Below are 70,101 nucleotides of genomic sequence, written 5' to 3' on the forward strand. Positions count from 1 at the left end.
CACCTATTAGACAGCTACCATACAAAACAGTGACAACAACTAATGCTAGAAAGGATGTGTAGTAATGAAAGCATTTATACATTGCTAGTGGGAATGTAAAATTGTCCAGCCACTTTGAAAAACTGTCTCAAGACAGTTTCTCAAAAGGTTAAACCTAGAGTTCCAATCTGCCTCTGAAATTCTATTCCTAGGGTATATACCCAAGAGAAATGAAAACATATCCACCCAAAAATTTGAACACAACTGTTGATAGCTCATTACTCATAAAAACCAAAACCTGAGAACAACCCAAATGTCTATTGAGTGATGAATGAATAAAGAAGATACGATTTATCCATACAATGAAATACCACTCCTTGACAATGAAAAGAAATGGAGTACTGTACAGATCCTGCAAAATGATGAACTTAAAAACATTAAGTGAAAGAAGTCAGTCACAAAAAGCTACATATTGTATGATTGCATTCCTGTGAAATGACCAGGAAAAGAAAATCTGTAGAGACAGAAAGTAGATTTCGTTGTTGCCTAGGGCTGGGGTGCAGGTGTCGAGAGGAAACAGGGGGTGACTGCTAATAGTGATGAGCATTTTGGGGTGATGAGATGATCTAAAATTGGCTGTGGTGATGGTTTGCACAATGCTGTGACTACACTTAAAACCATTGACGGGTATGCTTTAAGTAGGTGGATTGTATGGGCAATTAGAAAATGGGCAAAAGACCTAAAAAGATACTTTACCAAAGAGGATACACAAAAGGCACAGAAGCCCATGAACAGATGTTCAGCACCACTAGCCATTAGTGAAATGCAAATCAAGTCTGTGCAAATCACTGCATACCAATAAAACAACTAAAATTAAAAATAATAATGATAGTAAATGCTGGTGAGGATGCCGTGAAACTGGATCATTCATACCTGGCTGGTGGGAATGTAAAATGGTACAGCCACTCTTGAAAAACTAATGAAATAATCCTACCATATGACTTGGCAATTGCACTTCTAGGCATTGATGCCCAATAAATAAAAATTCATGTCTACACCAAAACCTGTACACGGTTGTTCAAAGCAGCTTTATTTGTAATAGCCCCAAATTGGAAATAATCTACGTGTGCCTCAATACTAAATGGTTCAACAGTTGTGATACATCTATGTGCTACACAGTACAATGTACATAATACATTCCATTGCTACATAGTACTCTGTGGATATATCACAACTCCCTGGGATACAGCCAACAATTGTGATATATCAAGGAGTACTATGTAGCAAGTACTATGTAGCAAGGGAATGAGGTATGGGACAGACATCAACTTGGAAAGTTCTGAAGGGCATTAAACTGAGTTAAAAACAAACAAACAAAACAGTCCAAGGACTTCCCTGATGGTCCAGCGGTAAGACACTGCGATCCCAATATAAGGAGCCCGGGTTCGATCCCTGGTCAGGGAACTAGATCCCTACATGATGCAACAAAGAGTTACCCTGGTGCAACTAAAGATATTGCATGCCGAAACTAAGACCCAGTGCAGACAAATAAATAAATATTTAAAAAATCCTAACAGGTCATGTACCATATGACTCCCTTTATGTACTATTATCAAAATGACAAAATGGTAGAGATGGGGAACAGATTACTGGTTAGAGATAGTGGAGGAAAGGGAGGTGGATGTGACTACAAGGGTGATCTTGGCCATAATAGAATAATTCTGTATCTTGTCTGCAATGGTTATGTACATCTAGATATGAGATAAAAAGACTTAGAACCACATACAGGTTGTACTACACCTAATTATGTAAGAAGTAACCATGAGAAGAAACTCATCACAGGGCACACCAGACTTTTCTATCTTTGTCACTTCCTCTGAGTCTATAATTATCTCAAAATAAAAAGTTAAAAAAAACCCCACCAAACCAGTGATCTCAGTGCAGGACTCCCTGGCCAGGGAACAAGATCCCAGTCTTCAACAGGGGACCTACTGGGGATGTATATTCTGCCTCACCAGCTAGGAGTATCTGCTGGCATAGCTCCAGGCATTGCTGATGGTCGCAGGAAGAAATTGTTCAGGGAGTTCAAGGGCATGTCTTTATTTCTGGAGGTCAAGGGCTGCATGGAGGAGGCAGGGCTAAGGAATCAGGATTCCTGAGAATGCAGCTCTGGCGCCTTCACATCTTTTCCTCCAAAGAGGTAGGTGGTCTCTGTTTTGGGGTGTCACCTGCCCTGAACAATGGGGACGGCAGCACCTTTCTCACAGGGTTAAGTGAGGTCACACACACGCTGCACTCAGCTGCCTATGACATACGACATGTGATGAGCACCTGGTGAACAGACCTGGGTTCAAATCCCAGTCCTGCCACCTGTCAACTATGAGCTGTCCCTCAGTTTCCCCTCTAAGGATGGTGCAGACATGGGTGGTTCTGACTTCCTGAGTGTGCTGTGAGCTATCAGGAGCATGCAAAGCACTTTGCACGGTGGTGGTCATGAAATGAGCATCACTCTGTAAAAGCGTGCTGTCGTTATTGCTGATAGTCCCTTGCTCTGCCTGACAGGTACTCCATGGTGACATTACATCACACATACCTCTGGCTGCTCATCTCTAGCTTGATTTTGATAGAGAGGCCCTCTGAGACCAGATTGTGGTTCCCCGCCTGTGCCCCAGAGATGATGTTCCAGGCAGACCAAGCTCTGGGGTGGGAGTGGGGTCTTTGGCTATGTCCTGCCTGTGAGCTGGGGCTGTCACCTCACCTCCAGGGAGCACTGTTGACCAATTATGATACAATGTATTAAGTGAGTAATAGTTACATAATCACACTAGTAAAAGATATTATCCGTTTTCACAATCAATAGCCAGACAAAAAAATAAAAGAAAATTACTATTGCAAGCCATAATGGGAACATGATTAACCTAATAGTGTAAGATAATTACAAAGTGGAAGAGCACGTGTACATATGTTTTCATCTGCTCAGCCAGTCTTTTGACTAGTGCATTTAACCCATTTACATTCAAGGTAATTATCGACATGCATAATCCTATTACCATTTTCTTAATTGTTTTGGGCTTATATTCTATAGGTAGGGTTTTTTATTCTCTTGTTTTCTACCTAGAGAAATTCCTTTAGCATTTGTTGTAAAGTTGTTTGGTAGTGATGAATTCATTTAACTTTTGCTTGTCTGGAAAGCTTTCAATTTCTCCATCAAATCTGAAGGAGAGTCTTGCTGGGTAAAGTAGTCTTGGTTATAGGTTCTTCCCTTTCATCACTTTAAATGTATCATGCCATTCCCTTTTGGTTTGTAGAGTTTCTGTTGAGAAATCAGCTGATAGCCTGATGGGGGTTCCCTTATATGTTGTTTGTCATTTTTCCCTTGTTGCTTTTAATATTTTATCTCTGGCTTTAATTTTTCTCTCGGTTTGATTACTGTATGCCTCATTGTGTTCTTCTTTGGGTTTATCCTGCCTGGGACTCTGTACTTCCTCTACTTGGTTGATTATTTCCTTTCCCATGTTAGGGATGTTTTCAGTTATTATCTCTTCAAATATTTTCTCAGGTCCTTTCTCTCTCTCTTCTCCTTCTGGGACCCCTATAGTGCAAATGTTCATGCCTTTAACGTTGTCCCAGAGGTCCCTTAGGCTGTCTTCATTTCTTTTCATTCTTTTTTCTATATTCTGTTCTGCGGCAGTGATTTCCACCATTCTGTCCTCCAAGTCATTTATCCATGCTTCTGTCTGTTATTCTGCTATGGATTCCTTTTAGTGTTTTATTCATCTGTTTGTTCTTTAGCTCTTCTAGGTCTTTGGGAAACAATTCTTACATCTTCTCAATCTTTGCCTCCATTCTTTTTCATAGATCCTGAATCATATGCACTATCATTATTCTGAATTCTTTTTCTGGGAAGTTGCCTCTCTCCACTTCATTTAGTTGTTTTTCTGGGAGGTTATCTTGTCCCTTCATCTGGGATGTAAATTCCTGCATTTTCATGCTGATTAACTTGTAATGTGGTTTTGTTTTAGTTGCTGTGGGATTGTGGTTTTTCTTCCTGCTTCTGTCTGCCCTCTCATGGAAGAGGCTAAGAGGCTTTTATAAGCTTCCTGATGGGAGGGATTGGTGGTGGGGAAAACTGGGTCTTGCTCTGGTGGGCAGGGCCTTGCTCAGTAAAGCTTTAATCCAATTATCTGCTTATAATTGGATTGGGCTCCCTCCCTGGTAGTTTTTGGCCTAAGGTGATCCAGCCCTCAGGCCAAACATCCAACTTATCTTGGATCATCAATAAAGCAGTTCCAGAAAAACATCTATTTCTGCTTTATTGATTACACCAAAGCCTTTGCCTGTGTGGATCACAACAAACTGTGCAAAATTCTTTGAGATGGGAATACCAGAACACCTGACCTGCCTCCTGAGAAATCTGTATGCAGGTCAAGAAGCAACAGTTAGAACCAGACATGGAATAACAAAATGGTTCCAAACTGGGAAAGGAGTGCATCAAGGCTGTATATTGTCACCCTGCTTATTTAACTCATATGCAGAGTACATCATGTGAAATGCCGGGCTGGATGAAGCACAAGCTGGAATCAAGATTGCCAGGAGAAACATGAACAAACTCAGATATGCAGATGACATCACCCTTATGGCAGAAAGTGAAGAGGAACTCTTGAGTGAAGAGCCTCTTGATGAAAGTGAAAGAGGAGAGTGAAAAAGCTGGCTTAAAACTCAACATTCGAAAAACCAAGATCATGGCATCCAGTCCCACCACTTCATGACAAATAGATGGGGAAACAATTGAAACAGTGAGAGATTTTATTTTCTTGGGCTCCAAAATCACTGCAGATGGCGACTGCAGCCATGAAATTAAAAGATGCTTGCTCCTTGGAAGAAAAGCTTTGACCAATCTAGACAGCATACTAAAAAGCAGAGATGTTACTTCACCAACAAAGGTCCATCTAGTCAAAGCTGTAGTTTTTCCAGTAGTCATGTATGGCTGTGAGAGTTGTACTATAAAGAAAGCTGAATGCCTAAGAATTGATGCTTTTGAACTGTGGTGTTGGAGAAGACTCTTGAGAGTCCCTTGGACTGTAAGGATATCCAACCAGTCCATCCTAAGGGAAATCAGTCTTGGGTGTTCATTAGAAGGACTGATGTTTAAGCTGAAACTCCAATACTTTGACCATCTGATGCGAAGAGCTGACTCATTTGAAAAGACTCTGATGCTGGGAAAGATTGAGGGCAGGAGGAGAAGGGGACGACAGAGGATGAGATGGTTGAATGGCATCACTGACTCAATGGACATGAGTTTGGGTAAACTCCGGGAGTTGGTGATGGACAGGGAGGCCTGGCATGCTGCATTTCATGGGGTTGCAAAGAGTAGCACACGACTGAGAGACTGAACTGAACTGAACTGAACACCAAAGAATTGATGCTTTTGAACTGTGGTGTTGGAGAAGACTCCTGAGAGTCCCTTGGACTGGAAGGAGATCAAAACAGTCAGCCCTAAAGGAAATCAGTCCTAAATATTCATTGGAAGGACTGATGCTGAAGCTGAAACTCCAATACTCTGGCCACCTGATGCAAAGAACTGACTCATTGGAAAAGACTCTGATGCTGGAAAAGATTGAAGGCAGAAGGAAAAGGGGACAACAGAGGATGAGATGGTTGGATGCATCACCGACTCACTGGACATGAGTTTGAGCAAGCTGCAGGAGTTGGTGATGGATAGGGAAGCCTGGCGTGCTGCAGTCCATGGGGTCACAAAGAGCTGGACACAATTGAGTGGCTAAACTGACCCAGCCCTGGGGTCCATGGGCTCTATGGTCTGATTAATGGCAAACTCCAAGAGAGTTTACTCTAAAACGGACCTTCCCAAACACCTGCTGCCGGTCCCCCTATTCCTGTGGTAAGCCCCTGCCAACCCAGCCCACACCTCCACAGTAGACCTTCCAACATTGGCAGGCAGTTTTCGTTCAGTTTCCTGTGGAGTCACTGCTCCTTTCCTCTGAGTCTTGGTGTTTGCAAGGTTCTATTTGTGCCCTCCAAAACTGAAGTCTCTGTTTCCCCCAGTCCCATGGAAGTCTTGTAATCAAGTCCCACTGGCCTTTAAGGTCAGATCCCTGGGGGTTCCCAGTCCTTTTAATTAGGTCCCCAGGCTGGGAACCCTGACCTGGGGTTCTGAACCTTCAGAACAGTGGGAGAACTTCTTTGGTATTATTGTTCTCCAGTCTGTGGGTCACCCACCTGGGGGCTATGGGATTTGATTTAATAATGATTGTGCCCCTCCTACTGTCTTGCTGTGGCTTCTTCTTTTTTTGGACATGGGGTGTCTTTTTTCAGTAGGTTCAGCATCCTCTTATCGATGGTTGTTCAACAGCTAGTTGTGATTTTGGTGCTCTCGAAGAAGGAGATGAGCATGTATCCTTCTCCATCCTCTGGAACTGGAAGCCCAAGAAATCTGGAATTGTACTTTAAATTTCAGTTTCTAAATATTCATTATTAATATAAATAAATGTGACTAATTTTGTGTTTATCTTGTATTCTGCAACCTTGCTGAATTCACTTATTAATTTTGGAATTTTTTTGTAGGTACCTTGGGATTTTCTACACAGACCTTTATGTTATCTGTGAATAGATTTTATTTCTCCCTTTCAGATCTATATGCTTTTTATTGCTTTTCTTTATCTTCTTATACTGTCTAGAACTTCCAGTACTATATTGAATAGGAGTAATTGAGAGTGAACATTCTTGCCTGGTTACCAAGCTTAGAAGGAGAGAGAATTAACACTGTTAAAAATTAAGTATGTTTTGAAGGTTAGTTGTAGGTAATCAAGTTGAAAAATTTTTACTCTTAGTTTTCAGAGAGTTTTTATCATAAAAGGGTGATGAATTTTGCCAAATGCTTTTTCTGCAACAATTTATATGATCGGGTGAGTTTTCTTCTTTGTCCCATGAATGTGAGATTACATTGACTGATTTTCAAATATTGAACCAGACTTGCATCCCTGGAATAACCCCTGCATGGTTATAGTTGTATAATTCTTTTGATATATTGCTGACATCTATCTGCCAATGTTTTGTTAAGAACTTTTGCATCCATTTTCATGAAGAATATTGGTCTATAGTTTTCTTTTTTATACTATCCATTTTCATGAAGAATATTGGTCTATAGTTTTCTTTTTTATACTATCCATTTTCATGAAGAATATTGGTCTATAGTTTTCTTTTTTATACTATCAGTTCAGTTCAGTTGCTCAGTTGTGTCAGGCTCTTTGTGACCCCATGGACTGAAGCACACCAAGCTTACTTGTCTATCACCAACTCCCGCAGCTTGTTTAAACTCATGTCCATCGAGTTGGTGATGCCATCCAACCATCTCATCCTCTGTCGTCCCCTTTTCCTTCTGCCTTCAATCTTCCCCAGCATCAGAGTCTTTTCCAATGAGTCAGTTCTTTGCATCAGGTGGCCAGAGTATTGGAGTTTCAGCTTCAGCATCAGTCCTTCCAATGAATATTCAGGACTGATTTCCTTTAGGGTTGACTGTTTTGATCTCCTTGCCGTCCAAGGGACTCTCAAGAATCTTCTCCAACACCACAGTTCAAAAGCATCAATTCTTCGGCACTCAGCTTTCTTTCTAGTATGACTCTCACAGCCATACATGACTACTGGAAAAACCACAGCTTTGACTAGATGGAACTTTTTTGGCAAAGTAACGTCTCTGTTTTTTAGTATGCTGCCTAGGTTGGTCAAAGCTTTTCTTCCAAGGAGCAAGCATCTTTTAATTTCATGGCTGCAGTCGCCATCTGCAGTGATTTTGGAGCCCAAGAAAATAAAATCTCTCACTGTTTCAATTGTTTCCCCATCTATTTGTCATGAAGTGGTGGGACTGGATGCCATGATCTTGGTTTTTCGAATGTTGAGTTTTAAGCCAGCTTTTTCACTCTCCTCTTTCACTTTCATCAAGAGGCTCTTCACTCAAGAGTTCCTCTTCACTTTCTGCCATAAGGGTGATGTCATCTGCATATCTGAGTTTGTTCATGTTTCTCCTGGCAATCTTGATTCCAGCTTGTGCTTCATCCAGCCCGGCATTTCACATGATGTACTCTGCATATGAGTTAAATAAGCAGGGTGACAATATACAGCCTTGATGCACTCCTTTCCCAGTTTGGAACCATTTTGTTATTCCATGTCTGGTTCTAACTGTTGCGTCTTGACCTGCATACAGATTTCTCAGGAGGCAGGTCAGGTGTTCTGGTATTCCCATCTCAAAGAATTTTGCACAGTTTGTTGTGATCCACACAGGCAAAGGCTTTGGTGCAATCAATAAAGCAGAAGTAGATGTTTTTATGGAATTCCCTTGCTTTTTCTGTTATCCAGTGGATATTGGCAATTTGATCTCTGGTTCCTCTGCCTTTTCTAAAACCAGCTTGAACATCTGGAAGTTCATGGTTCATGTATTATTGAAGCCTGGCTTGGAGAATGTTGAGCATTGTTTTGCTAGCGTGTGAGATGAGTGCAATTGTGTTGTAGTTCGAACATTGTTTGGCATTTCCCTTCTTTGGGATTGGAATGAAAACTGACCTTTTCAAGTCCTGTGGAGTCCTCTGGGAGGGTGCCTGGACTCTGTGAGGACCCCACAGAGTCCCAGGAGAGTCTCTGTGTTTTGTATTGTATTTGTCTTTTTTGTTTTGGTTTGGTTTCAGGGTAATACTGACTTCATAGAATGAGTTGGAAAGCATTCTCTCTACCATTTTCTACAAAATAGATTATGTAGAAATGGTGTTAATTCTTCCTTAAATGATGGATAGAATTCTCCAGTAAAACCATATTGACCTGAATGCTCATTTTGCACGTTTTAAATTACTTTAGTAGTTACAGGGCTATTCAAATTATCTGATTCATATTGATTGAGTTGTGGTAGCTTGTACTTTTTGAGGAATTGATCCATTTACTCTAAGTAGATAGAGTTTTTCATGATATTCCCTTATTATCTTTTTGACATCTGCAGGGTATGTAGAAATATTCTCTGTTTCACTTTCAATATTAATAATTTCTCTCTCTTTTTGTCAGTCTTGCTAGAGATCCATCAATTTTCTTGATCTTTTCAGTGAACCAGGTATTTTATTTCCACCACAGGACTGGAAAAGGTCAGTTTTCATTCCAATCCCAAAGAAAGGCAATGCCAAAGAATGCTCAAACTACCGCACAATTGCACTCATCTCACACGCTAGTAAAGTAATGCTCAAAATTCTCCAAGCCAGGCTTCAGCAATATGTGAACCATGAACTTCCTGATGTTCAAGCTGGTTTTAGAAAAGGCAGAGGAACAAGAGATCAAATTGCCCACATCCGCTGGATCATAGAAAAAGCAAGAGAGTTCCAGAAAAACATCTATTTCTGCTTTATTGACTGTGCCAAAGCCTTTGACTGTGGATCACAATAAACTGGAAAATTCTTCAAGAGATGGGAATACCAGACCACCTAATCTGCCTCTTGAGAAATTTGTATGCAAGTCAGGAAGCAACAGTTAGAACTGGACATGGAACAACAGACTGGTTCCAAATAGGAAAAGGAGTTCATCAAGGCTGTATATTGTCACCCTGTTTATTTAACTTATATGCAGAGTACATCATGAGAAACGCTGGACTGGAAGAAGCACAAGCTGGAATCAAGATTGCCGGGAGAAATATCAATAACCTCAGATATGCAGATGACACCACCCTTATGGCAGAAAGTGAAGAGGAACTCAAAAGTGAAAGTGGAGAGTGAAAAAGATGGCTTAAAGCTCAACATTCAGAAAACGAAGATCATGGCATCCGGTCCCATCACTTTATGGCAAATAGATGGGGAAACAGTGGAAACAGTGTCAGACTTGATTTTTCTGGGCTCCAAAATCACTACAGATGGTGACTGTAGCCATGAAATTAAAAGACGCTTACTCCTTGGAAGGAAAGTTATGACCAACCTAGATAGCATATTCAAAAGCAGAGACATTACTTTGCCAACAAAGGTCTGTCTAGTCAAGGCTATGGTTTTTCCTGTGGTCATGTATGGATGTGAGAGTTGGACTGTGAAGAAGGCTGAGCACCGAAGAATTGATGCTTTTGAACTGTGGTGTTGGAGAAGACTCTTGAGAGTCCCTTGGACTCCAAGGAGATCCAACCAGTCCATTCTGAAGGAGATCAGCCCTGGGATTTCTTTGGAAGGAATGATGCTAAAGCTGAAACTCCAGTACTTTGGCCACCTCAGGCGAAGAGTTGACCCATTGGAAAAGACTCTGATGCTGGGAGGGATAGCGGGCAGGAGGAGAAGGGGACGACAGAGGATGAGATGGCTGGATGGCATCACTGACTGGATGGATGTGAGTCTCAGTGAACTCCGGGAGTTGGTGATGGACAGGGAGGCCTGGCGTGCTGCGATTCATGGGGTCGCAAAGAGTCGGACACGACTGAGTGACTGATCTGATCTGATCTGATTATTTGTCTGGTTTCAATTTCATTGGTTTCTGCTTTTATATTTATTATCTCTTTCCTTATGCCTGTTTTAGATTTGTTTTGCTCTTATTTGTCTGGTTTCTAGAGATGGAATCTTACGTTATTGATTTGAGGCTTACTTTTTTTTTTGGCTTGCATGAACTTAATTCCCCAACTAGGAATTAAACCCTGGCTCTTTGCAATGAAAGTACCAAGTCCTAACCACTGGACTACCAGGGAACTCTCAAGACTTACAGTGCCATAAATTTCTCCCTTGTGTTTTAGCTGTGTCCCACAAAGTTTGATAGGCTCTATTTTCATTTTCTTTCAGTTCAATGTATTATTAAATTTCCCTTAAGATGTTCCCTTTGACCCATAGGTTATTTAGAAGTGTGCTGTTTGGTTTTCAGGTGTTTGGGGGATGCTTCTGTTTTTTATTTCTAGTTTGATTCCATTGAGGTTAAAGCATATACTGTATGTTATTTCAATTATTTCAATTTTTTTGAGGCTTGTTTTATGGCCTTAAATTTGGTTGATCTTGGTATACATTCTATGCTCACTTGAAAATAAAGTGTATTTTGTTGTTTTAGGGTGGAGTAGTAGTCGGAGAAGGCATTGGCACCCCACTCCAGTACTCTTGCCTGGAAAATCCCATGGACAGAGAAGCCTGGTAGGTTACAGTCCATGGGGTCGCTGAGGGTCGGACACAACTGAGCGACTTCACTTTCACTTTTAGCTTTCATGCATTGGAGAAGGAAATGGCAACCCACTCCAGTGTTCTTGCCTGGAGAATCCCAGGGACGGGGGAGCCTGGTGGGCTGCCGTTTATGGGGTCGCACAGAGTCGGACATGACTGAAGCGACTTAGCAGCAGCAGCAGCAGCAGTAGTCTGTGAATGTCAGCTAGATACTGTTTGTTGATAATGTTGTTGGTTGATGGCATTGTCCTTTGCTGTTTTTTGTCTAGTTCTTCTATCAGTTGTTGAGGACGAGTGTTGAACTTTCCAACTATAATCGTGGATTGTCTATTCTTTCACTTCTATTGGATTTTGCTTCACACATTCTGTAGCTCTGCTGTTTCGTACTTACACATTTAGAGTGCTATGTTTTGGTGGGTCAACCCTTTCCTTATTGCATAATATCCTTCTCTGTCTTGGATAATTTTCTTTGTTCTGAAATCTACTATGCTGTTGCTGCTTAGACAGCTTCAGTTGTGTCCAACTCTGTGCGACCCTATGGACTACAACCCACCAGGTTCCTTGGTCCATGGGATTCTCCAGGCAAGAATACTGGAGTGGGTAGCCATGCCCTCCTCCAGGGAATCTTCCTGACCCAGGCGTTGAATCTGGGCCTCCTGAATTGCAGGCAGATTCTTTACCACTGAGCCACCTGTATTATAGCCACTCCTATTTTCTTTTAAAAGTTGAGATATAATCAACATATAACATTATGTTAGTTTCAGGCGTGTAATGTAATGATTCAATATTTATATCTACTGCAAAACAATCACTACAATAAGTCTGGTTAACATTCATCAGCATAAATAGCTACAATTTTTCTTCTTGTGATAAGAACTTTTAAGATTTACTCTCTTAGCAACTGTCAAATATACAATACAGCAATAGTAACTATAGTCACCATGCTATAACTTACATCCCCAGGATTTATTTATTTATTTTATAACCAGAAGTTTGTACCTTTAACTCACCTCTACCCCATTTGCCCACCCCCTACTCCCTGCCTCTGGCAACCACCAAACTGTTCTTTGTATCTATGGGTTCATTTTAATTTTTTGAAGATTACACTTGTAAGTGAGATCATACGGTATTTGTCTTTCTCTGACTTATTTCACTTAGCGTAATTCCCTTCAGTCCCATCCATGTGGTAGCAAGTAGCAAGATACTCTTCTTTCATGGCTGAAAAATATTCCTTTGTGTACATATTCTTTATCCACATTTCCATTGATGGACACTTAGGTTGCTTCCATATCTGCCGGGAACATTGGGGTGCCAATATCCTTTCGAGTTAGGATGTGTTTCCTTCAGAGAAATACCAGAAGTTGCTGTCACAGCGAGCCGGGGCCGGGGGTGTGGCCAAGAAGAGTGAAAATAGGTCACTGGCAACTCCACTGTGCTTCCCCTTTCACTCTTAGATGCTGCCGGGGTCCCTGAAGAGGGAAGACACATGAGGATACAGGTAAAAACTATTTTGTTCTCTTTTGCATTAGACAAGCATGCATGGAGCAGCCGCTGAAAGCTGGCACAATTTCGGGGGCTGGGAGCACAGTGGGGACTCTCTTCCCTTCTCCTGCCAGTGTGACAACAGGTAGTAGTCCCCTGTCTTTGAGTATCTCTCTGGCGAGTCATCTGAGAGCAGGAGGGTGCCCTGCCCTCACGGGGTGCCCAGGAGGGGAGAGCGGACCCAGGGAGGCCAGCTCTGAGGTCCTGTGAGGCTCTACGCAGGCTGGTGTTGAGCAGAGCACCTGTCGGGAGCTTTTGCGCACAGGGCCGACTGTTCCCAGACTCCCCACGCCATCTCACCTCAGCAGCCTTCCAATCGCAGGCCTGGGACCCACTCCTTGTGCCCCAGAGACCACCTGAAGCTCCGTGGGGATAAGCATACAGCCCTGCTCTGAGAAGCGTCCCTCTGCCACTGGCCCGGCGTCCTCCAGTGGGTCCCCAATGAGGGTGTGACTGGTGGCTGCTGGCAGAGGGGCACCCTTGCCCAACCCCCGGAGGCTAGTCTTTGCCATGAGGAATGGACACTGGCCCTGGCCACGGCCTTTGTGGGAACCCAAAGGGGGCCCAAAGTGCATCCCTTGGAATACTGACCCTAGGACTAAAGTGTGTAAAATAGTTCCCCTGGCTAAAGAAGTTGGGGTCTTGTGCTGTACTCTAAGGTCCATGCTGGGAAATGCACGAGGCATATACAGCTGGTTAAAGGGCCTGAAAAGGTCTATGCTAAAGATCCCATTTCACATTTTTTAATCCAGCTTTTCTCAAATGGATATGACCTTAAAGACTTTTTGGTGTGTAATGTGATTAACACCTGCAGAACTGTATGGTCCTTGCATGGAGTGTCTACCCCATCCATGCCTGGGGCCAGACCAGCATGACTTCTGTGCCTGGGAATAGGCCCCCTGGTTAGTTTCAGCCAGCAGCCTAGCTTTCCCCACACTAGTCGTGGACACCCAACAGTCCTTAGCTTAAGCCACACAACCGGAGGAGATAAACAGCCGGAGCCGTTGGGGGCAGGGGCGCTGATGTGTGGGAACTGTTGGCTGGGCAGGGAGGGGGTGGGGAGGAGACGAAGGTCTGGGCTGAGACAGGAGACACACTCTGTTGGCCCGTCCTGGTGACCCCCCCCACCCAGGGACAGGCCTGAAGGGTGCAACCATGCAAATTGGGACTTAAATTTAACTCTATGTAAATGTAACTCTGTGTAGAAGTCTAGTGCGTTAGCTGTCCAGCTCATTGTGTGTGTGCACACACACACACACACAGGCAGTGGTTGCACATGGGTGGCCCTTGGACCACCTCTAGCCCACGGACAGGTTTTGTTTGACCAGCATGGTGTTTATTTGTTTTGTTTCAAAGCAAGACAGGAAACTGGCTTCTTGCAGCTTTTAAAACAGTAGAAGATAGAGCAGTGCTGGGCCCACGTTCCCACCTGACTGGAACTGAGATGCATGGCCTTTACTCAAGGCCGCTGTCCCCACCTGGTTGATTTGTCTCCTACCGAGCCCAGGGTATGGGGGGGGGGGGCGGTGCTCTGAATGGTCCCTTGGACCACCTTCTTCTGAGTCCTCTCAGATCCATCTAAATACTCTCCTGGCATCATACTTAATGACTGGCTTTAGAGTTGTTGTTGTTGTTTTCCTGGTCTTTAAAATCAGTTTGGCCCTGTCTCTTTCCTATGTGAAACCCTTCCCTGGTTACCCCAAGGTAAGCTCCAAGTCATCTAGGGCCTGACATTTGAGGTGCTCAGCAATTTGGTGCCACTCAAAGCTTGAGAGCTGGCCAGCAAGTTTATAGAAGTTTGGATGGATGATTGATTGGATGGATGGATGGTTGGAAGAAAGGAAGAAGTGCTAGTCCTACATGGTGTTGGGCTGATGGGAGAGGCATGGCATATCCTGAAAAGGCCCATGAGCTTCTGGAATTCCCTATCCTGCTGTGCAACCAGTCACTGTTCTCTGGGGATCAGGGAAAAGGGGTTGGCATAGGTGCGCAAGAAGAGCTGTCTGGAAGATGTCAGCGACCAGGTGGCTCAAAGACAAACTCTTCCTGGCCCAGGCTCCTGCCTAGACACAGCACCATGCATCTCCTTGGCCCCTCGCTCCTGCTTCTCGGTAAGGATGGCAGTCTCGGTGGGTCCTTGGGTCTGGGCTGATGGTGGAATCTGGAGGAGGAGGAAAGACAGGGGAAGAGAAGAGTAAATGTGGGGCAGGGTGGGGACCGGCAGTGTGTGTGTGTGTATATATATGTGTATATATATATCTGTGTGTGTGTGCGTGTGTTTGGGCTTCTAAGGTGGCGTTAGTGGTAAAGAACATGCTTGCCAAGGCAGAAGACATAAGAGTTGTGGGTTCGATCCCTGGGTTGAAAGATCCCCTGGAGGAGGGCATGACAACTCACTCCAGTATTCTTGCCTGGAGGATCTCCATAGACAGAGGAGCCTGGCAGGCTACAGTCCATAGGGTCGCAAGGAGTCAGACACGACTGAAGCAACTTAGCACACATGCACGCACATATCCAGGGGATCTTCCCAACCTAGGGATTGAATCTGGGTCTCCCGCATCGCAGGCAGATTCTTAACCATCTGAGCCACCAGGGAAGCTCATACATGTGATCCCTCTCCCTCCCTGTCTCTTCAGGGGAAATTCTTTATTCCTTTGAAAGTTCTCAGTGTCCCTCACTAGTGTTTTCTGTTCACTTTGGTGGGTTCCAGAATACTTGGCTTTCTCTGACTCAGCCTGGAACTTTAGGCATCCTAAGACCCTCTATGCCTGGGATGGAGCCTGCGTCTGGATCCCTTGCACATACAGTTCGGTAAAGGGTGGTGGACACACCCTAGATAACCTGACTGTGTACCACAATTTTACGTATGACAAGAAGACCAAGCACTACAACGGGACCATCCTCTATAATAAGAGCCTGAAAACCAAGGAGTCTACCCCCAGTCAGGAAAGGGTACAATTCTTGGGAAACAACAGAAACAATTGTACCCTTCTCATCAATCCTGTCAAAGTCAATGACAGCGGCCTTCTGGGGCTGAGGGTGACATCGGGGACTGACAAATGGATGGCATCTCTAAACCTCAGCATCTCTGGTAAGGCCCTGAGGATGGGTCCCTTTGTCTCAGCAGGGAGGAAGGTGGGGAAACATCCGACTCCTGGGACCGATCACAAACTGGGTTGCCTGCAGAGGCCAGACGGGGATGCCAGAGAGTGACCATCGTGGCACAAGGACCCTGTGGAGCCCATGGCAAACTGGAGTGTGGGCGTTCACCCCTCCTTGAGCAGACTGCCTGCCACTCAGCTCCTGTACATTCTAGAATCTGGCTTCTGGGTTGCCTGATTTTTTCAGAGAACATGGAGATCTGAATTTTCAAGGGAAACCTCCCAGTGTGTTAATGTGAGGGATTAATTCTAATTAGCCCTATGTGGCTACCTGGCACACGGATAGGGTATGAACAAAACACAGGTGTGGGGACCCCACTCCAGGCGGCATGCTCACTCTGTTCCATAGCCTGTGGATTTGGTGGGTGGTTCTATGCAGCCCTATGTTTGGGGTGAGAGATGCCACAATATGAGGGTGACCCAGCCCCAGGGATAGGGGAGACTGGCTGCACAACAGACCTCTCCACTAAAGGAAAGTAAACACAGAAGGCAAACACCAGGGCGTGTGACTGAAGTAAGCGTAAACCATAAGACACAGTTCCTAAGGAGGACCAGCTTTCACAAGCCCTTTCAGAAGGTATTTTGGCTGAGCAGAGAAAGGCAGGCCTGGGGAGAGGTGGACGGAGTGACCGGGGATTCCTGATGGGTTACTTGGGGCAGGGCGTCTACAGTGGGTCCATCTCTCAGGCTTCCAGCGTGGTCCCTGCTCTTTTTGTTTTTCTTTTTTTAAAAAACAGTTTTATTGAGATAAGTCTAATACAACTCACCTATGAAAAGTGTTCCGTTCAGTATTTTTTGGTGTATTTACAGACATGTTCAACCATTACCACAGTCAATTTTATAACATTTACATCATCTAGAATTGCAGTGCCTTCACCTGTCACTCCTGTGATAGCTAATTTGTGTGTAGATATGTCTGGGCTACAGTAGCCTGGAATGTGATCGAACGTTATTTTGGATTTTCTATGAAGATGTTTTTAGATAAGATTAATATTTATTTTATTTATTTTTAAAAATTTATTTGTTTAATTGGAGGATAATTACTTTATAATATTGTGATGGTTTTTGCCACACATCAGTGTGAATCAGTCACAGGTATACAGGTGTCCCCTCCATCCTGAACCCCGCTCCCATCTGCCTCCCCACCCTATCCACCCAGGTTGTACAAAGAGCATTGCTGTGGGTGCCCTGCTTCACACACCAAACACACACTGGTTATCTATTTTACACATGGCAGTGTATATGTTTCAGTGCTACTTTCTCAAATCATCCCACCCTCTCCTTCTCCCACTGAGTCCCTGCTCTTTTGCAGAGAGTGCTCCTCAACCCCACATAGAGCTCCATCAGGAAATCCGGGAGGACCAGGAAGTCACTGTCACCTGCTCACTGAATTTCGCCTGCCGTGATTACCAGGTCCATTTGCAGTGGTCCCTGGAGGGGTCTGTGACCACCTCTACCATCCTCTCCCCAGAGAGGGTCGCCACCCAGAGCCACCTCAGTTTCCAGCCCAAGTGGACTCATGATGGCAAGAACCTGACCTGCCAGCTCTGGGACCCCATGAAACAGCGGATACTCTCGGAGAAAACGGTGTTGCTGGAAGTGAAGCGTGAGTCTCCCCGATGCTTCTGTGGGAGAGACGAGGGTCTTGTCCTCTCTCCACCTCCTCAAAGGGGCATGGGAGCTCAGAGAAGGAAGCATGATGGGTCTGTGGGCACCTGCAGATGGGAATGGTCCAGGCAGAGCTTCGGCACCCCCTCTATCTTTCCCATCATCAGCGCTGGTGTTTCAGGGCATGAATTCATGTTAGCATCTGCTTCCCCGGTGGCACTCATGGTAAAGCAGGAGACATAAGAGATGCAGGTTTGATCCTGGGCCGGGAATATCTCCTGGGGGAGGGCATGGCAATCCACTCCAGAATTCTTACTTGGAGAATCCCCCTGGACAGAGGAGCCTGACAGGCTACAGTCCATGGGGTCACAAAGAGTTGGACATGACCAAAGCGACTGAGCACGCATGCACACCAGTCAAACAGAATAAAATAATTTAATCTATCCTCAAGCCATGACATGATTTGGGGATCACTTGGCTAAGGGTTTTTTGTTCCCCTGGGGGGATGGGGTGAAGAATTTTTTCACATCATTATTGGAGGTTCATTCATTCATTCAATAAATATTTATTGTGAACCTACTAGGCGCTAAGCCATATTATGGCTGCCAGGCATAGAGCAATGAGCAAAGTTCTTGCCCACGTGGAACTAGCATTGCAGTGGGGGATAGAAGAGCAAATAGATGATCAGGGGAATACAGAACAAAATTTTAGGTGGTGCTGAGTGTAGTTAAGAAAAAATAGGGACTTCCTTGGTGGCCCAGTGGTTAAGACTCTGCCTTGCCATGCGGGGGGCACAGGTTCAGTTTCTAGTCAGGGAACTAAGATCCCACATGCTGGAGAGCAACTAAACTCATGTGTCAAAACTAGAAAGTCCATGTGCTGCAACTAGAGAGTCCGTGCTCCACAACTAGAGCCTGTGTGCTGCAACGAAAGATCCCACATGATGCAACGATGACCATGTCCTGCAGCTAAGTCCCACCTCAGCCAAATAAATAAATGTTTTAAAAGAGAGAAAGTAAAAGGAAATCAGGGCTAGGACAGACAGAGTGAGGGGTGGAGGCTTAACTCAAGCTGAGACTCAGTGAAGGAAGGGACTGAGGCGGGCACACAGTATCTTTGTGAGAAGAGCAATCCAGGGAGAGGGAAGAACTAGTTCGAGACCTTGAGGTAGGAACTTGGCATGTCTGCATCAGAGCAAGGGGTCCAGGGGCCCAGTGGTAGGAAAGGAAGGCCGAGAGGGACTGGGACACTAGATCTCAGGGGCTGCAGTGAGGGGTTTGGGTTTTTCTCTAAGTGTGGAATCCATGGAATGGCTTCAAGCAGGGGAGTGGCAAGCTCTGATGGACCGTCCTGGGAATGCTGCTGACTGCTGGCAGAGACCAGAGCTTTGGGGACTGGGCTTGGGGGGAGCAGAGAGATGACTCGGGAGGCTGTGACAGTCCCCTGGTGCTTGGACCAGCCCACCTTTGTTGACAAGGGCAACAAGGAGTGGCTCCAGACTCTCGGCCCACTCTGTGTAGGCTGCTACTTTATCAGAATAAAAGAGCTGCAACTTCTCAGCACTTAACACCCTCGGAGAATTCCCTACCCCTTCTGCACTGTCCTCTGCTCCTCCAGACGCACCAAAGTTGGAGATCCAGGTCAGCCCCCAAGAAGCCATCGTCACAGAGGGAGAGTCTGTGACCATGAGGTGCCAGGTCATCAGCAGCAACCCGCCGCACTGGAGTGTGTCCTGGTTCAAGGACAGGACAAAACTGAAGGAGGAGGGGACAACACTCGTTCTGCCCGAAGTGACCAGGACGATGAGCGGGCAGTACACGTGCCAGGTCTCCAATGATGTGGGCTCAAGACAGTCAGATGTGGTGGATCTCCAGGTGCACTGTGAGCCTCCTGGGAGCTGCAAAAGGGGCAGGCTGGGAGTCAGCAGGGGTGCCACCCAGGCCCTCAGGAGGGGACCCATAGAGGCCTCTGCTCACCCCACCCCCCGCTTCGGCCCCTTCTTCCAGATCCTCCAGAACCTTCCTGGGTTCAGCTCTCCCCCTCGTCAATTAAAGAAGGAGTTACAGTAGAGCTGACTTGTATGTCAGTAGCCAATCCTCCTCCAGCGAATTACACCTGGTACTTCAATGAGCAAGAAATACCCGGAAAGAACGGCAGGACCTTCCAGATCCCTCAAGTCCTCGTCAAGCATGCTGGGAGGTACTCCTGCTTGGCAGAAAATAGTCTTGGGCCTGGATCTGTTGACCGGGAAGCTGACTTGAACGTCCAGTGTGAGTAGTTGCAGAGGAAATAGAAGAGTCCGAGAAGGGACAGCAAGCAGAAACCAGGGGCTCCCGACAGATTAGCTTCTGGGAGGTGGGCCTTGTGCTATAGTTCACAGTCATGTCCTTAGCACCAGAAGAGGCCTGGCTCGTGGGAGGTGCTCAGTAGATGTTTGTTGACTGAATGAACGGCAAGCTGCCAGGGTCCCATGAGGGACACAGAGACGTGGCATTGCTATGCAGCAACTGAGTCCCTGGAGAGGTCCTGAAGTATTTGAGAACTGGGGCAAAATGCCTTGTTACCTCTCTGTCATCTGGCCCTGTTTAGCACCAGTGAGTCTTGTTACTGAGCAGAGCCCGGGACAAAGAGAGTCCCTGTATTTGATCCTTGGACCCTGGGGCGTCATAGTATGGGCCAAATACACTGGATACCCAAATCCTGGAATCTAGACAACGGATATGGTTTACATAGTGGCAGCAACGTGTTTACCACTTGCCGTGTGGCTCTAATGGCCTCCTCTCACTCCGTCCTCACAATGTTCCACAAGGTTAGCTACTCACAGGACCCCATTTGACAGATGAGTAAACTGAGGTCTGCAGCCTCCAAGTGGCAGGATCCAGCAGTCTAGCTCCAGAGCTATGCTTTTTCTTTTTTAAATGAATGCCCTTGCTCTATGACCAAGCCTTGACAGCCCCCAGACCCATGCAGAGATCCACAAACAGCAGCCCCTCCTTTCTCAGCACCATAGGTATATACTCTGCCCAGAGCTGTTCTCTTAACCACTGCACCATCCTACCTCAAACCACAACCAGGCCAAATGGCCAGGGCAAGAGGGAAGCACAAGCCTTCCCTCAGCTAACTGACAAACTGCGTCAATGCAGGGCATGGGGAGAGCAGAGAGGAAGCCGGAAGGAACAGATACTGATATTAGAGGTAGCTATATTTTCTTCATTCATCTCTCTGGTTTTCTCCAAGATCCCCCCAAGGGGGTCACCACGGTGATTCAAAACCCCACACCGATTCGAGAAGGAGACAGTGTGACCCTGTCCTGCACCTTCAATTCCAGTAACCCCAGAGTTACTCGATATAACTGGAATAGCCCAGGCTCCCAGGACCATACATCACAGAAGCTGACGATTCAAAAAGTCACCTGGGATGCACAGCCAGTCAAATGCGAAGCCTGTAACCAGTGGTGTTCGTGGTCTCCCTCTGTCAACCTGAACGTCCTCTGTGAGTGCCCCAGGCCCGCGGGAACTGGGGGGTAGCCCAGTTGGGATAATGGGGTTCTAAGAGTAAGGAGCCCGAAGCCTGGACCACAGTCCTCACAGAGAACTGAGGGATGAGAGTCAGGCCTCGGAGCCAAGGGGAGAGGGAGTCTTGGGGACAGGAGGAGGGAAAGGGATGCCAGAGGTCAGCCTGAGGTCCTTGCTCTCCAGATGCCCCCAGGGACGTCAACATTCAGATCAGCCCTAATACAGAGATTCAATCTGAGAAGCGGGTCCTCCTCCAGTGTCAATACTCAAGTAGCCGTCCCGCGGACGTCCACTTCTTCTGGAAGAAAGATGGAAGCCTTCTGAAGGAAGGGAAGACACTTACCTTTGGCCAAATCTTTCCAGAAGATTCGGGAACCTACCACTGCTTGGTCAACAACTCCATAGGACAGACCTCATCTAAGGCCTATGAGCTCCAAGTGCTGTGTGAGTAGCTGGAGCTGGAGGTGGACGGCAGAGATGGGCAGAGGACCAGTGACCTGAATCCTGACTTTGCTTGTCCTGCAGATGCTCCCAGGAGGCTGCGTGTGTCCATCAGCCCGAAAGACGGGGTGGTGGAGGGGAAGACGGCAGTCCTGACCTGTGAGAGTGACGCCAACCCTCCCATCTCCCACTACGACTGGTTTGATGGGAAAAACCAAGACCTTCACTATTACGGTCAGATGCTGAGGTTGGAGCCTGTGAAGCTGCAGCATGCAGGCAGCTACTGGTGCCGGGGGACCAACCGTCTGGGCCAGAGCCAGTCGCCCCCCACCACCCTCACTGTCTACTGTAAGGCCCCCTCCTTCTTCTTCTCTGGCCCTGGCCACTCCTGGGGCTTCCTCCTTGGCTGTGCTGCTGTGTGTTCAGATCACATCCTTGATCCTGCCCTGCGTACCCTCCCTCTCCTGCAGGGGGCGGACGGGGGTGTGGGGAACCCTGCGCTCAGAGGCCCCCCTGCTCCACACACAGCTATTCCATCTTCCTTCTGCTCAGTCTCTTCAGACTCCAGGAGGACTCCCTCTCTGCCTGCCCCCCTCCTTTCAGACACCCTGAGCTCCTATTGGCTCCCTCTCTCTGCCCCTCCCTCTCTGTCTCACCCTTGAAAGGTTGCTTGTTTCTATCTTTTGATTTTTTTTTACCAGTTTTTTTTTTTTTTTTTAAGACAATGCAAGTACATGGTAAAAAAAAAAAAAAAAAAAGAAAAGAAAAGAAACAGCATGGAAGGGTAAATAGTGGAAGGTCAGTCACTTCTCCTTTCTTGCTCCCTGAGAACTCTGCCTCCTCTCCACCCTCAAGGCTTTCACTGTTGGCTGGGTATGTCTCCTTGCAGAAATATTCTGTTTGTGCACAATAGGCCTCTAGAGACCTGTGTCCATACACCCTTCTTTGTTACTTAGACTTTGGAAGAGCTCACACATTGCCTTGAATTTTCCTTCCTTCATGTAATGGGGGCTTCCCTGGTGGCTCAGATGGTAAAGAATCTGCCTGCAATGCTGGGGACCTGGGTTGGATACCTGGGTCGGAAAGACCCCCGGGAGAAGGGAATGGCAACCCACTCCAGTACTCCTGCCTGGAGAATTCCATGGACAGAGGAGCCTGGTAGGCTACAGTCCGTGGGGTCGCAAAAAGTCAGACACGACTGAGCGGCTAACACTTTCACTTTCCATGTAATAACAGCACTTGGAGATTGTTCTAGATTTGTGCATAAACAGGTGTCTGAAGAGTCTGGAAACATAGGGGGAAATATTCACTTACTGTGTTTTTCTCAGATTAGTGATTGGAGCCAGGACTTTAAACTTAGAGGATCCTCAGCATGTAAAGCTGGTGCTAAGGCGAGCCAACCTAAGTGTGTCATTCGGAAAAGTGACCTAACACCACGTTCCCTAGGTCTCCCCTCCGCAGACACCCTGAGACCTGCCTCTTTTCCTCAGGGTGCAATGTTGCAAAACTATGTGCCCAGTGCCCTCCTCAAGGCTGGACACAGTCTCCTGCTCCGGGCACACCCACAAAGAGAACTGTAGGCTTGGTTCCTGCCTGGACTTGCTGGGTTGAAGGACAAGTGATTTTAAGTAAAGCCAAGTGGCCCTTGGGGCTTCCCAGGTGGCGCTAGTGGTAAAGAACCCACCTGCCAATGCAGGAAATGGAAGATCCCTGGGTCAGGAATATCCCCTGGAGGAGGGCATGGCAACCCACTCCAGTATTCTTGCCTGGAGAATCCCATTGACAGAGGAGCCTGGAGGGCTACAGTCCATGGGGTCGCAAAGAGTCGGACACGACTGAAGCGACTTAGCACAAGTTCACACGCAAGAGACCTTCTGATGAGACAGTATCATTTATGAGGGTCACATGCTCTTCGGGTGCCTGAATCCGTCACAAAGCAGACACTCCTCTTGAAAACCGATTGCACCTCCCTCCTAATGAGATGTCCGGAAGGCAGGGCTGGCTTCTCTCTCTTATTCTGAGTCACGTGCCCGGGGCATGGAGGAGTTTCACAGGCTAGAAGGACAGTGGCCTCGCAGAGAGAAGCCGAGGATACCTCCCAGGCAAAGGGCAGAGCAGGCCTGCTCCCCGACTGAGGCTGTGCCATCAACTGATGTACCTCCCTTCTCCATCAGACAGTGCTGCCACCATCAGCAGGCGTGCGGCCTTGGGAGTGGGGTTCTGCCTGGCCATCTTCCTTCTGGCCATCTGGGGAGTCAAGCTTCAGCGGAGGTGAGTGCCTCCCACCACCTGCCTCCTTTGCTTTGCCTCCCGCATCCCAGTGAGTGGGTCCCTGTCACTCAGCCTTGCAGCCCCCAGCATGCTGGGTCCTCAGGGTGCTCTCCCCAGGCCCTTCGTCCTCTCTGATCACGTCTTTATTTCTCAGTTGGAAGAGGATTCAGAGACAGCAGGGCCTTCAAGAAAGTTCCAGTGGACAGAGCTTCTTTGTGAGGAATTTAAAGGTAGGAGGGCAGAAAGAGGGAATGCAGGGCAGGTCTTGAAGTCAAGAAAGAAGCAAACTGGAAAATCAACTATGTGTCAGTTAAAAAATAAAAAAGAACTTTCCTGGCAGTCCAGTGGTTAAGACTTCGCCTTCCAATGCAGGGCATGTTGGGTTCCAACAGGTAGCTAGGATCCCACATGTCACAGGACCAACAAACCAAAACATAAGACAAAAGCAATATTGTAACAAATTCAATAAAGGCTTTTAAAAGGATGGTCCACATTAAAAAAAATCTTTAAAAAGAAACACAGTGGACATGGATGATAGACTACTGTGGGGGTGGGTGGGGGAGCTAGGATGGGGAGAGGAGTGATAAGAGCTGAAATTTTGTCTTTCTCTCAGGCTAGAAGGACCCCCCAAGCCGAACGCCCTGCCTCCCTGGGGTGCTACAACCCGGTGATGGAAGATGCAGTCAGCTATGCTACCTTGAGCTTTCCTCTTGGCGAGACTGACACTCGGAGACTTAGGTACCAGGGGGGTGACACCTGCACCCTGGGAGGGACATGGGGGTAGCGCTTCCATCTTGCCTTCCTCTTTGCTTCATCTTCTCATTCCAGCTCTGTAATGACCCCCTGGAGAATGGTCTAGGGAACTGGATCTATGCCTTCAAGCAAGGGCCAGTCTCCCTCACCAAGGCTGAGGCTTCATGAAACACACACATGCGTTCACTCGGTGGACACCTGAGCTCCTGCTGTGAACACAGGGGGCTGAGAGGCTGGGGGTGCTCTTAGGGGCTGGGGGAGTTGGAAAAAGGAGCAAATTGCATGCAAAAGTCTTCACCTGTTGTTATCTATCTGCCTTCCCTCTCAGAGATGCAGGGAGCTCAGAGATGCGGGAAATTCCCCCAAGCAGGGACGACAGGGTCACCTATGCTGTGGTGCAGAACTGTCAAGCGGTAAGAGGGCAGGGCTGTAGGAGGCGTGGGGAGAGGGAACCTGGCCTCACCCCTGCGTCCCAGACAGGAAGGACCCAGTGGGCTCCGTGGTGGCAGAGGCTCGGCAGGGGGAGGGCTGCCCAGGCCCCGGCATGGTCAGAGCTGGGGCAGGCATCTCCCAATTAGAGAGGTCAACTGCGGCCAGTTTCCGGACGAGAGGGCTTCGTCTTGGGCCCTTGGGACCCCGGGGTGGGGGTAGGGGGGGCCAGGAGGGAAGGGGCAGTGGGAGTGGACAGTGGAAAGCTGCTCACCACACTGTGGCTTCCTCAGGCCGACTATGAGAACGTGACTCCGGAGGTCCTAGACGATGAGGGCATTCATTACTCCGAGCTGGTCCATTTTGGGAATGGGAAGCGGGCACTGGCCCAGGAAGGAGTGGAATACGTGACCCTCAAGCACTGATGGGCCAAAACCTTCTCAGCTCCTGCTGCTCTGCTGGGGCGTTATACACGTGCACGCACGCATGCACAGTTACTGCAGCCCAGCTGGTGCAGAGAACTTTGTATGTGGCCCAGACACAGTGTCCCTTCTTAGCACTGGTAACCCTCCAAAGGGTTTGTTCCTGGTCCTTTCCTCTCAGCGTCTCATCTACATACCTACCTTGAACTGTACAAATCTTCCCCCTGCCCCTCCCCAGCCATCTGTCACCACCTGTGTGTGTGTGGTCTGTTAGTCGCTCAGTCGTGTCCAACTCTTTGTGACCCCATGGACCGTAGCCTGTCAGGCTCCTCTGTCCATGGGATTCTCCCGGCAACAATACTGGAGTGGATTGCCATGCCCTTCTCCAGGGGATCTTCCCGAACCAGGGACTGAACCTGGGTCTGCTGCATTGCAGGCCGAACCTTTACCGTCTGAGCCACCATCTGCCCCCTCCCAAACCCCATCCCCTAGATGGCCGTGTCCCCGCTGGGATCAGCTGGTCATTATTTTTATTTCTCTCTCATCCCGTTCCTTTGACAAGTGACCCCTGCTCGATAACTGCACTCACTAATATAATGCCTAACTTTTGCCTCCGGGACAAAGAGGTAGAGAGAGGCACTGCCCTGGGCCAGTTCCTCCTCTAGGAGGCATTCCACGGAGAGGATTATGCTGCTGCGGCCCCTGTCCTTGGAGGTCTCGGGGTCTGAGATGTACACCAATGTGGATACAAGTGTAAGAGACACAGAGCTGCACAATAAACCTGACTCAGATATTGCATCAAACAGCCAGTGAGTGATTTCCAGTTTGCAGAGTCTGAGTGGGGACAGGGAGATGGGGCAGGCATCCAAGGGCTTGGGAAGAAGGGAAAGGTCATGATCAAATCACCAGACTGGAGAGCCCATCTTCTGGTTGCCGAGACTCCACTGGCATCACAGACAGAGTCTGGGTCTCAACTCTTCCACCTGACCAGCCAAATGAGCTTGGGCAGAGTTCACCAGCTTCTCTAAGCCTCAGTTTCTTCATCTGTTAAAAAGAAGATGCAGGTGGTTAGAGATAGGAAATGAGCTATAATCTTATGTCATATTATAAGAAGGCTAACACAGCAGCCAAAAGTCCCTAAAAATCAAATTCCTATCTGATTTGCATCTCTTGAAGACTGTGAAAAGGGGAAGCCAACTCATTACTCACAGCACTTCTCAAAAAGTGGCCTTGCTGAGTTCTTTCACAACCCACAGCTGCATGGCTTCTCGAAGACCTGGAGGGACCTCTCACCCTTTCTACCTTTGTTTACCCCCACTCGTTTTCTAGTATGTTTCCTGGCCGACTTGCCCTCTGCTTCTCCGTCTGTTCTCTCTCTACCCGTTCCACTTCTGCCAAGGGGCCAAAGCCCATTCTCCTTCGGGGCAGGAAAGCGTGGTTCATCAATCAGCAAGATGCTCAGCAAATTCCTGGCCTGTGATGAGTGTTCTGAAGACATCATCTTCCTTTCCTGCCCTCAACATTCCCCCCTGCCCAACACCAGATGCTCTCTGCAAGGTCGTCCTTGGAGTACCCGAGGAGTGGGGTGCTGATTTCCCCATCTAACTTCTTGTCCCTGGTTTGACTTCTTCCTCTTTTTTCTTTCTTTTTTGGCCACACCATGTGGGTTGGGTCATCTCAGTTCTGGGGCCCTCACAGTGAAAGTGCTGAGACTTAACCATTGGACTTCCAGGGAACTCCCTGGTTTATACCTCTTATGAGCACCATATGCTTTTTTTCAGAGAAGGCTTTGAGGACTGTTGAAATGAGAAGGGAAGGGCTTGGGAACCAGAATCACTGAACCCATTCCACCATGTACCTACTGAACACCTGTCACTACATCCAGCACAGAATCAGTTATCGGGATACCAAAAAAAAAAAGATAGAGCATGGTCCTAATCTTAGGGGTCTCTGGTCTAGCTGCCCAGAGGGTTTTAGACACCCAAGGAGCTGGAAGCAGCCTGCAGAGGCCTGGCACGGGGTTCCCTGGCAACCAGCAGGTGACTTCCATCCTGTCCCCATGCCTAGCTGCTGATATCAACCTACTTCATGACCAACTGCCTGAGAGATGTAGCTGTCATCAGGTCCCACTGAGACGTGCACAGCAGAGACTGGGCAGCCTGGGGCCAGAACACATGCAAGCCCCGCATCCAGCCCCAGACCTCACTGTCCTCGTCCAGACAATAGACCATTCATACGACTCAGTGAGTCCCTGCTGTGTATGCAACCAGCAGTGGACAGAGCAGACAGAAAGCTTTGCCCTCACTGGCCAACAGTCTAGTAGTTGTTGCTGTTTAGTCGCTAAGCCGTGTCTGACTCATTTGGGACCCCATGAACTATAGCCTGCCAGGCTCCTCTGTCCGTGGGATTCTCCAGGCAAGAATACTGGAGTGGGTTGCCATTTCTTTCTCCAGGAGATCTTCCTGACCCAGGGATGGAACCTGCATCTCCTGCATTGGCAGGAAGATTCTTTACCACTGAGCCACCAGGGAAGCCGTACATTTTAGCTGAGGAGCTGGCAAATCTGGTGTCTCAGTGTTTCAAGTGCTCAGAATAAACAACACAAAGTGACAGCGGAGGGGCTGGCGCAGAGGCAGGGCCCATAGGGTGCAGGGGCCGAGGGAGCAGAGGCAGGGCCCATAGGATGCAGGGACCGAGGGAGTCTCTGAGGCTGTGATGCTTGGCAGACACCTGGCCTGCCACGCGGGAGAGCCAGTGGAGAAGAGCTTGAAGACCCGCCGTCTCCCTTGGCACCCAGCTTTGTTCATCTCCCAAGCACTCATCACAACAGCTAAAATGGCACTTTTGTTGATTTTTTCCCCAGCCCTGTCTGTTTCTGAGTGTTTCCAAAAGACAGAACCCTAAACAGCAGGTGGTGAGTTCTTCTATATCCCAGGGGAGGTGCTGGATGACAAATGCAGGACTTGGAAGGGAGGCGGCAGAGAACCTGAGATTTAAAGGGAAATATGACCATTTCTTTGGAGGGAGCTATGGATCTGCGGAGAACCTCACGCTACCCGCACTTGAAGCCTGATGGGAAGCATTTCCAGGGAGACACTCGGAGAAACTTATTCTGGGTGACGTGGAATTCGGGGAGGACATAGTGACCTGGTGACTGACACACATGCCCAAGAAAGCTGAAGTCCAGAGAGGCTGTATTGTCAGTCTCACACAGGAGAGAGACAGATGGATAGACAGACACCTGCTATGTGTCAGAGACAGAGAAACAGGACCACAGAGACAGCCTGGGGCCATTTAAATCTCACTTAGGGAGGATGGGGCTTCCCAGGTGGCTCAGTGGGTAAAAGAGCCCATCTGCAATGCAGGAGATGCAGCGAGATGCGAGTTCGATCTCCATGTCAGGAAGTTCCCCTGGAGAAGGGAATGGCAGCCCATTCCAGTATTCTTGCCTGGAGAATCCCATGGACAAAGGAGCCTGGCAGGCTACAGTCAATGGGGTCGAGAAGAGTCGGACACGACTGAAATGACTAAGCAGGCACGTAGGGAGGATGACGCCAACAGGGAGGTGAACGACTGAGTTCCCAGGGGCTGAGAAAGGTAAGCAGCCAGATGAAGGGGCCACCCAGCGTCCCTACAAGTGCCCCAAGGAGGGATCCCCTCTGCCATCAGTGCAGCTCAGAGAGGGGCAGGGCAGACCACTGCCCGGGTACTTCAGTGCCGTCCATCTCAACTTTGCTTGTTCCTGGTCTCTCCTCCTCCTGCTCCTGCCGACACAGGGAGGGTCAGTAACCACCGTCAGAACTTTCCTCGTGGTCCAGTGGCTAAGACTCCGTGCTCCCAATGCAGGGGAGCCAGGTTCAAACCCTGGCCAGGGAACTAGATCCCGCATGCTGTAACTAAAATCCAGCACAGCCAAATAAATTTAGAAAAAATAAATATAAATATGAAAAAAGCAACCACGGTCATCAGGCCAGAGGGGAGAGGAGAGGCCTGTTATCAGGTTCGAGGAGAGGGGAAACTCCAACTAGGCATGATGATCTCATTACCCCACATTACCACCTACTACATGCCAAGTGGAGGTGCTATGGTGACCAGAGGGACTTTTTTAGTCTCTGAGAGTGAGTCTGGCCCTGCCCATGAGCTCATCCAAGAGCAGAGAAGACTTAGCCCCCAGGGCAGGTTTGAACTGTTGGGGGCAGGGTGGAATAAAACTGTGTTCTGGTTGTACCCCACCCACCCTGCTCTTTAAAGGTGCTGGCCAGGCACACCTCCCTCCACCCAACGAAAGCCCACACCTCTAACCTCTCCCCTTCCTGTGTTCACATCACCTTGGACCCTCACCTCCTTCCGAGATGGTCCATTAGCTGCTCATCCAGGCTGTGAGTGCTTCAGGCTAATGGCCCTGCCACCCCGCCCTTCCCTCCCTTCCGGCTCACTGCCCATCCTGGCCACCCTCCCTCAGGGGACTCCTGAGCCTCAGACATCTGGCAGCACCAGGAGGTGAGTCCCTCTTCCTATGGCTTCTCTCCCCATAAGAATGATTCCTCAGATCCCTGCAAGAATGATTGCCCAGATCCCCAGATGCCTCCGCTCAGGGGGAACCCCTGAAGTCAGCTAAAGTCATTCCCTTACACTGAGGGGGCTTGGCTTACCCCTGGACTCTCCTCAGGCGACCCTCTTCTCCTGCCCATGGCCACAATCTTCACCTTCCCCATACCCCAACTTCTTCCCTCAGCTGGGAGTTGCCACCTGACCCACACTGCCTGCTATAGGGGTGCAGAGCCCTCTCTTTACAGGGAATTGGGAAAGGGGCATGAACACAGGAGTCTAGATTCCTCTCTTGAGAAAAACATCCTCTTGGGCTTCACTCTGGTTCTGAATTCTCTCCACCCTTTGTTTTCCCAGAGGCTCAAGAATCAGGAGGTCTTGCCTCTTCTGGGACCTGCCCACCTGTGTTCCATCTCCCATCTGTTGCCAGCGATCGTGTGCTCCATTTTAAGGGGGCACGTGGCAGAGAGAGAGCAGAGGGCTGACAGCGAGCGGTCCCTGCTTGAATCCAGGCTTGACTGCTAAAAACCTGCCACCTCCCTCTATGGGGCATCCATCTCTCCACTGATCTCACTAGACAGCTTCTCGCATCCTGAGCAGTGCTGAGACCAGTCTGTGACTCCAGGAGCCCCCGTTCCTCGGTCCCAGGAGATCTGAGATCAGGGAGTGAGTGGGGCGCACAAGGGGCCCCATGGACCTGCCCCCACAGCTCTCCTTCGCCCTCTATGTGGCTGCCTTCGTGCTGGGCTTTCCACTCAACACCTTGGCCATCGCGGGCGCCGTGTCCCATGCCCGGCTGCGCCTCACCCCCAGCTTGGTCTATGCCCTCCACCTGGGCTGCTCTGATCTCCTGCTGGCGACTTCTCTGCCCCTGAAGGCAGTGGAGGCCCTGGCTGGGGGCACCTGGCCCCTGCCGGCCCCTCTCTGTCCTGCCTTCGCCCTGGTCCACTTCGCTCCACTCTATGCGGGAGGGGGCTTCCTGGCCGCCCTGAGTGTTGGCCGCTACCTTGGAGCTGCCTTCCCCTTGGGCTACCAAGCTGCCCGGAGGCCACTCTACTCCTGGGGCGTGTGTGTGGCCATATGGGCCATCGTTCTCTGTCACCTGGGGCTGGTCTTTGGGCTGGAGGCCCCGGGGGGCTGGCTGGACAATTCCACCAGCTCCTTGGGCATCAGCACACCAATCAATGGCTCTCCGGTCTGCCTGGAGGCCTGGGACCCAGCATCGGCAGGCCCGGCTCGCTTTAGCCTCTCGCTTCTGCTCTTCTTTCTGCCCCTGGTCATCACAGCCTTCTGCTACGTGGGCTGCCTCCGGGCACTGGCCCACTCGGGCCTGAGCCACAGACGGAAGCTAAAGGTGGCCTGGGTGGCTGGCGGGGCCCTGCTCACATTGCTGCTCTGCTTAGGACCCTACAACGCCTCCAACGTGGCTGGCTTCCTGCACCCCGACATTGGAGGCCAGTGGCGGCAGCTGGGGCTCATCACAGGTGCTTGGAGCGTGGTGCTCAACCCTTTGGTGACCGGCTACTTGGGAGGCCACCCTGGCCAGGGGACAGTCTGTGTGGCAAAAACAAAAGCAGGAGCATCCCAGAAATAGTAGCTATTGCTGGGGGGAAAGGGGCAGGGAGCAGGAGAGCCTGGCTGCTTCTCCAGGCTCCTGGCAAGGGCCACTCTCAAGGAACGGCGGGGCAGCCTCGCCTGGGAGCATCCCTGGAGTCACTTGTGGGAAGAACTGAGCCTAGAAGAAGACAGGATTGCAGTCAGAGAGAAGGATGGAGGCCTGGAGCCAGATGGCAGGAGGAAGGTAAGCTGCCCCCGGCACATAGGACTTCCCACCTCCCCTGTCTCTCGTCTCCTCGAATCTTGACTGCCCCGACTGCCAGCGAGTCATGTGGAGGAGGAGGAAGGATATTTGCTTCTAAGCCAGAGGCACTGCCACTCTGATGGTATGCTTGGGGAGATGTTACTCCAAAATCTTTTCCTAGGAATGTACATTTAAATCTCTCAAGAAGCAGCAGGAGGCAAGACCATGACACTGTGATACCCTATAGGGCTCACAAGGGGGCAGCATTAGAACTGTGAACAGGAAGCTGGTGGCAACAGATGCTTGGGCAGGGGGAAGGGAAAATACTAGCAGCACCAGAAATAGTCGCAAACAAACATACATGACAGTCACCACGTTAAGAGTTTTGCAAGCGTTGTCTCATTTCATCCTCCCACAATCCTTTGATTTAGCCGTGCAGCTGCTGTACAGATGAGCAGGCAGCTCACTGCACAAGGGAGTCAGGCAAAGGGGCAAACGCTGACTGAGCTCTAGACTGCGCTTTGCTCACCAAGCCACGTGCCTGGTGTGGGGCTGCTCCCACCCAGGAGAAGGAGTGACTTACTCTAATTTGAACAAAGCCGCTACCCACTTTGTCAGGCAGTGCACGCCCCCTGGTGCAGGGCTGTGCTCTGCAGGGAGTGCCTTTTCCTAATTTGCACTAAGGCGCTGCATGAGTTTGCCATGGTCCTGGAACCAAGTATGACCATCATCTTCATTTCTCGGGATTAAGAAATTTGCCCAAGGCCTTACAGCAATGGAGCAGTGGACATAAGATGTGATGCTTCCAGGAGGACCCCAAAAGGTCAGGGGACATCTAGAAAACTTAGGGGTATCGGGGTTAATGCCTCTCTTTGTGGTCCCTTTTGTGAAGGTGAGTGGTAACACCCTGAACCCAAGAGAGAGTAGGCAGACGACAGCGGCCGAGAGAGACACACACGTGGGCGTCTGCTCTGAGATGAGGTGTAGGAAGCAGACTTATTCCTCTAATGATGACAAAGACATGAACACATAGAAGCAAAAAAACTGGTAGCTGCGTGCCTGACTTGCACTTGTGGATTACACAAGTTTTCATGCTTGAATGTCTACAAGGGGGAACTTCCTTAATGGTTGTCCAGAGGTTAAGACTCTGTGCTTCCACTGCAAGGGGAATGCGTTGGATTCCCTGGTCAGGGAACTAAGATCTTGTATGCTGCATGGTGTGGCCAAGAAAAACAAATGTCTACAAGGGCAAGAATTTTCCTTGTTTCGTTTGCTGATATAACCCCAGCAATTAGAAGAGAGCCAAGCACGTAGTAGGCTTGCAGTAAATATTTGCTGAGTGAGTGAATGCTTGTAACAGCCCTCCAAAGACAGTTTTATTACCCCTGTTATAAAGATGGAGGGCTTTCCTGGTGGCTCAGTGGTAAAGAATCTGCATGCCAATGCAGGAGACGCAGGTATAATCCCTGGGTTGGGAAAACCCCATGAGAGTAGGCAATGGCAACCCACTCCAGTGTTCTTTCCTGGACAATCCCATGGACAGAGCAGCCTGGTGGGCTACAGTCCATGAGGTTGCAGAGTTCGACATGACTTAGCGACTAAACAACAGCAATAATAAACAAATACGGAAACAGGCCAGAGAAGTGAAGTCACTGGCCAGAGGCTCCACTGAAGCCAGAAACAAGTTTGCTCTCTGTGCAGTGGGGACACCAGAGAATCTTGGTCAAAGCCTGCACTCCAGCACAGATGACCCCTCCCGTAAAGCAACAGCTATGCTCCCTCCCACCGCACCAGAGCACCTGCTGCTGCTGGGCCACCTCTTCTGGTTACTTGTGCCCCTTCCACTTAGGGGAGATTTCAGCTCCTCCCTGCAGCCCTGCAGAGCCTGCCCCCAGCATCCTCTGGTTACTCTCGCCCCTTGTGCCATGAACCTGCTCCCAGTGGCCCCAGAAGGCCCACCTGTGCACCCCTATTCCCTGTGCTTGCACCATTTCCTCTGGGGGCTCTCGGCCTCTGTATTATTTGTGTCTTTATTATTGTCCCCTACTCAGTCCCTCTCAAGGACACCCCTTCCCACCACATGTAAGCCCCACAACAGCAAAAACTTTGTTTGGTTTTCTGCCCGATTTCTAACAGCTTATTTGAGATAAAATTTACATATCATAAAATGCACCCATTTCAAGTGTACCATCCTGATTTTTAGTACATTTACCAAGGGGTGCAACTATCCCTATCAAGCAATCTAGGACATTTTTTGATAAAAATGGAATAACTCTCATGCTCACTTACAGTTAACCCACTTCCACTCTCAGTCCCCAGGCAACCAGTCATCTACTTTCTGTCTCTACAGATTTGCCTACTCTGGGCATTTCATAAAAATGGAAACATACATAGTCTTCTATGTCTGGCTTGTTTCACCCAGCACAATGTTTTTAGGTGCATCCATGTATGCATGGGTATTTCATTCCTTTTTGTTGCCAAATAGTATTCCACTGTCTGGCTACGTCACATGGTTTATCCATTCACTAGCTGATGGACACCAGGTAATGTTTCCACTTTTTGGTTATTATGACTAATATTCTTATGAACATTTATGAGCAAGTCTCTGTGTGGATATATGTTTTCATTTCTCTTAAGTCAATAGTTAGTGTCAGTCACTTAGCTGTGTCCAACTATTGGTGACCCCATGGACTGTGGCCCACCAGGCTCCTCTGTCCATGGGGATTCTCCAGGGAAGAATACAGGAGTGGGCTGCCATTCCCTTCTCCAGGGGATCTTCCCTACTCAGGGATCAAACCCGCATCTCCTGCTTGGCAGGCGGATTCTTTACCACTGAGCCACCAGGGAAGCCCCTGCTATGGATTATGTGGCCCCCTAAAAGGTAGTTGTTACCATCATTGCCACTAAAATTAATATTACTATCAGCCCAGAGACAAGCCCACCGCAGGAAGTGGGGTGAGGGCAACTGACATCTGTTCAGTGCTCACCACACTTAACTTAGCCTTTGACAGGTTATTAACTAACACTTTACACAATAAACCTATGAGACTGGTATTCTGATGATCCTGTTCTATGGATGAGAAAGCAGAGGCACAGAGGGCTTAAGTCACTGGCCGCAAATCACTAAGCTAGCAAGTGACAGGGCTAGCATTGAACCCCAGCCTGGATCCAGAGCCCAGGCTCTGCATGACTGTGTCACACTTCCTGCCCTTACAAGGCAAACTGGAGGAGTGCCATTCTAGAGGAGCAGATAAAATTCAAGTGGAGGATCAGAGAGAAGACAAAGTCTGCACATCCCCTGTGAGGCCGCCGAGGAGCAAGGCATGCAGGCAGTCGTGGAATTTGCTCCTCATTTTGCATACTGGCCCGGCGGCGCTGCTAACGGAGCTAAAGGCATCTTTTGTGCCGTTGCTCTCCAGCGAGTGACGTCATGGGCACTGCCAGGTTTTTATCACTTCTGCCAGATAATAGCTCACCGGACTTGATCTGGAGGAGCCGGCAAGGTGTTGAGCAGCAGAGCCCTCAGGTTCTCAAAGCAGCAGGTGAGCACGGGGTCCTTAGGGGCTCTGTGGAGGGCACCTTGGCGCTCAGGGAGAGGGAACAGGAGACAGGAGGCGACCAGGAAGAAAGGGACAGGAAAGGGGCAGGAGACCGGGTGTGACCAGGAAGAGAGGCAGGCGGTCCCTGCTGCGGAAAGCGTGAGGGAATGGGGGTGGGGGTGTTCCTGGCCGACAGCTGGGAAGCTGATGGTGCGAGACCCCCACCTGTGCTGCCATCTCTGTCTCTCTCTCTCTCTCTCTCACTAGTGGCCATGACCAACCCAGACCACTCCTTCTTCCTCGGCAATCACTGGCTCTTCTTCTCCGTGTACCTCTTCACCTTCCTCGTGGGGCTCCCCCTCAACCTGATGGCCCTGGTGATCTTCGTGGGCAAGCTGCGGCGCCGCCCGCTGGCCGTGGACGTGCTCTTGCTAAACCTCACCCTCTCGGATCTGGTCCTGTTGCTCTTCCTGCCGTTCCGCATGGTGGAGGCGGCCAGTGCCATGCACTGGTCTCTGCCCTTCGTCTTCTGCCCCTTCTCCAGGTTCCTCTTCTTCACCACCATCTATCTCACGTCCCTCTTCCTGGCAGCCGTGAGCACAGAGCGCTTCCTGAGCGTGGCCTACCCGCTTTGGTACAAGACTCGGCCGAGGCCAGGGCAGGCTGGCCTGGTCAGTGGGGCCTGCTGGCTCCTGGCCGCTGCTCACTGCAGCGTGGTCTACGTGATTGAATTCTCGGGGAACTCCTCCCCCAGCCAGGGTATCAATGGGACCTGCTACCTGGAGTTCCGGGAGGATCAGCTGGCCCTTCTCCTGCCCGTCCGGCTAGAGATGGCAGTGGTCCTCTTTGGGGTGCCCCTGTTCATCAGCAGCTACTGCTACAGCCGCCTGGTCTGCATACTCGGGAGGGGAGCTAGCCATCGCCGTCGGAAGAGGGTGGCAGGGCTGGCGGCCGCCACATTGCTCAACTTCCTCGTCTGCTTCGGGCCCTACAACATGTCCCACATCGTGGGCTACATCCAGGGTAAAAGCCCCACGTGGAGAAGTTATGTGCTGCTCCTCAGCACCCTGAATTCCTGCGTCGACCCCCTTGTCTACTATTTCTCATCATCTGGGTTCCAAGCCGACTTCCAGGGATTGCTGGGGCGGCTGACTGGGTCCTGGGGCCCTTGGCGGCAGGAGAATGGTGTGACCTCGCAGAAGAGTGAGGGAGAGGGGCCACCTCAGGAGCTGTTCAACATAGAGGCCAGCTAGCGGACTCTAGGTGGGTGCTCTGGAGCTGGTGGCAGGTGGACTCGGCTGCAAGGGGGATCATCCCTAGGGCAGCTCCAAGCTCAAGTCAGGCAGGACCCTGGAGAGGCAGACTGGGGACTGGCACCATCCAGGGCAGAGCAGGCACCCCGCCTTCCTCAGGATGTGCCCACAGAAGCCCAGCTCTTGATCTCATCACACACTCCCCTCCCTTCCCATCCCCTGACGTGCCCAGGAAGTGGTCAAGGTGAGGAAGAGCTATGGAGAAAAAAGGAGCTTCCCATGGCAGCAGGCCAGCTCCTGAACTTTGCTGAAGGTAGAAGAGGAGCTGAGAGCAGTGTTCAGGGGCCCAGGGAGCTGCCCAGTGACTTGGGACAGAAGACGGGAAGAATGTCCTTCAGAACTACTGACAAAGCTGGTGGGGGTAGGGACACAGGACTCCAGGTGGGAGGGAGCACCCTGCTGTCACATGTGGATTTTCCAGAAAGTTTCCACTGCTCAATAATTTCAGATCTTCAGGGACATTTATGAAAAATGGCAAAGAAACATTACCTAAATAAATTTTGTGGCAAGCAAAAGAGAATTTTTTTTTTCTTAACCTGTTTTTTTTTTTTTTTAATGGTCCATGTGATTGGTGTATGTGAGTGTATCTTAGGTGAAATTGATGGATGGAAGGATAAAATACCGAGACTCTGAAAGAAAAGGGATGAACAAGAAGATGCTTAGATGCTGAGAGAGGACTGGAGTTGGAAGAATAAGAACAATAACTAACCTATCTTAAGAGCTTGGCCTGACACTGTCTTCTTCAATCTTCTCAGTCACTGTGAGGCAGGTACTATTACTCTTCCCGTTTTACAGGTGAGAGACTGGGCCCAGAGAAGTGAAATCTCTTACCTGAGACCCCATAGCCCACAGGCGGTTGAAGCAGGACTGGAAGCTGAAATTAGCTGACTCCAAAACCCAGGTCCCTGAGCCACTCTGCCACTAGCTGTGTGTCATTGGTAAGCAGGCCCCAGTTAGACTTCCAGAGTCAGCCAAGGCAGACTGACTGGGACAAATGTAAACAGATCAGGAGGAGAAACAGAACTGGATGCAAAGCAGATGGACTATCTGTGATCATACATCCTCTTCCCAGTAAAGAAACCTCCTTGAAAAAAATAAGAGAATTAGTCAGCATGTTGACTTCAGGTTACCGAAAAGACAAATGTGTGTTCTTAAGAGCTATTTTTATCAAACTGTGATCATGTAGTAACTTTTTGTTTTCCAGAGAGGGGTGGGTGATACCTGAGAAAGAGTTGGTCAGGGCCTCCCCCTGGTCCCACAAAGCAACCAGAGAAATGCTGGCACTGTTGACACTCAGTCAGATTGAGCTTAAAATTATTTATCGTGTCCGTATTGCATGTAGATGCGTGGGCTCGGAACTTTAGGGATTTCAGTACTACTGTCTTTGTTGTTGCTGTGTAGTTGCTGAGTCATGTCCCACTCTTTTGAGACCCCATGGACTGTAGCCTGCCAGGCTCCTCTGCCCATGGGATTTCCCAACAGGAATACTGGAGTGGGTGGCCATTTCCTTCTCTAGGGGATCTTCTGGACTCAGGGATCGAACCCGCGCCTCCTGCACTGGCAGGCCGGTTCTTTACTACTGAGCCACCTGAGAAGCCCTTTACTAATGTCTTTAGAATCTGCTTTCTTCCAGGGTCACTGGGGAATGAGGACTGCCTGTGGGTGGGGGTTGAGTCTCAGGTGAAGGGAGAGAGACATCATCTCCGTGTAGAGATGAAGGTATGAGCTGTCCTTCTGTCCCATGGTTCATCTGTCTGTCCCAAGGCACTCAGGCCTTCATGGACACATGGGTGTACATGCTTCGGAAAGGGCACAAAGGTGACGTGGAATCCTGCAACTCCAGGGCTGGTAGCGAGGACCCAAGTCTGAGAACAAAAAGGAGTTGGAAACCCAGCATTCCAGAGAGAACCGTGGAGAACAGGAATCTGACTCCTCCCTCAGAGTTTACACTGAGGAAGAAGAGGCAGCTTAGCTGGCCGAGCATTACCCAGCACCACCCCCACCCCAGTCTGTATAAACTGAGGGGCGGGGAGGATGAAAAGTCATCAGAGGCTGGGTGGTGGTGAAGGTAGAGTGAAAGTGTTTCCACATCTCTTGGAGTCGAGGGAGAGGGGTGCTCAGGCAGTAGAGGGTGGGTTTGGGGATGCTGTCCTGTGGTCTTCAAAGCAGGGGAGAGAGACGTGTGGAGAGATGGCGTGGGCGCATGCGTGTGCGTGACGGCGCATCACGCACTCTTCCCGCTCGGTAGAGCCCGCAGGTGTGAGGTTCTGGTGGGTGAGGACATGGCAGGCACAGGGGCGGGGAGGGGGCAGTTCTCCGGGTGCTGCAAGAGGTAAAAGACCGAGCTCTGAGAACTCAATTCCAGTTGCAAAAGAGAGCAACTGGGCACCTGACTCGGAGCAAGCACCCAAAGCTAGTCAATATCAGCTGCTGCTGCTAAGTCGCTTCAGTCGTGTCCGACTCTGTGCGACCCCATAGACGGCAGCCCACCAGGCTCCCGCGTCCCTGGGGTTCTCCAGGCAAGAATACTGGAGTGGGTTGCCATTTCCTTCTCCAATGCATGAAAGCTAAAGCACTGTTTCTCAAACTTCTGTGCCACTGTTCCCTCAAGGAACCTTTTCTGGGTATTTTCCTCCTACTCAGTACCTTCCCTTCCCTGCCCATGAATTCTTATGATTATTTTTTAGAATTTTTACAACTTATTTGGCTGCCTCGGGTCTCAGATGTGGCACGTGGAATCCTTGGTGGGTTGCGTGGCCTCAGCAGTTGTGGTGTGTGGGCTTAGTTGCCTCACAGCATGTAGGATCTTAGCTTCCTGATCCGGGTTGAACCCACTTACCTTGCAAGGGGGATTTTATACCACTGGATCACCAGGGAAGAACCCCCCACCCCATGGCATTTTAATACAACAGACATACTCTGTATTTGTCTATGTGTGTAGCCCTTTAGAAGACCATAAACCACTATAAGACTTTTTGGTTCCCCCAGAACTACATTTTCATGTCTTTGGGAACCATTGTTGCCCCTGTGGAGAACACATGAGCTGGAGCGCAGGTCTTATCACGCACAGAGTGAGAAAGCCTGTCTCATGCATCAGCCCAACAAAGTTAGTTTCATTATCTTGCTGGAGCAAAGGAGACCACACACACTCCAGAGGAAGCGTGGGGTATCTCGCAAATGAAGAGACTGGGTTCTTAGAGGTTTGGGATGAGGGTGACCTTTAGGTGATGTTTTGATGACACCATATTTGATAGGCTCAAAGCACAGCAGGCCTGGGTGGAAAGAGGTTAATTTCAGGGCTGCGCCAAGAAGCAGACCCAGGGTGTTATTTCTCTGGAAAACACAAAATAAAGATAAAGGTGGAATTTTGTGTCTGAAAATTCATATGACACTCTGGAGGCTGAAAAGCCAGGCTGCTTCTCTGTGTCACAGGCTCTTGCCCAGTGCCTCTAGGCAGCAGTGGAATGTTCCATTCTCACTGAGGGGATTTCAAACAGCCATGTGTCTGACAGTCTGTGATTTTAATTTTATTTATTTATTTATTTATAATTTTTTTTTTTTTGGCCATGCTACACTGTTTGCTGAATCTTAGTTCCCTGACCAGGGATTGAACCTGGGCCCCAGCAGTGAAAGCACAGAATCCTGACCACTGGACTGCCAGTGAATTCCCAGTCTGTGATTTTAAGAATTAGATTTCTTAGCAGTAAAATTTTGTTAATTAACAAAACAAGTTCTTAAAGGCTTACAAAAGGGAGTCAATGATAGCCATGAGAGTAGGAAACTTTCCTTCCTAGAAGGAAAGATCACCCTCCCCCTACCCCCAGAAAAACCTGGGGCAGTGCAACCCAGAAGGATGAAAGGAAGAGTAGGCTTGACTCATCTTAGTCATAGGTTCCCAAGTGTCAGCTCATAGGGGAATGGGAGGAGGCTGGGAGCTTTAAATAGCCAAATGTAACCAGAAATCTAGGGAAGCCACCGAAGAAGTCATTAGGAAACTGGCAAAGATGCTTCACTGTGGCCTGACTGAAGGCAGCGAGTGGTGAAACCACTGCAGCTCAGACTGTCCATGAACCTGTGTCAGTCAGAGGAGGGCAGAGGGCCAGACAGGGAGCAGGGAGGAAGCTAGGCCTTTCGCTGAGTTGAATATATCACCTGTGACCAGAGCCTGTGGACAGTTCAGCAAGTAGCCTCCCGCTGTGTGTCTGTGCCCGGTGGGACCGGGGAAGCTGTGATGCAAAGCAGGAGAGGTAAGTCTGCTTCACCTGAACCCTGGGATGGGGCAAAAACTAGACCCGATTGTGTTTGGGGGAGCAAGGAGGTGGGAGGTGAAGAACAGATTGGGGAGGGAGAGTAGGAGTAAGAAGCCTGGGAGTCTGCAAAATTAGTTGCAAGAATCACCCAAAAGGAAGAAGCAGAGCAGCAATAAAAAGTAGAAAGTGGCGTGGAAGAAGAGTCAGGCCATTGATTCTGGGAGGGAGAATCAGAGGTGGAAGGCAGAGTCTTGGTGGGGGAACAAATAGAGTGAAATAGTGTGAGAGAGTGCTCAATTTTTACCTTCCTATCTCTGATATGATACCTCAGGTTGGAAAAAAAAAAGGCCCAAGAAATACAGGTAGTTGTGGCCCCTAAAACTGCAAAGAGAAGTGGGAAACCTTCTGACTTCCCTTTAAGGCCAGTTCTGAAAAACCATATGGAGGGAGATCAAGGCATCAGGATGGTGGTCCATGTTCTGAGAAAAGGATCACATACCAGAAAAAGAATGGGCTAGAAGGAATGAAATCTGATAAACACTGTTGGAAGTGGGAAGGGCCATGGAGTTGACTCCCATGGAGGCGTGGAACTAGGGGAGAGGAAATGTTACAAAACAGGAAATGGGGTATTAGAAATATTTTTGGAAAAGAGTGATTTCACTGAATGCAGACTAGAAGGGTACAGTGAGAAAACTAAATTAGTCATCCCCTGTTGCAGATCCCCCAGCCCAGGGGGTGAATCGCAGTTGAAACTAGTCATGACAATCTTGTTCCCTTTTATGGGTGACTGGTCTCAGGATGGACACATGACCCATTTTGAGCCAAAAAATGGTAAGAAGTCTACTGAAGGTCTCTGGGAAAGACTTTCCTCCTTATTAAAGGAGATAGATGTGTGAGGAACAGCCCTCTCCCTTCCTGATTTGGAAGCTTTTATGTGAAGATGTGATACTTGGAGCTACAGCAGCCATTTGGGGGCCATAAGACCACATACTTGAAGAACAAATGTAATAAGTGGTGGCAGAGAATAAAGGTGGCAGAGAAGAAGGATTGAACAAGCCTGGGTCCTTGCTGAGCTTGTTGAGCTGGGATCACCACCTCCAAACACCCTATGGTTGACTTGTTATAGGCAAGATATTCTCTAACTTGCAGCCAAATGTATCTTAACTCTAATGGATAAGCCTGTACCCCAAAGCATCCTATATCCTATTGGAACCTATCCAATGACGTCTTCTCTTATTTTAAATTATTTTATGATTCTGGAATTTCTAAACTCTGTTTGCTTTGTAGGAGCTATGAAATCTTAGTGCTTATTCTACCTATTACGAGTGGACTCAGGGGAGATTTCTTATGGTTCCAGTCAGTAGCTCTGGCATCAAGATATTGGGATCCCCCTTGTTGAGAAAGGGGCTTTTGAGAGCTGACTAGGGCTGCATGGACCCAGCACTATAAGACAAAGAACAAAACTTTGACAAAGATGGACACTTTCTAAGGTTGAATATTATCTGACTGACAGTCTCAACTGCAAGCTCTCCTCCTTTTATTGATGAAATTCCCCAAGCTTATTATGGGATTTTAAAAATATATATATTGGAGTATAGTTGATATACTAACAATGTTGTGTTGGTTTCTGCTGTACAACAAAGTGAATCAGTTATACATACACATATATCAACTCTTTTGAAAGATTCTTTCCCTAGGTAGGTCATTACAAAGTATTAAGTAGAGCTCCCTGTGCTATACAGTAGGTTCTTATTAGTTATCTATTTTTGTATATTTGTTGTTATTGTTTAGTTGCTAAGTCATGTCTGACTCTTTTGCGACCCCATGGACTATAGCCCTCCAGGCTTCGTAGTCCATGGGATTTCCCAGGCAAGAATGCCTGAATGGGTTGCTATTTCCTTCTCCAGGGGATCTTCCCAACCAGGGATAGAACCCATGTCTCCTGCTTGACAGCAGGATTCTTTACCACTGAGCCACCTGGAAAGCCCATTTTATAGTAGTATGTATATGTCCATCCCAATTTCCCAGTTTGTCCCTATCTCTTAATTACAGTAACCATAAGTTTGTTTTCTACATCTGTAACTCTATTTGCTCTGTAGATAAGTGCATTTGTATTTTTTTTTTAGATTCCACATATAAGTGATGTCATGCAGTATTTCTCCTCTATCTGACTCACTTCACTCAGTATGACAATCTCTAGGTCGATCCATGTTGCTGCAAAAGGCATTATTTCATTCTTTTTCATGGTTGAGTAATATTCTATTGTATATATGTGCCACATCATCTTTATCCATTCCTCTGTCAAGGGACATTTAGGTTGCTTCCATATCTTGGCTATTGTAAATAGTGCTACAATGAGTATTGGGGTTCATGTACCCTTTCAAACCATGTTTTCCTCTGGATATATATCCAGGAGTGGGATTGCTGGATTAAATGGTAGCTCTATTTTTAGTTTCTTAAGGAACCTCCACACTGTTCTCCAACATGGAATCTTGGTTGCAGTGAAAACAAGACAGGGTTGAATGAGCGGGGTGGAGATCATGATGGATGCTGCCCTAGAGAAGGGTATTTGGCCTTGCGTGTGTTCTTGGAAACAGGCGAGCTATGCAGTCTTTGTGTCCATAAAGTCACCATCACACATACTCTGCCCATATGAAGATGAGGATATGTGTTCCTGGATGCATAATTTACTTGTAATTGATATGCAATCATGGGCTTGCGGTTCACCGATTCCCTTGTCCCCTCCCCCTTTCTAATAATTGTTTTCTAGTGGTTCTCTTTGCTTAGAGCACAACCCTCTCTTCCTAAGCCTCCACTGAAATAACTCCTTGTTTGCTTATCCTTTGGAAAACAATCAGATTATTTGCTGTAAATTAAGAGGTCAGCCAGAAAAAGATGTAAGCAGAAAAGCTCACTGCAGAGTGAACCGAACAAACAGGCCAGCAAGCTCCTGCTGCTGCACGCAGATGGCAAGCCGACCAACCTGGTGAGGAATCGCTCAGCTCTGTGAGACAAGAAACACAGGAGGGGTTTGGAGGCAAGACTTCTGAGGTTATGAGCAGTGGTGTCCTCCCAGCTATTACTCGAGAAGATGAGAGCATCCTGTCCAAACAAAGACTGCATGCAAATATTCAGGGCAACTTTAATTCATAATAGCCCCAAATTGGATGCAGCCCAGGTGTCCATCAAAAGAGAATGGATTTTAAAACTGTGATGTAGCCATGCAATGGAATACTACTTGGCAGTAAAAAATAACCAGCTGGTCACTTAGGTAACAGGATAACCTCTGACTGTGACACTGTGATTTATAATGAATACATATTTGGTCTTCACTCCCATTTCTGGTACTGACTTCTTAAAATCCTTAGAATTTCCTAAGTGACGAGAGCAATAAAGCTATCTTTCGTTATGCTAATAACGTGACTTTCGAAGGATGAGGGCTGACTGCGCGTGGAACCAACTATGTGATTGGAGGATTGAAACTTTCTGTTCTACCCCTGCTGACCTCCAGGGACTAGAGGGAGGCTGGGGGTTGAATCAGTCACCTATGGTCAAAGATTTAATCAATTATGCCTATGGAAGCCTCCATAAAAACCCAAAGGGATGGACTTTGGAGAGCTTCTGGGTTGGTGAACACATGGAGAGTTGGACAAAGTGGTGTGCTGGGAGTGGGTGTGGAAGTGACCCACTACCTCTGGGTAGATGGGGTCAGAATTGAGTTGAATTGTAGGACACTCAGCAGGTATTGGGAGAGTGGCTTGGTGGTGCAGAGGAAATGACACCCCAGCTTGGAATTGGTACCAGAACCCCTTTAAGTGACAAAAAACATCAGTGGTTGTCAGGGACTGGGGATGAGACTGGGAGGGGATGTGCTGAGAGGACACCAGAGGGACATTTTATGGTGTTGGAAATGCTCTATAACTTGATTTGGGTGGGAGTTACACAGATCTATCAAAACTTAGTGAACTCTTTGATTAAAATGACTACTGGGACTTTCTTGGTGCTCCAGTGGTTAGGAATCCACCTTGCAATGCAGGGAACTTAGGTTCAATCCCTGGTTGGGATCTGAGATCTCACATACTGAGGAGTAACTAAGCCTGCACACAGTAACTACTGAGCCCGTGTGCTCCAAAGCCAGGGCGCCACAACTGGAGTCCATGGGCTGCAACAAAAGATCCCACATGATGCAACAAAGATGCCATGTGCCACAACTAAGAGCCGATGCAGACAAATAAATAAATGAATATTTTAAAAAATGGCTAATATGCAAATTAAGCTTCAATCAAAAACAGTTGACTAAAAATGTGACACCTCACCTCAGGTGCATTTGATTGGTTGTACATACCATTGTGTGGCTCAGCTGGTAAAGCATCTGCCTGCAATGCAGAAGATCTGGGTTCTACCCCTGGGTTGGGAAGGTGCCCTGGAGAAGGGAAAGGCTACCCACTTAAGTATTCTGACCTGGAGAATTCCACAGACTACAGTCCATGGGGTTGCAAAGAGTTGGACACAACTGAGCAACTTTCACTTTCACCATTGTAGAGAAAATCCTCCCAAGTTTCAATAATCCAAGCAAGTCTCTGCTTTTGCTGGATCACTCTGCAGAAATTGGGACAGCTGTGGAACCACCGAAGTTACACAAAAGGGCAGAAACCATGGCCCAAAACAGTGATAAATAGCAACCAAGCTCTTGGTACTGGACATCCATAGGGAGTGTTGTTCTGTTGCTCAGTTGTGTCCGATTCTTTGTAACCCCATGGACTGCAGCACTCCAGACTTCCCTGCCCTTCACTATCTCCTGGAGTTTGCTCACACTCATGTCCATTGAGTTGATGATGCCATCCAACCATCTCATTCTCTCTCCCCCTTCTCCTCCTGCCCTCAATCTTTCCCAACATCAGGATCTTCCCTAGTGAGTCACCACCATAGGGAGTAGTAGGGACTATGGCCGAGTGGACAGTGCATGGCTCATCTGAACTCAATTCCTGTCTAGTTATCATGCAGGGCAGTGGGCTCCATGCTGCCATACCTTCCAATTTTTCAAGTTGGAAATACAGCTATTTAAATTGCTGTTTTGAGGGCTTCCCTGGTGGTCCAGTGGTTAAGATCCACCTTGTAATGCAGGAGATATGGGTTCGATCCCTGGTTGGGGAATTAAGATCCCACATGACTTGGAGCAACTAAGTCTGCCCACCACAACTAGAGAGCCTGTGATCCCAAGTGCTGCAACTAAGACCCAACACAGCCAAGTTAAAAAAAAAAAAAATTGCTGTTTCTGAAATTATATATTCTTTTAAGCTGATAACCAATTCAAAATGTGAAAGGATTGTGTGTGGTGAAAACAAAACAGATCTGAGGGTGGTGGCCTGGCTCCTGGGCTTCCAGTCCGTGGCCTCTGCTGCAGAGAATGTTGGGGATGGACGGGTAGGGAGGAAAGCAGGAGGAAGCTCCGCTCAGAGAGAATTTTGCCTAGATCTGAGGGCAGAACACCACAAAGACCACCACTGACTTTCTAAAATCATTCTTACCAGCCCCTCATCCTCATTTAGAAGTTCCTGTTCACACCACCAGCCCTTCTCCCAGGGAAGGCCCCTGGAGGACACAGTCAGGCAGAGGAGATGCGATCCTAATACCCCACCATCCCCGGATCCCTCCATCTCGACCCCAGCTCCTCTTCCTGCCATCACTCTCCCGAAAACATTGTTCTGGAAGGCTCTCCCCTTTTGCCCTTGCTCTAGAGCCTCTACCCAGGTGTTCTAGTTCATCACCGTGTTAATCATTGCTGACTCCCAAATCTCCAGCCCCAGACTCCTGTGTACCCAACTGTGTCCAGGGAGCATCCCCACTTCACAAGTCCAAAACTGTTGGGGGCCAGCGTGAGGCACTCCGCCCGAGGCAAAGGTCATGAGGAAGGAGGCTCGACATACACAAAGGCGGGATTGAGCCTCAGGAGTCCCCCTGGAAATCCTCAAGCATCTACACCCATAACCAGAGCCTGCCTACTTTACTACTTTGTGCTCTCACCTACACTTCTGACTTTACGGGGGGCTGTCCCCCACCACCTCTTTCAGAGAAGGAGTTAACTTAGAGCTCCAGTTAATAAAAACTCCTGGGTGTGACAAGAGTGTTTTAACCTACAAACTCCTCTGAAGGTTCTCTAGCCTCCCTGACAGGCTTGTCTGGCCACATGTGATTGCTCACAGCCTCCCAACCGTGAGAAGCATGAGATGCTTTAAACCTTCTAAAAACGGGTTCCTTAGAAAAGCTAGAAAACCATCAGTGTAAGTATAGTGGGCTGATTAGAAATTGTATTGGTGAAGGGTTTTTCATTTGTTGAGCCAATGTTTGTTGCTAAGTCTCCACATCCCCTGCCCTTAAACACATTAATGAATATATAGAAGAAATAAGTATTAACCTTTGATATTAATCATGTTACACCTTAGGCTAAGTAAATTCTTTCCTTAATTAAAACCCACTACACCCTCACCCTATAGGAATGTAACTTTATCTGGTACCTTCGGAAGGTGGAGTCTTTTTTAAGAATAATCACCCCTGGAGAAATAAGTGTCCTGGTTGACTGACCATTGTCACAAGGAGAGGGTCATAAATCGTCAGCAGGCCCCCTGGCCAGAAGATGATGTAACACCCCTAAGACTTCTGTACACATTTGTATGAAGCACCTGACTTTGATAAAAATTCAGGACTGCTGACCCCGCGTGACTTTTGCATAACATCTCAGTGTATAAAAGTAGACCGTGGAAAATAAAGAATTGGGATCAGTTTCTCAAAATACTGGTCTCCCCATGTCTCTCTCTCTCTCAAACTCTGGCTGAGTCTCCATCTGGAGCGTGGAACCCACCAAGCTGACTAATTATGCCTGGGCTTCTAAGATCCGACTGGGGAGGCCTCAGTGTCTCCTCTCCTTTGGGAGAACAGAAGGACGCCTGCGGCCTACGTAAGTGGTGCAAACTTCTTGTCTTGAAGTTTTATTGGTCTCCCGCGTAAACCAAGCTACTCAGCCTCTTTTCTCCACTGAATTTTCCTACTGAGCTATCCTCATTCTATTACTCTTTACATCTCTAATTAATATCTAATTGAAGCTATTGTATCCTGATCCTCGCCGACGCCGTCCCCGCTTCGAACTCCCTGGATCAGCTGGGGCTGGACCTCAGCACAAAACTGAACCCTTCACTTCCTCCCCCAGATCTGGCCCCACCACCCAGCCTATCCCACCTCTGTAAATGGTGAACTCTACTTTTCTGCCCATGCCAGACATCCAGGCATTATTTTTTAAAGAAACAACTTAATTTTTTTCTTTTAAAAAATAATCATACTATAAAAAGGAATTTTTTTCAGGGAGATGTACATACAGTTCTGTGAATTTTAACACACACAGATTCCTCTAACTACCACCACGATCAAGATAAAGAGCAGTCAGAGTCACATCTTCCCCTCAGCCCTAACTGAGGACAACCACAGAAGTGCTCCCTGTCATCAGTGTCACCTTTTCTAGACTGTCACATAAATGACACCATATAGGTTATAGTTCTTAACCTTTTGAGACTGGCTTTTTCACTCAGCATAAGGCCTTTGATACTCATCTCATTTGATACTATCGTGGTTTGTTTTCTTTTATTGCTGAGTACTCTGTTCCACTGAATGACTAGACCACAACCTGCTTATTCATACACCCCGTGAAGGACACTGAGTTGTTTCAGTTTAGGGCAATTAAGACTGCAGTGGTTTGGTGAGTCCAGAACCTGACAGAGGAGGACAGGAGGCTGGCGACTCAGGATGGACTTAGTGTTCAAGTCCAAAGGCCATCTGCTGGAAATCTAGGAAGAGCTATGGGGCAGATGAGGTCTGGTGGAGAATTCCCTCTTGCTGAGGGGAGGTTAACCTTCTGTTCTATTCAGGTCTTCAACTGATTGGAAGAGGCCCACCCACATTAACAAAAGGATAGTTGCTTTACTCAAAGTCTATCAATTTAAACCTAAATATCACCCCAAAACATCCTCCCAGAAACATCTAGAACAATGTTTGATCAAATATATGTAGGAGCACTGTGGTCCAGAAAAGTGGAACATAAAATTACACATCATAATCAGTACTATTTTAATTTTTTGGATGAAAATTGAGGTAGAGAATATTATATTGTATACAATAATTTGTTTTTTATCTACCTATACTTGCTTTTTTCTTATTTGATTTGTAGAAGCTCTTTGAATACTAGTACATAAACCCTTTTTACGTGTGTAGAAAGATAGTCTTGTTAACGATTTTTTCCACAGCTTTATAGTTTTATGTGCTCATATTTGTCATTTCTTTGATGACTTCTGTGTTTATATCACACTAGGAACAAGTCATCTCATTTACAAAGCTTAAAGATTGTAGGGTTTCCCTGGTGGTCCAGTGGTTAAGAATCTGTCTGCCAGTGCAGGGAACATGGGTTTGATTACTGCTCCCAGAATATTCCACATGCCTCTGGGCAACAAAGTCCCAAGTGCCACAACTGCTGAGCCTGTGTGCCTACAGCCTATGCTGTAAACAAGAGAAGCCACTTCAATGAGAAGCCCAAAGCACTGCAAGAAGGAGTAACCTCCGCTCACCACAACTAGGGAAAGCTCGCAGGCAACAGGAAGACCCAGTGCAGCCAGTAAATAAATAAATTTAAAAACTATATAATATCTATACAACTTCTCTATAATATTTGCAAAAAAAAAAAAAAACCACAAAACTCTCCACACCACTTTATTTCAACCTTTATCCAAAAATGTAAAAAATGTGTAGTTCTGAGTATCTGATGTTGACTTCCAACCTCATAAGCAAGTGGAGAGAGAGGGTCAGGATAGAAGGTCAGAGCTCCTCCCCTTCCTGGAGGAAAGGGAAGCTACGGGTGTGGCACAGGAAGAGAACACCCGGGCCCGATGGAGAATGCGACCCTCTTTCTCCTGGCACCAGACTAAGACCTCGCCCACTCCACCCCACGGCTATCCATCCTCTTCAACAGAGAACACACAAAATTATCGAAACTTGTACAGGAACGCCGAACATGGTGCAGGCGGCAAGCAGCTAGCTGACCAGGAGGACTAGAGCTTGTCCCCCTGCTTCTTGGCAGGCAGGATGGTGAACGGCTCAGCTTCCTCCTCCTCACTCCCCTCTCCTATGCTCTCCTCCTCAGAAACATCATTGCTTCTGCATAGGGCCAGAACTTGACAAGAGGTGGAAGGTTACAGGTAGCTGAAGCTGGAAGTCATCCGAACAGCATAGGTTGGCAGGACAACTTGAGGCTGGCCACAGGTACCGTGATGTCCTGGTGATCATGGTTCCGGGCCATGACTTCTACAACGTTACACTCTTCTTTGTGCCCTGCCCACCCCCAACCTGGTGAGGCAGAGCATGGTCAAAACCAGAATGTGCTCTGCACCATCCTCTTCCTCTACCTTGAAGATGAAAGAGCAGGTGTGGCCTGGGAGCTCACAGATGAAGAAAAGTTGTCCATAGTAATGGAGCCAGCACCCCCTACCCCGCCTCCTGGCCAGGCTCCACTCTTCTAACTCAAGAAATGCCAAGATGGCAGCGCTGCCAGCCACACGGCAAAGGCCATCAGCCACGTTTCTGTATTTTTTAAAAATATATTTGATCTTTAAAACACTGGAAGTTACTTTTGCTCTCTTACTGCAACTCTTCCAAATAGGCAGTCAACTACCCCAACATTACTTACTAAATACCCCATCCTTTCCCATAGTTATCGGAAATGGACTTGGATCACTTTAGTTGAATGTCTCCTCAAAATATAAAACAAGATAAAATTTTTTACCCATGCTATAAGCAAAAATGTTAAAGATTCAAAAAATCCAGCTTTAGAGAAGGTGTATGGAAACAGGTACTCTCATACACTGTTGGGGGAAATGTACATTACTAAACATTTTCAGGAAGGTAATATGAAAATATCTACCAAAAATTTGAAAGTACATCTCTTTGACCCAGGAATTATATCAATTACATTTCTAAAACATCGATCTAACCACAATACTCACACAGGTCTAGGCAGACAGATAGATTGCTATTTGGCAAAGCACTGTTTGTTATGACAAAGGAATGGAAAAGTGAAAATGGGCCCTGAATGACTGCATTCATTAGAGGACAGTCCTAAAAAATACACCACGTAGCTAATGGAAAGAATACAGTAGGGCTTCCCTGGTGACTCAGTGGTAAAGACTTTGTCTGCCAATGCAGGAGACATGGGTTTGATCCCCAGTCCGGGAAGATTCCACATGCTTCAGAGCAACTAAGCCCATGTGTCACAATTATTGAGCACATGTGCCATAACTACTGAAGCCTGAATGCCCTAGAACGCATGCTCCACAACAAGAGAAGGCCTCGCTCGCCACAACTAGAGAAAAGCCCTCAATGGATTATCCAAAGCAGAGCTAACATGCAGGAAAGGAGATGAGACAAGGTGGAGCGAAGAAAGAGAAACCAGTGTCCCACCCTCCTCTGCAGGCTGTGAGCCCAAGGCAAGGAAGACCCAGCACAGTCAAAAATAAAAACAAATAAGTAAACAAATATTTTTTAAAAAGAATACAGTAGCTCTATGTGTACTAACATGGAAAGATCACCAGGGCATATTTTATAGTAAAAAAATGAAACATTTCAGAACATTATATATAGTATGATTCCATTTACCCATTCTTAAATTCTATATTTATATATGTACATATATGGGTATAAACAAAAGAGATGTTTACTAGGAAGGGAGAAATGTCAGGGAGAAGTGAAGTTGCCTTTCACATTTGACTTCTGTATTGTTGGATGCTTTTACAATAAGAATATACTCATGTATTGGGTGGGCCAAAAAGTTCAAATGGAAAAATGGAAAAACCCAAATGAACTTTTTGGCCAAGACAACATGATTATGCAATTTTTAAAAAATACAGAAATAATAATGGAAGAACACTCATCACTTTGATCTGATCAAGCTAGATCAGAGAACAAGGCACAGAGATTCAAGCTGCCTGAACACTTGCACAGGCCACTGTGAGGTCAGCTGGGACTGGGGATGAATCATGCCACCCACTCAGGACTCCAAGGGTCCACCCCTAGCGCTGGGGAAGGGTGAGGTGGCTACACTGCCATCAAACCTAAAACAGGGAAGGCAGGAGCTTCTTTAAGGAAAATGGGGGTGGCAAGCAGGGAGGGTCATCAAATAATGACCACCAGGGTGAATGCACAGGAAATGTGTGTTGGGAGCATCATTACCTCTCATGCGGGGGGCCAGCCCATGAATGCCCTTGGACACCGCCATTTCTCCCAGTGATACAGAAAATGCAACCTACATGGGAAGGAAAATCCCAAACAGAAGGAATATATGGATATGTATAGCTGATTCACTCTGCTATACAGTAGAAAGTAACACAACATTGTAAAACAACTACACTCCAATAAAAAAAATTTTTTTTAAAGATTACAAGGGCAAAGTTCTAGGAAAAATACAACTCAATAAAACCAACTTTAAAAGAAAAAAAATGCACCCACAGGGTATCAGGAGAATCACACCCAGACAGAACCCTGTCTGCTTGTCTCCAGGGAACCAGTCACAGGAAATCATCAGAAATGAGTTCAAAAGGCAGTCAGATTTCTGGCATGCGCTCCCGATCTCTTCCCAGACTGGTCTCCAGGTGCCCTCAAAGAGCAGGCATGAGATTTCCCCCAAATTAAAGGGCTCCCATCAATAACCTCAGATATGCAGATAACACCACCCTTAGGGCAGAAAGTGACGAGGAACTAAAAAGCCTCTTGATGAAAGTGAAAGAGGAGAGTGAAAAAGCTGGCTTAAAACTCAACATTCAGAAAACTGAGATCATGGCATCTGGTCCCATCACTTCATGGGAAATAGATGGGGAAACAGTGGAAACACTGTCAGACTTTATTTTTGGGGGCTCCAAAATCACTTCAGATGGTGACCACGGCCATGAAATTAAAAGACGCTTACTCCTTGGAAGGAAAGTTATGACCAACCTAGATAGCATATTCAAAAGCAGAGATGTTACTTTGCCAACAAAGGTCCGTCTAGTCAAGGCTATGGTTTTTCCAGTGGTCATGTATGGATGTGAGAGTTGGACTGTGAAGAAGGCTGAGCGCCAAAGAATTGATGCTTTTGAACTGTGGTGTTGGAGAAGACTCTTGAGAGTCCCTTGGACTGCAAGGAGATCCAACCAGTCCATTCTGAAGGAGATCAGCCCTGGGATTTCTTTGGAAGGAATGATGCTAAAGCTGAAACTCCAGTACTTTGGCCACCTCATGTGAAGAGTTGACTCATTGGAAAAGACTCTGATGCTAGGAGGGATTGGGGGCAGGAGGAAGAGGGGACAACAGAGGATGAGATGGCTGGGTGGCATCACTGACTCAATGGATGTGAGTTTGAGTGAACTCCAGGAGATGGTGATGGACAGGGAGGCCTGGCGTGCTGCAATTCATGGGGTCACAAAGAGTCAGACACGACCTAGCGACGGAACTGAACTGAACTGATGAATGACTTGAGATGCATGGCAACAGCCTGTGAGGTACGGTGTCATATTTTGTGGGGAGGAGGGTCCTATCGCAACAGCTAGAAAGTGGAATTTTAAAATAGTTACTTAGGGGAAAAAAAAATGCAGAGCCAAAGCTGGACTTTGGTGGCAAGACTCTGGATCACAAACATTTTTCAGTGAGGGGGAAGAGGTGAAGGTATAACTGAGGCACTTGAGATTGCTCAAAACTGTACTCCCTGAAGCCAGGTGTTACATACACATGAGGTGTGTGTGTGTGGAGGGGGGGTGGGGGTGGAGATGTCATTCCTCCTGCATAGTGTGGCTAAAAAGGACGGAGACCATTGCCTTAGCCTATGAGGTTGTCTGCCAAAGAAGCACAGCAGCAGAGCTGGTGGAGGGCTTGACAGTTTGGTAAAGCTTTTCCCCAGGGATGATCTAACTTGTAAAATAATTCTGAGGGGTTGGCATCATTCCGCTTTCTTGACAGACGACAGCACAGAGGATCAGGTCTGTGGAATGGACACAGGGCATTAAAAAGGAGGACCTCTGCTGTTTCAGTTTCAGTCAAAATCAATCAACAGATACGAAGTACAACCGCAACGTGATGGTGTTAGATCTTCAATGCAGACTCTGCAGACTCTGGAAACTGGTTTTGTGAAGGTAAGCTCAACTCTGGCCGAATACAAGAAGCTGGCAAGTGGAAGAGGCAGGCAGGGAGGAGCTGTGAGTGTTCTGTGTTCTGATCCCAGTGGGAAGAAACAGGGGAGCTTCCTGCTCACCGATAACACTAGAGGGATGTCAAGACAGCTGCTGGCAGAACTGAACCTACCCCTGAAGTTTAAGGAAGCAAGGGCTAGTGCCAGATGCTGGCTGGGAGAAATAAAAACTGAAGAGCTTGCTGGGACTGGGAGGCAAAAATGGGAGAGAAGCTACACTGGAGTGAGCTGCTGTTCCATCAACAATGGGACAAAGGTATGAGGCTCCCTTGGACCTAAAAAGGGCACTTTGCTGAGAAGCCAGCCTAAAGGCATTTTATAAATGATGCCATCCAATGGGGCAGCCTAGAGGAGCCATGCAGACCTACAGAGGGGATGCCCAGGGGCTGAGTATGGATCAAACGTGGCCAAGGGGAGGAGGTATTCCACATGCAAGGGAAAGGTGCCGACCAGGGAGGTCCAAGGATCAGCAAAAGGTCCCCATGGGAGAATGAGTTGGCACTAGATGTCTGTCCCATTCAGAGGGCACTGGTTCCAGGCCGTAAATGCACCAGGCCAGCCTGACATCCACTGCCCATTCCACCTCCTCTCTGTCCACAGGGTGGGACCCTCAATGGATCCAAAATGAAATTAACATGCAGGAGAGGAGAGGAGACAAAGTGGAGCAAAGAAAGAGAAACCGGACAGTGTCCCACCCTCTTCTCCAGGCTGTGAGCCAGAGGCACTGCAGAGCTTCGGGGAGAAGCTCTACTTAGAATAGAATTAAGAATTTTGATGTTATACTGGCCTGGAGCTATGTGATTATTTAACTGGACTGGACTTTTTATTGTTTGAGTGTCTGAAGAAGCCCTGGCACCCAAGGAGCCATGCAAGCTGTAGGAAGAAGAGATATAGGGGAAAATGAAGTTAAGGTTTACTTGAACCTGCCCAGCCCAGTCCACTGAATAACACGGTTATATTTGTTTTAGGGGCTTCCCAGGTGGCTTGGTGGTAAAGAATTAGCTTGCAATGCAGGAGTCCCGAGAGACACGAGTTCAATTCCTGGGTGGGGAAGATCCCCTGGAGAAGGGAATGGTGACCCCTCAAGTATTCTTACCTGGAGAAACCCATGGACAGAGGAGCCTGGCGAACTACAGTCCATGGGGTTGCAAAGAGTTGGACACAACTGAAGCAACAGAGCATGTGTGCGTTCATTTCAGATGGCCTCGGGGTGCAGTAATATCCTCTGTGGTATGCAGCATCTACACATCCAGGGCAGCTCTTGGCTGAGGCCAGCTGGACCAGACTGCGTGTGCAGGGAGGGGCTGCTGCCTGGGAGCGGACCCTGGACCATCTGCCCACACCAGGGCCCGTGGAAGCACCAGCCTGGAAGGCATCTGGCCCAGGGCTCAGCATCACTCTTCTGATGTGAACACTTAATAAAGATAAATATTAAGTTGCAGGACTATCTTGACATAACTTGACTTTGAACCTGTGGCCCATTTTCAGCTATATATCTGTAAAGAAGTCCATTAAAAAAAACAAATTCTAAAACTATTTTATGAGTCATTGTTGCTATTCAGTCACTCAGTTATGTCTGACTATTTTTGACCCCATGGACTGCAGTATACCAGCCTTCCCTGTCCTTCACTATCTCCTGGGTTTGCTCAAACTCATGTCCATTGAGTTGGGGATGCCATCCAACCATCTTGTCCTCTGTCGTCCCCTTCTCCTGCCCTCCATCTTTCCCAGCATCAGGTCTTTTCCAATGAGTTGGTTCTTTGCAGCAGGTGGCCAAAGTACTGGAGCTTCAGCTTCAGTCCTTCCAATGAATATTCAGGGTTGATTTCCTTTAGGATTGACTGGTTTGATCTTGCTGTCCAAGGGACTCTCAAGAGTCTTCTCCAACACCACAGTTCGAAAGCATCAATTCTTCGGCACTCAACGTTCTTTATGGTCTGATTCTATTTCTTTCTTGTTAGGAATGCCATCCCACTATTAAATCTCATTTGGGCATTTCATCACTTGTTTTTTCATATACTGGGAACCTCAAAATATGGAAATTATCTGGACTGTCCTGACCTTTCAGAGGCCCCACTGTGGGCCTCCGGTCACCCTTTGGTTGCCTAGCATTTGAAATCCTTCCTGTGTTGAAGAAACTGCCCACATGTGAACTTTGAATTTTGGTGAGAAGCAGAGCCCTGCTCCCACTGGAGAAGCTGATAGTTGTAGGTCCTGGTGTGAGCCTACATCAGGGCCTACATCAGCCTATTTTCTGAGCAGCCCTCTTAGGTTTGGCCCATCAAGTGCACCTGCCCCAATTCTGAATGTGAGGCTGCAGTGTGGTACAGAGGAGGGAAGTCATGGTGAGAAGGAATGTGGCTCTGGGGCCCAAGGTTCAATGTAGTGTGTGTGTGTGTGTGTGTGTGTGTGTGTGTGTTGAGGGAAGGGCTACTGGATCCTCACTGGGTTGGATCTGAGGCATGATTTTACAGTGGTCCTGGCTACATAGCTTCCTTTATTCTGTAAGCCTGATTCTCCAGCCTTGCTGCCAAGTCTCTAAGCTATCCAACATCTTATCAGATAATCCCTAAATTAGCCAGAGTTGACCTCTGTTGCTTCAGTTAAGAGCCATCACTTAGACACTGAGTGGCACAATGATTATGGACTGAAAAAGCCTGTGTTCTCTTGAGAGGTGCTCAACTTATTCTTAATCAGAAAAATGGAGCTGCATTAAAACAGCAAGGAGACACTGCTGGAAATCCATTCAACTGGCAAAAAAAAAAAAAAAGGCAACACAGAAACTGGATAAAGCTGAGTCTGGCTGGGGATGTGGTTCAGAGATCCAATGTTGGCGAGGCTGTTAGCTCTGCCCTTTTTGTTTTTTTATGTCTACTTTGGGTTTATCCCCTCTCCCACCTGGAACAGCACAACTGAAGAAAAGGCTGTGGCTGGGTGGTGTGGACCACACAACTGACCACTTACATGGACTGTCTCAGCTCCATTAAGCCTAAGGGTTCACTGTGACAAGCAGTATAGCTCATAATACATGCCCAACAAATGTTAGCTGTGAATGCTTTCTCTTGCTTTTAGTTTTTGAGTAAACTTACACACACACACACTCAGAAAAAAGAAATTTTTTTTAACAGTACAAAAGATACATGGAGATTGGTAACTTTCCCTTCTACCCCAATACCCCTCCAATACCCAGTTCCCCTTCCCAGAGACACACCACTGTGAACAGTTCCATGGGCATCACTTCCTGCAATCTACTCCTCACCCAGCAGCTTCCAGAGGGATCCTTTGGAAATGTGGACCAAGTTACCTCACACCTCTGCCCATCAGACCTCAGATGTCACTCTTCATTTGGACCTCAGACACAGGGCCCCACACACTCTGGGCCCTGCCTACTGCCTTGACCTTATTCCCACAACTCTCCCTCAGCCCTCTTGCAGCAGCTCTGCCCTCCCTGACCTCCTCTGACACACTGTGGCTCATCTCAGGGCTGGCCATGCTCTGCCTGGACCAACCCCCAACAGTCTCACCCTCATGCTCTTCTTCCTTGCAGTGTATGGTGTTAGTCGCTCAGTTGTGTCTGACTCTTTGCAACCCTGTGGACTAGTAGCCCACCAGGCTCCTCTGTACATGGAATTTCCCAGGCAAGAATACTGGAGTGGGTTTCCATGCCCTTCTCCAGGGAATCTTCCTGACCCAGGGATTGAACCTAGGTCTGCTGCATTGCAGGCAGTCTTTCCCAGCTAAGCCACCAGGGAAGCCCTTTTTTCTTGCAGGGCTCTGCTCAAATATCACGTCCTCTGAGAGCCCTTTTTGGACTGCCCTAGCTCTCTGCCCCTTTACTCTGTTTTTCCAACCTCCATCTTCCTTCTTAGCACCAGCCTGGCCCCCAACTTGAGGTTATGTATCTGTTTATCAATCTATTTCTTGTCTTATCACAATGGAACATCTGCTCTGGGAGGCAAGGTCGGTTTACCGCTGATTCCCCAGCAACAGCCAGTGCTGTTACCTAAGGGCTCTCAGAAAGAACTCATTGGGTGAATATGTGGGTGTAGGTCTGTTCTCTCTTACAACTCACTAGTCTCACAACTTGCTTTTTCTCATCTAACAATAAGCCTCAGAGTCTGGTCTACCATGGCGTATGTAGACCTGCCTCATTATTTGTAACAGATGCTCAGTATTTCAACTGATTGGATGCCCATGGTTTTTATTTAACCAGACCCTTTGCTGATGGACAGAGGTTGTCCCTAGTCTTTTATTATCAGAGAACCAATAAACAAAAAACACTGTGATGAATATACTTCTTTGTGCACATGAGAAAGTATATCCACACAACAAACTCATGAATATCAACTTGCTGGGTTAGATGATATCAAGTTTTTAAGTTTGAGAGATGTCATCAAGTTGCACCCGTGGAGATGTGTCCCAAGTAACAAGGGGAGAGAGAAGCATAGCAGATGAGGTCAGAGTGTGACAGGGGCAGGAAGCCAAAACAGTTGAACTTGGAGGCCATTGTAAGGATTAGGGCTTTGATGAGTAAGATAGGGAGACCATGGAATTTTGAGCAGAGGACAGACAGACTTACTCATGTTTTAAATGATCATTCTGGCTGTTGTGTGCAGGACAGACTGAAGGGGACAGCAGATGCAAAGGGGCCAGACAGGATAAAACAAAGGAACATAGGTGAGAGATGGCGATGCCAGCCTGACCAGGTGGCACAGGAGATGTGGTGAGAAGGGACTGGATTGGGGATATATTCTGAAGATAGAGTGGAGAGGATTTGCTGATGGAGTAGTCAGATCCTGAGAGATACTTTCAAAGAGTCAAAGGGATCTCTCAGGATTTTGGTCTGTCCAACCAGAAGGATGGGGTGGCAAGGTCTATGTCCCTGGAGTCCATTCCTGAGGTGCTGGACGTGAGGGTGGGGGAGGCATCTGGTGAACTTCAACTTCCTAACAGATAAGGTTTCCTGATCTTAGACTGTGTGGTTTCAAAGGGGTTTCACGGAACTGCGGTGAGGTAAGCTGTCAGGGGCCCAGCTTGAATGACGGTAGTGGCTAACTCTAGCCCAGCTCCCGGGTCAGGCCCACGTTCCTCCTTTCTGTTTACTTCCATTGTTGGTATGTGCTGGGCTGCACACCTCCATCTCTATCATTTTAAAAAGCACAGCAGACGGGACTTCCTTTGCAGGCCAGAGGTTAAGGCTCTGCGTTCCCAGTGCAAGGGGCACGAGCTGATCCCTAGTCAGGGAACTAGATCCAAAAACTAAAATAAAAAGTACAGCAGAAATGAACACAACATTGTAAAGCAACTAGACTCCAATAAAAATTAATTCGAAACAAAAAATAAAAGAATTGCATCATCAAAAAAAAAAATCCATTTCTGAGTCACTCCATTTTTTTGCAACCCTACCTCTGATCATCACCCCACCTGTTGTCGCTGGAAGCTGAAGAGGACAGTGGTGGCTCTGTGTTGTCAAGAGGTCAGGAAGACTCTGAACCAGAAGGAAGCTATCAGATTCTGACTGGCCACAGAGGTTTACCAGGGACATAGCTAATCGTCAGAGAGGAAGATCAGATCAACAAATGAGACACTGTCATCCAAGGTCAAACAACTCCAGATAAGCCAACACACCCAGGCTCACCCGGTGTGCCCTTGTGGGGCCCAGAGGCTGTGTGGCCCAGCATATCTTGCAGGCCCAGCCACACTGGCCTTCTTTCAATTCCCCTGATACTGCGGGCTTGTTCCTGGTGCAGAGCTTTGGATTTTGCCATGCCCTCTACCTGAAACCATGCTGGGAAAGATTGAAGGCAGGAGGAGGAGGGGCAACAGAGGATGACATGGCTGGATGGCATCATCGACTCAATGGTCACGAGTTTGAGCAAACTCCAGGAGATAGTGAAGAACAGGGAAGCCTGGCATGGTGCTGTCCATGGGGTCACAGAGTCAGATACAACTGAATGAGCGACTGAACAACTACCTGGAATGCCCTTCATGTGGCTGGCTCAGCAGTTCAAATACCCCTCTTCAGCGCAGGCCTGTCCTGACAGCCTTACCTAAAGAAAGCCCTATGCCAGACTCTCCTTAGATTTGCTTCCTTCCTTCACTTGGAATCACCTGCTTTGTGTGTTTACCTGTTTACCCTGTGTCTTGCTCACTCGTGTTCCCAGCATCCAGAACCACGCCTTGCACAGGGCCTTTGATGGCTGGGAAGCGGGGTGACAGGTGTGGCATGGTGGGGAGCAGTGTGACTCACTCCGAGGTAAACTTAGTTGAGTTGGACTGGAGATGCTGCACTGCCCACTCCCATGATGCCACTGGCTGGGGTCACTGAAGCTCTGTGATTTAGTTAACAACTTAGTCTGAATGCCCACAAGGCTGGGGTCTTAGGGACACCAAGGATGTCCCAATACTGGTGACTTGGAGAACAGAATGGAGATTTTAAAAAGAAGGTAAAAAGCACAAGTTCTGACTCACTCCGCTAGTATCATCAGCTAATAAGCTCTCACAGGCACATCCAACTCCAATCCTTTTATACTCCCAGCCACAAGTAATCAAGTTCCTGGGCTTCCCTGGTGGCTCAGCGGTAAAGAATCTGCCTGCCAATGCAGGAGATTCGGGTTCAATGCCTGGATCAGGAAGATCCCGTGGAGGGGGAAATGGCCACTCATTCCAGTATCCCTGCCTAGGAAATCCCATGGACAGAGGAGCAGAGGAGTCCATGGGGCCACAAAATCCTTGAACATGACTTAGCCACTAAACAACAACGATCAAGTGCCTATCATAATCAAGGGACAGTGCTAGTTTTTTTTTTTTTTTCCCTAAGGACAGACTTCAAAACAGTCATTTCCAGAAGAACCAACCTTACCTAGACTCACTTCAGGAGGTACTGCCATTTTCCAAGCCAAAAGAGGGGTTTCCTAAGAGATTCCTGAGGCTTCAGAAATGGCCCAGGGTCCTGGCACCTGCTAGAAGAGAGGGTTCTGCAGGTCTGCATGGCTGGGGGATGAGGATGGAGAAAAGGGGTCCCTCTCTTAGCATTTTAAGCTAATGAAAGCAGCCTTATCCTTATCCAGCAATCTTCACCTTTCCAGTAAGTTTCTGTTGCTCAATCACATGCAGACAGTAAAACAGCACAAAATACCTTGGTAGAGAATGAAAGATAATTATGTTGCCTTCGTCTCCTGTGTATCAAGCATCAAAAGCACTTCCTAGGTGCCCATTCTAGGATACACACCATGTGGGTTACAAATGGCAGAAATGTAGAGAAACCACGTGAGTACCAAGGTGGGGAGTGATGAGCTAAGTGAGAAGAGATCCTTTCTGGAGGAGAAACAGCTGAGGGTCATGTTTCCTGGGTCATGGGGAGAGAACCAGAGCCTCTGTTGGGAGTGTCAGGCAGCCAGTGGACAGACAAGCACGTTTCCTGAGGAGAGACAAGCATCTTGTATGTCTGCCTTGAGATGCTAGCAGGGAGCAATGTGGGCCCTACCCAGGTTGATGAGAGAACAATGAGAAGAAAGGGTGGTCCAAGCAGGACAGAGATCATGGTGGGAGGGGAATGACTCCGGAGGGGAGAAGGGAGAGAAGAGCCAGAAATAGGCTGCCTGGCAGCAACATGGACTGAATCCATATTACATGAATAGTTTGAGTCCAAAGAAGAAAATATCTGTTAAGAAGGGACCTAATGGGCCAGAGGAAGTCAGGCAATGCTCAAGATGATAACCAGATTCTGCCAGAGCTGCCTAGAAAGAAATTGATCAGGTCAGGGGCCTTTAGAGAAAAGATGGGGTCGGGGGAGACAGGTGAGGAGAGAGCAGAGGGAGCAGGAAGTGGATGCGTGTGCAAAATTGTTTGGAATAATGGCCCACAGAAAGGAGAGAGAAGAGATTACTTGGAATGCAGAGGGAGGAGAAAGCTCAAAAGAATGATTACGATCTGGATTCTGGAAGAAATATGTTTGGTGGGGCAGAATTTGGTGGGGGATCGAGTTGCCTTGGCAAGAGCTCAACTACTGACCTTCCTGTTTTTGACCACGTAACTCCTCTAGGTATAAAAAAACTATTGTTTTTTGGGGGAGGTGGAAAGGTGGCCCAGTTAGACAAGGTTCCACTTGCTTCTGAGACCTGACATATTTGCAAAGCTGTCCATCTGCTTCCAGGAAAAGGCAAGGCTCCTGACTTTGCTTGTGCTCAGGGAAGAACTGTTGGGATCACAACCATAGGTGGAAAGGGGATGGAAGGAATTTAGGTAGATAAGCTTAGGAAGAGGGAGCAGAGTATGGGGTTGACTCTAGAAGGAGGGGAGGGAGAAGGTCATGGAAATGAAAGGGGGCAAGGATAAGTCTAGGGAGAGAGGGTGCTGGTGAGGGCCAGGGCACAGGTAAGCACAGGAGGAATAGAAAAGGTGAGCTCAATGAGTTGGGTCGTCTCCCTTTTCACAGGGCCCTCTACTTCTGAGATTTTTCCAATTTAGAAGTGAGATACACAGGTGGGCCACCAGTAATATGTTACCAGTAACAGGTTAGGGACTCAAGTTTAACTTTAAATGTACACTTGTTAATGATGAATGAAAGGAGATTAAACGTTACTCTTTTTTTTAACTTATTATTTTATATTGGAGTATAGCCAATTAACAATGTTGTGATAGTTTCACGTGAATGGCAAAGGGACTCAGCCATACATATACGTGTATCCATTCTCCCCTAAACTCCCCTCCAATCCAGGTTTCTGCCTAACATTGAGCAGAGTTCCCTGTGCTACGCAGTAGGACTTTGTTGGCTATCCATCTCAGATACAGCAGTGTGCTGTTGTTGTCGTTTAGTTGCTAAGTCATGTCTGACTCTTTTCCTACCCCATGGGACTGTAGCCCACCAGGCTCCTCTGTCCATGGAATTCTCCAGGCAAGAATACTGGAGTGGGTTGCCATTTCCTTCTCCAGGGGATGTTCCAGGCTCAGAGATCCAACCTGCATTGGCAGGCAGATTCTTTACCACTGAGCCACCTATGAAGCACATAGTAGTGTGTACAAGGAGTTTAAAGGTTATTCTTGATTGACATACATCTCACGTATATGCTTTCTTCAAGGGGGAGAAAGGGTGAACTGGCTGGCAGCCTATGGGAACTGTGGTGGTTCTGGTGAAATCACTGGTTATATGTGAAGCAGAAGAAAACAAGCTGATGCTGGGAGGACTTAGAATGATTCCCAGAGTCACAGGACTGATCCACGGCATGGCCTGGACTGGAATCCTGGTCCCAGTCAGGCCTCTCTGTTACCCTACCCGGAACCTACAGGTTGTCTTTGAATGGCTCCGCATAGAACTGAGAAGCGGGGCATCTGAGGCTCACCTTGGGCTTGAGCTGTTTTCCCCTCAAGCTCAACCAAACTCCCATTTTCAGAGCTGAAGCTGAGAATTTTGTGTTCAAGCCCTGTGACTTGGGGAGAGAAAAGAAAAAGAAAAGAGGTCAAAGATTAGGAGAGGAAAAAGCAACAGGTAGGTCAAGTAGAATTTGGAAATGTTCAGAGATAGTCTTGGGGTTACCCAGTCTTCGTGAGGAACTACAGTTCACGCAGCCATTCATTGACTGACAGAAGTTGATTCAGCACCTGCTATGTGTCGGGCACAGTTCTAGGTACTTAAGACAGAGAACCACACAGCCCTAACATGTGTCCTTTCTTTAAAAAAAAAAAATTAAAAAAAAATTTTTTTGTTTTATTTGTTTTTGGCTGCTCTGGGTTTTTGTTGCTGTGTGGGGGATTTCTCTAGTTGCAACGAGTGGGGGCGACCGACTCTTCACTGTGGTGACTTCTCTTGTTGTGGAGCATGGGCTCTAGAGTGTGCAGGCTCAGTAGTTGGGGCATATGGGCTTAGTTACCCAGAGGCAGGCCAATCTTCCCAGACCAGGGATCGAACTCACGTCCCTTGCATTGGCAGGCAGATTCTTAACCAATGGACCACCAGGGAAGTCCCCCTTTCTACTGGGGACTTGGAGACCTCAGAACTTTTCCTGTGGGAGCTTCTGAGACATCAAAATTCTTAAGACTCTTTCTCTCTCTCTCAATTTGCAGGGTGGAAATGGAGAGGAGGAAGATTCTAAAGAAGTAATTTTCTTGGGTAATTCTGTTGTGTAGATTCTAAAGAAGTAATTTTGTTGTGAAGCAAAAAAGCACAATTTTGTTGTGAAGAAGGACAAGTTCTTTCTCCCTGACACACAGAAAGAAGAATAGTGTTCGGTCTGCAGGGTAGGCAATAATCCCTTAGTGAAACACAGAGGGGAGACACAGAGTCTGATTCACCTTGGTCTGGGGCTAGGAAACTCAGAATTCAGACAGCATCTTTTGTCTCTTCAGGAAGGATGGCCCCAAGTCCCCAAAACCTGGGACTTTTCCTTGTCTACTTTCTATCTTTCCTCTTCGGTCTCCCTGCCAACCTCCTGGCGCTGTGGGCCTTCCTGGGGCACGTGCGCCAGCCCCACCCTGCACCCATCCACATCCTCCTGCTCAGCCTGACGCTGGCCGACCTCCTGCTGCTTCTGCTCTTCAAGATGGTTGGGGCTGCGCATAATTTCGCCTGGCCCCTGGAGAACACGCTCTGTGCCCTCACAGGTTTCGGCTTCTACTGTGGCATCTACTGCAGCACGTGGCTGCTGGTGGGCATCAGCGTGGAGCGCTACCGCAGCGTGGCTTTCCCCCTGCAGTACAAGCTGAACCGCCGGCCCGTGTACGGAGTGATCGCTGCCGTAGCCATCTGGCTCTTGTCCTTTGGACACTGTAGTGTTGTGATCATTGTCCAGTACTTACCAACCAACTCGTCGCGGGAGGCCAACAGCCGCCCTGTCTCCTATGACAACTTCACCCAAGAGCAGCTGTGCGTGGTGCTTCCTGTGCGGCTGGAACTGTGCCTCCTCTTCTTTTTCATCCCCATGGGGGTCACCATCTTCTGTTACTGGCGTTTGCTGCGAATCCTTCTCTCCCAGTCGCAAGTGGTGACCCGGAAGCACTGGGGAGCTGTGGCGCTGGTTGTTGAGACGCTGTTCAATTTCCTGGTCTGTTTCCGGCCCTACAATGTATCTCACGTGGTGGGGTTCTTCCATAAGACCAGCGAAAGGTGGCGGGTCTGCGCCGTGGTGCTCACCGCTCTAAATGCGTGCATCGACCCTTTGATTTTGTATTTCTCCTCCTCAGCTGTGCGCAGAGCCTTTGATAAAAGGCTGCAGAGCGGGGGCGCCTCCCTGGCAGGGTACTGGAGGAGGCGAGCCGGACAGCCAGCTGCAGAGAGAGGAAATGGGAGCTTAGGTGCGGCCATATGAGACTGGATTTGCCAGCCTGGGTTACTGTGTTTTGGGGAGTAGGGGGCTCAAAAAGGGGAACAATGAAACAGAACCAGGGCAAGTTCTCCAGTGCCGAGCTTAAGGGGCAAAGAAGAGCAGTGGGTCTCTTAAATCCAACTCATCCACTGGGTGAGGGTTTTCATTTTGTTCCCTGTGGTTTATGACATTTCCTCATTCGTGGCTAGTACTGCTTGTGGTAAACTGTAAGCCCTTTTATCCTGGGATATCAGAGCCGTGAAATTCCTTGCCTTCCCTACCCAGTGTCTGTAAGATGGCAGAGTTCAGTAATAGGCATACCTCCTTACACTATACTTCCAAAATACTGTGGTTTCCACCATTTGAAGGTTTGTGGCAACCATATATGGCCAATAAAGTATTTCTAAGAGCAATACTTTGCAATGAGCAACAAAGTATTTCTAAATTTAAAAAGTGGGTTGTTGGGTTTTTTTGGATGTAATGTTATTGTACAGTTTACAGTCTAAAGTACGGTATAAGCTTTTGTGTGCATGTGTGTGTATGCTCAGTTGTGTCCAACTCCTTGCAACCCTGTGAACTATAGTCTGCCAGGCTCCTCTGTCCTTGGAATTTTTCAGGCAAGAAATACTGGAGTGGGTTGCCATTTTCCTACTCCAGGAGATCTTCCAGACCTAGGAATTGAGCCCACATCTCTTGCGTCTCCTGCATTGGCAGATGGATTCTTTACCACCGAGCCACCATGCTGCTGCTGCTGCTAAGTTGCTTCAGTCGCGTCCAACTCTCTGTGACCCCATAGCACTGGAAACCAAAATTCATGACTCACTTGATTGCAACACTCGCTTTATTGCAGTGGTCTAGAAACAAAACTGCCATATTGCCAAGGTATGCTGTATCTACTACAGAATTCTTTAGCTCTACCTTTTGCCCTGAATCAGAAGTGGGTGATTTCCACATGTTGGGTCTGAACATCCAGCACAGGCAGAGGTCTACAGAGCAAGATAAGATGCTGCCTGTGAGCCCTGACTAAAGCAGTTGAGGGCTCAGGTCTATAATGGGCAAGAAAAAAAGTCCTTGAGAGAAAAGTCAGTGGTGGTGTGAAGAAACTTGGGTCAGGATACTTCTTAGTAGTTATGTCTTATTTTCAGTCCCCAACACTGTGTATTTATATGCTTTTTTTCCTTGATCAATCTTGCCAGATGTCTGTTACATTTTCCAAAAACCCAGCTTTTCTCTGGCATTTATCTCTGTATTCTATTTCATTAATGTCTTAATTTTATCTTTACTGTTTCCTTCCTTCTACTTTATTGAGTCTTTTCAGTTGTTCCTTTTCTTACTTTTTAAGGTTGGATACTCATTTATTTCAGCCTTTGTCCTTCACTAATGTAAGTATATAAGGCTATTGCTTGCATGTGTGCTAAATCGCTTCAGTTGTGTCTGACTCTTTGTGACCCTGTGGACTTGGATTGTAGCCTGCCAAGAATACTGGAGTGGATTGCCATGCCCTCCTCCAGGGGATCTTCCCGACCCAGTGATCAAACCCATGTCTCTCATGTCTCCTGCTTTGGCAGGCAGGTTCTTTACCACTAGTGCCACCTGAGAAGCCCCATATAAGGTTATTAATTTCCCTCAATGAAGGAGCCTCAGGAGATGCGGGTTCAATCCCTGAGTCAGAAAGATTCCCTGGAGAGGGGAATGGCAACCCACTCCAGTATTCTTGCCTGGAGAATCCATGGACAGAGGAGCCTGGTTGGCTACAGTCCATGGGGTCACAAGGAGTCGGACACGAATGAAGCAACTTAGCATGCACATAAGAGCACTTTTAGGGAGATGCCACAATTTTGATTTGCAGAATTTTCATTGAGTTCTAAATAGGCTCTAATTTCCACCTAATTTTCTTTTCTTTGACTCCTGGGTTTAGAAATGATTCTTAATTTTTAAGCATATAAATTTTAATTGACCCTATTATTATTATTGTTACTCATTGCTAAGTAAATCACATTGCCATCAGAGAATACTATTTTAATAGTACCAGTTCCTTGAAATTTGTTGAAAATTGTTTTTTGGTCTAGAATATAGTCTATCTCATGTTCCATTTGTGAAAAGAATATAGGTTCTGAAATTGTTGATGAGTTCTCGCTATACAGTTTAGATCAAACTTGTTAATTTGGAATGTTCAAATCTTTATAACCTTTATTTACTTTTGTCTGATCTATCAGTTGTATGGAAAGGTGGGTTACCGGCTCCTTCTATGACAGTGAATTTGTCTATTTCTCCCTGTAGTTCAGTCTTCTGAGAATGTTGAATGTCTTTCAACATTAATTTGCCTTAAAATCTATGTTGTCTGATATGAATACAGCCACACCAATATGCGTGGTGTAGTACTACTTTTTCTTAGTAGTATTTACCTAGTACATTTTTACCCATCCTTTTCTTTTCAAACTCTCAATATCCTGATGTTTTAAATGTGTCTTTTATAAGCAACACATACAGTAGTTGGATATTCTGTAATCCAGTCCTATGATTCAAAAGTATTTGTCTTTTAACTATACCCTTTCATTCATTTATATTTGTATCATAATTAATTTCCAACATATTTGGATTTACTTCTGCCGTCTTATTTTTAAACACTTTCATTGAAGTATACATACATACTGAAACATACATGCATATCATGCATGGCCTGATAATAAGTGTACTGGTCAGATGAATTGTCACCAGGAACATATTCAAACAAAAAAAACACCTACCATCTTATTTTGTGCTTTCTGTTTTCCTCATATTTTAATATTTCTTTTTATCTTCCCTTGCCTTCCTCCGGGATTAAGTTGGTTTTTTTCCTTTTGTTTTATTTCCTTTCGTTTCTCATATCATTCTCTTATTGATTTCTCACATTACTGATTTGAAATTATATGCTCTGTCTTTATTGTACTGATTATTTCAGATATTTTAATATGTTAGGAGTACCTTAGGGTAAGGAGAGACTAACCCCTCTAGTATTCTTGCCTGGAGAATTCCACAAAGGAGCGTGGCAGGCTAGAGTCCATGGGGTCACAAAGAGGCGGACAACTGAGTGAGTAACACTTTCACTTTCACTATGTTGATCTAAACTATAGACAGGGTTTCTGATTTGAGAAGTTGTATTAACTGGAGGAAAGGAAGGCTCAATACTAATTCTATTTGCCAGTGTCATCCCGAAAAAAAAACTGTACATTTGGTTTTTTTTTTTTTTGTCAGCAAAGATTAAAGAAAGCTCATCAGGGTAAAAGTCATGAACACACTTAGTGTCCTTTATTTGGGTGGGTTTCACAGAGCCCCAGTTAGAGCCCCAATTTTGCAGTCAGAGTACTCAACAACATCTAGTTCATATAATCTAATTCAATGCAACAACTGTTGCACCTGCTGATAAATAATTCCTGGAGCATTGTGTTAAGTGGGAGGGGGGAGAAGAAGGTTTGAAGATACCATTAGCAATACTGTTAGGGGAAGCACACTGATTGAAACTGCCCACCCTGGCCAGGCACCATAGTAACCATTTGCATGAGTTGTTTTATGACAGGAGATCCTGATAAGGAATACGGAACTAATAAGCCACCATCAACCAGAAGAGTTCGGGAAAGGTCCAAAGGAGACACCATGTGTCCGTCCACTTCCCAGAATCCCTCTCACTAGCATCCATCTTGGCTGAGCGATGCGTGCACCACCAGGAAAGACTCTGAATTAGAATGATTGGCCAAAGACCACCCGGAAACTAATCCCATCACCATAAAACCTGAGACTTCGAGCCACGTGGCAGGGCAGTTCTCCTGGGTTCCCTTACCCTACTGCTCTCCACCCGGGTGCCCTTTCCCAGTAAAATCTCTCGCTTTGTCAGCACATGGGTCTCCTCAGACAATTCATTTCCGAGTGTTAGACAAGAGCCCAGTTTCGGGCCCTGGAAGGGGTCCACCTTCCTGCAACAATACCATATCTCAGCCTTTCCAGTTTTCAGGTTAGTGGTGGGGAAGGTGCACTTCCACGGGAAAGGAAATCAGTCACTTGGTTTATGTAAACTCCTGTGAGAGCTCTGTCTCTGAACTGGGCTCAAGATACCACACCCACAATTAGCACTCCACAACCTTGAAACACATGCCGTTTTGATGATGATACGTTGCTAACTACTTTCATTTGTGTCACATTAAACAAATACTGTTTTGCAAAGGTAAAATTATATTAAACATGTATTTTCAAGCCATCCACGCCATCCTACTTTCATACTATCCTGTGATTCTCACCTCAACTGGCAGAGGCTCTGTTCCCACCCCACTGGGGTGGAGACCTGCTGGATTACGGAAGTCCACCGAAGAGCCCAGGTCTAGCATTTACAACATCACTCCCAGGAGGAAACTCCACTACAGGGGCAGGGCGCAGAGTGATAAGAGGGAGCCAGGGAAGAGCAAAATGATTTGTGGACTTGAAGATTTTCCACCAGCATAGCAATGCTACTTTGAACATCCCTGTGCATGTCTTTTTGTGCACTTGTGGGAACGTTCCTCCAGGGAGGGAAATACTGCGAGCATGGGCATCTGCATTTTCAGCTTCAGCAGAAACTGCCAAACTCTCTCCAAAGTGATAGCGTAAATCCAGCTCTTTCAAAGAAAAGGCTGGCAGAAGCCCCTGCTACCATGACCACCTTCCCACCAGCTCTTCTTCCAACACTGGCCCTGTAGTCGACACACAGTAGGGAGTGGGAGGGAACAGACCGGGTATGTGCTACTTGCCAACAGGAAAATGAGCTCAAATGAGGCCTGAGACCCTCAAAGTGACCCAGTGGATTGGCAT

General features: G+C 47.6%; 4 protein-coding genes and 1 pseudogene across 9 annotated transcripts in view; 4 read left to right on the top strand and 1 right to left on the bottom strand.

The window, feature by feature from the left end:
* The first annotated feature begins 12,538 nt into the window (after positions 1 to 12,538).
* On the top strand, positions 12,539 to 26,086 carry CD22 (CD22 molecule). 5 transcript variants are annotated; one of them, XM_061387996.1, is made up of 14 exons: positions 12,539 to 12,639; positions 14,739 to 14,794; positions 15,394 to 15,774; positions 17,157 to 17,450; positions 19,070 to 19,333; positions 19,459 to 19,722; positions 20,690 to 20,944; positions 21,151 to 21,411; positions 21,493 to 21,756; positions 23,583 to 23,679; positions 23,834 to 23,909; positions 24,293 to 24,417; positions 24,761 to 24,845; positions 25,155 to 26,086. In XM_061387996.1, the coding sequence occupies exons 2-14, from the start codon at positions 14,761 to 14,763 to the stop codon at positions 25,284 to 25,286; spliced, it is 2,532 nt and encodes an 843-aa protein (XP_061243980.1). In that variant the 5' UTR covers positions 12,539 to 12,639; positions 14,739 to 14,760; the 3' UTR covers positions 25,287 to 26,086. The 5 variants fall into 5 exon arrangements, with proteins under 5 accessions (XP_061243980.1, XP_061243978.1, XP_061243977.1 ...); XM_061387994.1 differs by having other exon boundaries at positions 12,548 to 12,639; positions 14,650 to 14,794; XM_061387993.1 differs by lacking the exon at positions 12,539 to 12,639 and having other exon boundaries at positions 12,646 to 14,794.
* Positions 26,087 to 27,949: 1,863 nt separating this feature from the next.
* Positions 27,950 to 31,445, top strand: FFAR1 (free fatty acid receptor 1). The gene is made up of 3 exons (XM_061388001.1): positions 27,950 to 28,197; positions 28,649 to 29,783; positions 30,189 to 31,445. The coding sequence occupies exon 3, from the start codon at positions 30,523 to 30,525 to the stop codon at positions 31,423 to 31,425; it is 903 nt and encodes a 300-aa protein (XP_061243985.1). The 5' UTR covers positions 27,950 to 28,197; positions 28,649 to 29,783; positions 30,189 to 30,522; the 3' UTR covers positions 31,426 to 31,445.
* Positions 31,446 to 31,552: 107 nt separating this feature from the next.
* On the top strand, positions 31,553 to 37,995 carry FFAR3 (free fatty acid receptor 3). 2 transcript variants are annotated; one of them, XM_061388000.1, is made up of 2 exons: positions 31,553 to 31,632; positions 35,439 to 37,995. In XM_061388000.1, the coding sequence occupies exon 2, from the start codon at positions 35,444 to 35,446 to the stop codon at positions 36,422 to 36,424; it is 981 nt and encodes a 326-aa protein (XP_061243984.1). In that variant the 5' UTR covers positions 31,553 to 31,632; positions 35,439 to 35,443; the 3' UTR covers positions 36,425 to 37,995. The 2 variants fall into 2 exon arrangements, with proteins under 2 accessions (XP_061243984.1, XP_061243983.1); XM_061387999.1 differs by lacking the exon at positions 31,553 to 31,632 and adding an exon at positions 31,643 to 35,174.
* An 11,735-nt stretch (positions 37,996 to 49,730) lies between these two features.
* LOC133229903 (nucleoplasmin-3-like) lies at positions 49,731 to 52,042 on the bottom strand (annotated as a pseudogene).
* An 11,611-nt stretch (positions 52,043 to 63,653) lies between these two features.
* The window catches only part of LOC133230485 (free fatty acid receptor 2-like), a 6,776-nt gene continuing 328 nt past the window's right edge, over positions 63,654 to 70,101 (top strand). The window contains exon 1 of the mRNA XM_061388002.1: positions 63,654 to 70,101. This exon is cut by the window's right edge and continues 328 nt beyond it. Within this exon, the coding sequence (XP_061243986.1) occupies positions 64,333 to 65,286 (954 nt within the window). The 5' untranslated portion in view covers positions 63,654 to 64,332 and the 3' untranslated portion in view covers positions 65,287 to 70,101.

Source organism: Bos javanicus, chromosome 18 (assembly GCF_032452875.1).
Source record: "Bos javanicus breed banteng chromosome 18, ARS-OSU_banteng_1.0, whole genome shotgun sequence".
Lineage (NCBI taxonomy): Eukaryota > Metazoa > Chordata > Mammalia > Artiodactyla > Bovidae > Bos > Bos javanicus.

Coding starts and splice junctions, on each gene's coding strand:
- FFAR3 (XM_061387999.1), top strand. CDS start 35,063: ATGGGCACTGCCAGGTTTTTATCACTTCTGCCAGATAATAGCTCACCG. Junction 35,175..35,438: donor TCAGGTTCTCAAAGCAGCAG/GTGAGCACGGGG, acceptor CTCTCTCACTAG/TGGCCATGACCAACCCAGAC.
- CD22 (XM_061387993.1), top strand. CDS start 14,506: ATGGATGGTTGGAAGAAAGGAAGAAGTGCTAGTCCTACATGGTGTTGG. Junction 19,334..19,458: donor GGTGGATCTCCAGGTGCACT/GTGAGCCTCCTG, acceptor CCCTTCTTCCAG/ATCCTCCAGAACCTTCCTGG. Junction 23,680..23,833: donor GGAGTCAAGCTTCAGCGGAG/GTGAGTGCCTCC, acceptor TTTATTTCTCAG/TTGGAAGAGGATTCAGAGAC.
- FFAR1 (XM_061388001.1), top strand. CDS start 30,523: ATGGACCTGCCCCCACAGCTCTCCTTCGCCCTCTATGTGGCTGCCTTC.